We start from the raw sequence: 72,089 nt of genomic DNA on the forward strand, positions 1-72,089 counted from the left end.
GAAGAGCATGCCCATGGCCATGGGCCCACCACAGGATAGTTTAGTACCGAGTCCATTCGACGCGGTCATTTTTTTTTAAATTAAACTAATAATTTAAAAAAAAAGTAACCAGGAATTAATTTTTGGCCATTAATCGCCAGTGTGAATAGGTAGCGGAGGCCTTGCCCTTCGAACTAGTCAGGGAACAGCTGCACTATTGCACATAAAGATGTAGATATATCATTTTTTTTTTATATGTAGGGCCTATGCCCTATATACTACATGCTGTAGATTTGTTTTACTACAATTAAATAATAGTTGGCATTTTGGTACGGGAATTTCCGAAATCAGAGTTGACAAATTGCCAAGTTATAGTAAACAATTTTTCTTGAGATCGATTTAGTGTAGAATGTAATCTAGAATCTTGATCCAGGCGTCTATACAGGCCAGTTGAAGTTGTACAAAGTCCAAATTTATTTTTAAATGTGTCACGTTCGAGCCAAAGTTTAATATGATAAGATTGTAGACTCAAGTCTCTACGTCTGAATTTTATTCTGAATGACTGAATGTGTTAATTGTAATCTAAAATCATAATTCATAATGTGTTTACAAAACTGTTCTGGGCTCTTCTGATGTCCTGTTCAGGCTGTTCTACAATTCAACGAAGTGAACAAGTCTAGTAACAACTTAATTTGACAAACTTGAAACTACTGTAATTAGTGTAAACAAAACAGTTACAACAACAAGGCGTCACAAGTGTCACAAGGCTAACAACTTAAACAAGCCCTAGAGCCTAGATCTACAAGGTAAGGTTGAAGTCAATTTCAAGGCAGTTTTTACTCAACTTAGTTACTGTTAAGTTTAATAATAATTAGATATTTTCATATTACATTTATTACCATAATTCAGAATAATTAGTTATAAATTAGATCTAGAATCTAGAGTAGTTTATGCTATTCGCCAAATTCGGACACCTATACTATACTAGGCCTATATGCCCAAATTTGAAAGTTTGACTTTGACAGCGCATTATTTGACAATGTCAATATTGTTCGAAGTATCAAAATCTTCTTTAGTTTAAGGAGAATAAGGATGACTACTTATTATGTCTTATATTTGTACCCCTAAGTCCTAAGGCTAACCTATTATTTGTCAAAGAGGCCGTTTGTTTTCATTTAATTCAGACAAATTTGACCCACATTATTTGATTCCGGACATCATAATTTATTTCGGACAGTCTCTATATTTCGGCATCAATAAACTCAGATTATATTATATAATGCTATATTAACATTAACTAAATTTTAAGATCCCAGGCATAGCCCCTCACATTAAATCATTAAGATGTTTTAAGATTATGCATAAATACGAACACAAAAAATAAAATATGAACACACTTATTCTACCTAAATTAGGTCACTTTGATACTGACTTCTATACTGACTTTTAGACATTTTCTGTTTGCATGATTAGATGTGTGTTGAATGTTTGTGTTTTTTGTTTATTAATTTAATAAATTTCTAATACAGATGATCTTTTGTAGTATAGTACAGTTAGGATAGCCATTCTTGCCTAACTGAATCCTCTTTTATATATTCTCTCTATATAAATCTAGATCTATCTAGTAGGTCTAGATCTAAGCATTTAACTTCACTCCAAACATTTGCCCATTAATTCTCTATTGAAAAAACAACAACAAACGAACAAATATAATATAAGATCATTTTTATTTATCTCCAAAACTGGCTGTCCGAAATAAATTTTGGTAAGAAAATTGTAATTTAATTCGGTCACCCTATTAATTTTTTTTTTATGGAATCAAACAACTTGACTTATGAATCAAATAAATCAGCTCCAAAAACAGAATAAATATTGCCGGGCTCATTAGTATAGACTTAGCCAATCAAAAAATATAGTCTTAACCCTAGGAAGAGGTAAAGTCATCTGGGTAACATAGGAAAATACAACAACCTGACTTACAAATTTGAAATTCGTTTTTCTTACATAAAAAGACAGCTAAATGGAAGGAAATTGGGTCAGAATCATTGGAAAATGGACAAGCACATTATACAGCGAGCTAGTTTTATAAAAAATATTAAAATAATTATTTAATGACCACAAAAACAGCGAATTCCGAATTCATGTAGTGTCCGAATTAAATAAACTACTATAGATCTTAGTAGATCTAGATTTAGAATTTAGATTCTAGAATATATCTACTTCTAGAAATACTAGAATAAAAATTTAAATTTAGTAAGATTAGAATATTAGATAGATCTAGACATAAATTATGATAAATCTAGTATTCTAGATTTAGATTATAATTATAGATCTAATACTAATAGTATAGAACTATTCTACACATCTATTCTAGATAGATCTATTCTATTTCTTGTACCCAGTAGTACCCCGTACTGCCGTACTTGTTAGTTGTGCAGTAGTGTTCCTGTTGTTAGATTGTTAGATCTTTAGCTAATCTAGAATCTAGATATAGATCTAGATTTATCATCTAGGTAGATCTCTAACTTTAGTGTTACTCTTTAGAATTCAGGAATCAGGACATTTATTGTTCTTGTACCTTGTCCTTGTTATTTTTAAATATTTTATGAAATTGAATTTGAAATAACTTAAATAACTCATTCATCATTCATTCATGTTTTGAATGTTTGAAGTACCTAACCTGTCATTTTATAGTGACTACTGACACTGACTACTGAAATTTACTTTATAAATTTAGAAAGATAATTAGTTATTAGTATGAATCATTCTACTATCTAGATTCTAGATCTATAACTAAAGCCACTAAAGGCTTATATACTCTATTATAATTATAAGTATAGATATCTAGTATCTAGATCTAATCAAATCAATATTTAAAAAAACATCTCTTCAGTCTCTGGACAGAATCATTCAAAATGCTTCGAGGCCTTCAGCTACTTCTGAAAGTAGGAAGACCACTTGGAAATAATAAATTAGGGTAAAGTATATTACACTCAACTTATTAATAAAATTGAAAGTCTAGATATATAGACATTTTAGATCTATGTATTCTAGATTTAAATTCATAAATTGTCATAGGCCTAGAGTGCCTAGAGACTAATTTAGATTTCTAAATTAAATATTAGGCTCTAGATCTTTATTAGAATAAGGAGTTTATGTAAGCCTATATATCAAGTATAGTATATTTTAAAACTTGAGTTTTTTTTTTTATTTATACACATTTTTAACAATATCACCAATATTCAGTTATTGAGACATTGTATTATGCAGTGTCTCAAAATTTGAATATATTGGTGATAATGATTAGAAATGTGTTTAAATAAAAACAAAGACTCAAATTTTCAATGTTCAAATATCATTCATATGTCACATTGTAGCCAAGCTTAATAAAAAAAATGATGGGGGTCAACTTACCAGTATTATGCCTGATCACCATAAAGATAATGGAATAACACAGAATAACTTGATCTATTGTCCATGTGAAATAATTAGACATTTTTGATCCATTTCAAACATAATTTTGAGAACTAAATCAGATTGGAATGAGATATGAATTCTTATCCTCCTCAGTACTGCTGCATAAAAGCTATTGTTTCCGGTGACCAAAAAAATAGTCAGCGACCTTAAAATCGAAGTTCCTAGAATGGAATTCATCAAAATTAGCATTAATGAATTGTAGCTTGTTTATTTAAATTTAATTTAATACTAAATTTAACACATTTTATCATACTGGACCAGGCATTTACAGTGTCACAGGAGCCAGTTGTTTTGTTTTAATGTTTTTTGATGTTCCTTCAGATTTGAAGATTATTACATCCTAGCCCAAACGTCTTGCAATACGATGGAAGGGGGCAGCTGACAGGGTTCAAACCTGAGACCTTTGGGATGACAGTCCTAGCGCATACCACACCACCAGGCTGTTGCATGTGGTTGTCTGGTCAATTTATATGCTATACACTTTGGGCTGTCATCTTGAAGGCCGTGCCATCACACAGGAGGTTTAGGTTAGGAGATAATCTTTCTTTCTGACGGAACATCAGAATCATATTAAAAAAAAACATTTTACATCTTAATTTAAAAAAAAAATTTGTGACTGTAAATAAAAAACAAATAACAACTTTAAAACATTTCTTTAAAATTCTGGACTTCAAAAAAGGTACATATTTTATTTTTGGATCAAACTGTATTGTATTTGCCTTGAAAGTTGGTACTGTGAAAGTTAATGTCTCAGCATTTTAAAGTTCTCTGGTTCAGTGCCATTCAAAAGATTTGTAAAAACTACTGCATGGCTCGTATAAATTTTTCTCAGTATTTAAAGAAACTTGTTCTGCCAAACTGTTGTTTGAAGATGACTCAAACCGTTGCTATATTTAGCTAGATGGTTATCTAGTAAATTCACATTAAAAAATCTGTGCTTTTGTTCTTTTCCCAACAGATTTATTTCTCAGATAGATGTACGATGTATGGCAGGATCAACATCACCTAAGGTATTTATGCTATCTTGGTTGTCATATCCAAAACTTTGTATAGATTGATAAAAAAAAATGACTTATAAAACTGCCACAGAAATTGAAAAAAATTAAAGGAAGTCTTACTTTAAAAGTTTTTTAAAATGGTAATTATTATAAGTCACGGTGGTGAGTGGTAAAGCGCTTGGCTTCCGAACTGGGGGTCCCAGGTTCCAATCCTGGTGAATTTTTTATTTCTGGATCTTTGGGTGCCCCTGAGTCCACCCAGCTCTAATGGGTACCTGACATTAGTTGGGGAAAAGTAAAGGCGGTTGGTCGTTGTGCTGGCCACATGACCCCCCTCGTTAATCATGGGCCACAGAAACAGATGACTTTTACATCATCTGGCCCTATAGACTATAAGGTCTGAAAGGGGAACTTTACTTTTTTTTCTTTTACTAAAATTCAAGTATAAATTATATAATTATAGAATTTACAAAATTCATGACATTTAGTAAAAAATAATATTAACTGCCTTGAATTAGTTTGTAAGTAAATATTATGAGCTACTTTGTTAACTCTGTTAGTGAATATTTCACTTGGGTGGAAGAGTTTACTAAGTTTGTTACTCATTTGTAAGTTTAGTGACCACAATTTACATGTAGTCAGTAAACTAAGAGTTGTAAGAAATCTTTTGAACGTGTGTAGTGGCAGAACATCCACAATTGGCTTTTGCTAGTGTTAGAATCAGAACAATGTAATCCTATGTAATTGTCTAGAGTTTACTTTTTGAAGACAGATTTGTTTTTAAGCCTTTCTACATAATAATGTTTCTGTAATCATGTATATTATGATGCATAAGTATGGCAAGTTGAAAATGTTTTTATTGCTATTAATTATTTTTCAAAGCTTAGTTTTTTTTTTGTTTTTTTTTGCATTCACACCCCAAGATGATGTCCCCTAGTTTTGATTTGAAGAAGGAACATCATGAAAAAAAATTATATAAAATAACTTGCAAATTGTCTATTTTTAGATGTAATGAAATTAGGATTGCACTAATATTAAATGGTAGTTCTGAGACTTACTCTATATTTATCTTCAACTGTATTTGTCTTAATTTATTTTTGTTTCTTAATGACTAGGGCACAGGCACAGGAGAAAAACCAGAATCCAAATCATTTGGTCTCAGTTTATTCCGAGGTCAGATTTCAGCTGATCAAGTATTTCCTTTTCCAGAAGGTTAGTTTTAAGAAAGAAAGACTACCCATTAGATCTTTTATTTATATTTTTTTTTCCATATGAGTAACTCAGTTTAGCTATTCATATCTTCTATTAACTCTTTCTCTCCTAACTAGGGGTGCACCGGATAGTCGCTCCGGCTCCGGCTTCTACCGAATATCCGGCATTTTTTACTATCCGGTACTATTTGGCTCCGGTCGGATATCACTACCGGATAGTAAACCGGATAGTAAAAAATACACCTATTTAATATGCATAAAGTGGACTTCGTTCTATTCATGTCTGTTGTAGAATGTATTAATGTTTATATTAAAACAAAATAATGTGCTTAAGAATAGAGCCATTATGAATATGCACCAAACATTGTTTATTATAAAGACAAGGCGTGTTAATAACTTAATATAAATAGAAATGAAACTTTACATCATAAATGCGCTTTACAGAGCAGCAATGGCTGACACTTTTTTCAATTTGTCTTGACCTTTGAGTAGGTTAGTTAACATGTTAAAATGCTACATTCCTTGACTACGTCATGCTGACCAGACGTCTGTCTAGCTGTGCGGGTATATCTCCAGAGGTAGAGATGAACAACTCCCACCCCTTTTATTTGTTTAGTCCATCACATTGAGTTTTTTTTATAGGCAAGTGACAACAAGTTAAATGCGATGGACGTAGGTTTCATGTCAGCGTATTGACACTCTCTAGAGGTCACACCTTTCGAGGGAACTGAATTTGTTTATTTAGTAGTTAATCTTTATTACGGAGGCTGGACTACCATAGTCACACCTCTAAGGTAACCAGGTATAATTCCAGATGAACAACTCCCTCCCCCTTTTATTTGTTTAGTCCATCCCATTGATTTCATTGATTGACAGGTGACCAAAGTCAGATACAATGGACGTAAGCTATGTTTGTTTACTTAGTAGTTAATCTTAATTGGGAGGGGGGGGGGGTGGACTGGACTTCAAGCCAAACATCTACACGGGTATCCGGACAAAGAGTTTGCTTATTTGGAGAAAAATCTTAATCACATGGTTGGGCTAGAGGCCACACCTTTTCAAGTGTGCCGAGTTACTTGAACATAAATCTCAATTAGTAAGCTAGACTAAAGATCACACACACCTAAACGAGTGACCTTTAGCTACACAGAACACAAACTGCGAGATTATATAGCCCAGTAAGCCAGTAACTAATTATTTAGTAGAAGACATGACCAGGGCTATCTTTCAATGGAGAGCTAAACACCCCCTACTCTTTATTTTATTTCTTTGGTTCTTGACACCCAATATATTGATAGACATTGACCATTTATAAGCCAGAATGAAAAAACACAACGTGCTAACAAAGGATATTACACTGTCAATAAATATTAAGTTTAAATAATTTTTCTAACGTGTTAACTTGAATATTATTCCTGCAAATATGTGTCTTGATTTGATAATAATATTCTTAATAATTTGTGACAGTCAATTAACTCCTTATATTACTATTTTTTTAACTTAAGATGTGTACTTAGCCACTGTGTTTCAGGCTATGACGACTTTTACACATAAATAACGGAAAACCTTACAGTAAATTTTAAAATCGCATTAAATAAATTGAATAATAGTACTGCAGTTAGATCTAGCAAACAAAGAAAGTGTAAAGTGGAGTGTAAAAAAAAACAACTAAAAAACCCTTGACCTCTAACTAGTGGACGGGTATAATTTATCTACATGCTTGACTGACCATGCCAATGTGTTATCTTTTTTGACTGACACCCAACTCTTGCGTGCGTATGCTCAAGGAAAAAACAATGCGTGATGGTTAACACAAACAACTATACACACTACACTAGGACTACATGTGTAGGCTCACTAGGTATATCTGACCAGGCTGTTAGTCTGAAATTCATGAACACATACATCCGACCACTATACAAGGCAGATTACACTTTACTTATGAGATTTACATTAGTAACTAGTTAAATATATACTAACATTATTTACATTGACCTTCCTACACACATCCTTTACAGTTGGTGGCATCGTACATACACACAGACACACTCATGCTATACAGATTTTTAGAAATACTGTTAAGCTTGAATAAATCAATCAGTAACAGAGTTTAAAACAATAAGGTATATAAAAGGAAAAAAAAATAAAACCAACCACTATAGGTCACATGTTATTTAACAGTTTCGTAAAATGTTCAGCAACACAAGCTATTAACAAGACACTTAAGTATCCGGCTCCCGCCCCGGCCGAATATCAAATTTTACTATCCGGTCATATCCTGCCCCAGCCGGATATCAAAAAGTACTATCTGGTGCACTCCTACTCCTAACTGACGATACTAACGTTGGGGTATTTACAAAATTCATGACATTTAGTCATTTTTTTTTGTTTTCTTTTTTTTTTTAAACTTGAGATTAAAGTTTAGTTTTCCATAAGATTTGAAATTGAACAAAAAAGTCTAATTAGATATAGCTAATGCAAGCTTTAAAATATACAGCTGGAAATGTAATTAATATGAATAGCAACTCTAAAATATTTAAATCCCATTTTTATTAAGTTCATGAACTTATTTATCCTCATGTTACACAATTTACCCCCAAAAGTGATACTTTATTTAAAGAAGGTTTTGTTGAAATACTTTTATAGTATGTTTAAGTAATTGCAAAAAAAAAAATATTATTAAAAAAGATGTTTTCCAGTGTTGACGTCTGAACAGAAACAAACACTGCAAGAGCTTGTTGATCCTTGTGCTAAGTTCTTTGAGGTGAGTCTCATGTCAAAACTAGATCTTACAACTGAAATGAAAACATTAACATTATAATGTTCATTGGGATTAATTAATAGTTACAAATCAATATCAGAATTTAAAGAAACTTGTAATGCAAAAGAAAAAAAGGCAATATTTTACTAATTCATTGAATTAAATATCCAACTTTTAAAAGTAGATCATAATTGTATCTATCAACCCATCAGCTGTGCATTATTTCTAAAGTTTATAGTAAGAATTTCTCACATCATTTCCAATAAAGGAACAAAATGATGCCCTGAAGAATGATTCTTTAGAAAAAGTTGAGGATTCCTCTATGCAAGGCTTGCGTGAGATGGGTGCCTTTGGTTTACAAGTTCCTCAAGAGTTAGGTACTGTGAGCTGATTTATTTCCTTTATGGGATTAGAGATAATTGACCAGATAGTCACAGTTTCCCAACTCCTAAACAAAGACTGGTAACTCTTTAAAAATAATTTTAAAAAAGCTTACAAATAGTTATGTAAAAAAAAATGAAAATCCTCTCCCCCCCCCCCCCCCCCCCCCCCAAAAAAAAAAAAAAACAAACAAACTCCCCAGCTATTTACTATTTATCTTCTTTTACTGAATAAGACATAAAAAGTTATTCTTTTACTAAAGTTAAAAAAAAAAACAAGTGGTAACTTCATATCACATCATACCACATTTGTCGACTATTGTAAACATTGCATTCTGCTGTGGTAGAAGCTTTTGAGTTAAAATTGTATTGATAGCTGGAATTAGTATATGAAGTTGAGTGATGAGCTTGATATTGTGAGATGATTTAAAGTTATTAAAGAATATTTTTAAATCCACTATTGGTCTAAGTTAAGTGGGTTGCGAAGAAAAAACAACTTTTTATGCAGAGGAGGCTTGGTATGTTTTTTTTAATTCATTGAACATCTAATGGATTTGGTTTCTACATCTAGGCGTTAGCAATGTGCAAGAAGATGCCAGATTGCTATTTTAGTTTAAGCGTGAACCTTGGAAGTTCCATTACTCACTTTCTTACAGAGTTAACACTCTAAACCTTTTGCTTATGGGAATAGTGAAGTCCACCAGACAAATGCTAATAGCTGGACTTTTATTGAGTCTCATGGGGTGTTGACAGAGTCTCATGGAGACTCTCAACCCCCCCCCCCCCCCCCTCTGGTCCTGATCAAAATTTGGACCATACTTAATTCCGAAGGCCACAGATATTTTTGAAACTGTGATGGAATCATTGTTTTAGTTTTAGTCTTCATTCCCTTTTTATACAGAGTGCATTGATATTCAACTTGTCTGATTACATATCTTTAGGTGGTCTAGGACTGACCAACACACAGTACGCCAGGCTTGTTGAAATAGTGGGTGCCCATGATCTCGGTGTAGGTATCACTCTTGGGGCACATCAGTCCATTGGCTTCAAGGGCATCCTCTTGTTTGGAAACAAGGAGCAGAAGGAGAAATATCTTCCAGATTTGGCAGCTGGAAATAAAATAGCAGCATTCTGTTTGACTGAGCCATCCAGTGGTTCTGATGCTAGTGTAAGTAGTCTCTCAACAGAGTTGTCATTTTCTCCATTCTCTTAAGAGGGACAGATCCTACTTTATCCTTTATTCATTTTTTTTTTATACGTCCACATACTTCTGACTAGTCATCTTAAAATTTGTGTTATCAAAATTATTACAGTCAATGCTACGTTCAGATTTAATCTTAAGGTGCTAGGCTCATATATTGGTCAAAATTAAGTATACATTGTGCTTAAACATTGGTTATGAAGAATGCTAATAATGGTATGTCATGATTTATATGTTGATTTTTTTTTCTAGTCTATTAGAACAAGAGCTGTACCATCAGATGATGGCAAATATTACATTCTTAATGGAAGTAAAATATGGATAAGTAATGGGGGTCTGGCTGATGTCTTCACTGTGTTTGCTCAGGTAAATAAAATTGATTATGTGAAAGTTTTATTTTTGGTGCTTAGTTGTTGTTTTTTTTTTTTAGGGTGGAAGGGTACCATGAAAACGATTTCACTGACAGATATACTTTTATTTACATTTCCATGAGGTGAAAATGCATCGACTCACTTTTAATTACATAAAATAATTTGCTGACCTGGATTAGTGGAAATTCTTTATTTCAGACAACTTCATAACACTCAAGTAATTGCTCTGTCAAGACATTTAATTGTAATTACATTTATTTTTTTTTTATTTGAGGCAAACTCGGAGTAGTGTAACTCTCATTTACATTATTAAAAAACTTCAGATGCTTGATAAACTCTTTCCATTATTCTCTCCCTACAGTGTCCTGTAAAAGATGATAAAACTGGAGAAGTCAAAGATAAAGTCACAGCTTTTATTGTGGAACGAGGTTTTGGGGGTGTCACAAAGTAAGATTTTGTTTGCAAATGCAAGCATTACATTTCTTTAGTTAAATATTTATCTTATACATTACAGGCATTCCTTCAGGAGAGAATATAATAAGTTTCTAAATGTTTCAATGTTTTAATCTAGTTGTGCATGTTAATTAAAGAATCATTAGTTTTCCTGCTAAATCATTAGTTTTCCTGGCTGATTCTGGCAATCCATTCCATGCTGGAATAGCACTAGGGGAGAGGTAGCACTTGTACAAGTTTGTCCAAGCATGTGGATTCATCCGAATTAGAAAGATCTTAACAGAGACAGATTTGGTTTGACTGGATTTTATTTTTCCATTATTAGTTCCTGTCTTATTGCTAATTAAGAGTAAATACATGCCTATATTTTCTTCTTCTTTTATATTCAGAGTATTGTTTTGTTGTTGATGAAATGTATTCTCTTGCACTGTGTCACAAAAAAAAAAGCTTGGATTAATTTTCAATTGCTGTCCACTATCGATGAGGATTTATTGGTGAAACTTAACTAACCTCTTTCCCCAGTTTCTCTTATGCATACCTTGGTAGAGACAATCACTATAGGCAAAATTGATATATGCTTTTTCTCTTAGTATTCTCTGTTTACCCTGGCAGTAATGGTTTCTTGGCTGACACGGCTGGAATTTCATAAGAGAAATAGTTGAAACTTCTTATTGGTTAGAAACTTCTTATTTGTTAGAAACTTCTTATTTGTTAGAAACTTCTTATTTGTTAGAAACTTCTTATTGGTTAGAAACTTCTTATTGGTTAGTTTATATCTTAGAGTGGTCAACATGTAGGATATTATTATTATTTTTTTTGTTTTCATTTTAGAAACTAATGAAAAACACATTTTTTACATTTCAGTTTTCATGGTAGATTTTTTAGTCCACTTTTACCTACCAATGACGTAGGATGTATACCATCATGCACTTTGAAATTTTGTATTGGTTGTTCTTTTTTTTTTTGCCATTTTGGTTTGCAAATTTCATTGGCTGTGGGTATTATCCCCTATTGACAGTTCTTCTTCTTCATCCTTCTCATTGTTATGTTGGAGTGTTCATATGACTAGACCAATACATGAGATGAACTGCGGAGTGGTTTCCAAATCAGGGAGCTCTCCATATAGTTTTCTTTCTATTGGGGTGATTTGGGGCCAATGTCTTATATGGCTATTGACAGTGTGGAGATTGCTTTTTTCTTTTCTGGGTATTAAACCTATTCATTATTATAATTCAGTTCTAACATTCTACTTCTGCTGATCCCTTGGGGAGAATACAAATCAGATATAGAAGAAAAAGACTGTTACTAGAACTTACGAAAAATAGATGACAGTTGGTGATGATATTGCTTAAAAAGAAAAGAAGTGACCAATAGAAAAAATGTTTTTAAGGATTAATTTTTTCTGCCTGGGATCATGAAACATAAAGCTTATTGAAGTGTTCACTGCATACTTTATCCTCAGTGGTCCACCAGAGAAAAAAATGGGCATCAAGGCTTCCAACACAGCTGAAGTTTACTATGAAGATGTGAAAATACCTGCAGAAAATGTTCTTGGAGGTACGATAGGTTTAAAAAATATTTTTTATATAGTTTTTTAATACCTTAAAAATATCTTTGATTTCTATGAAAATTATGAGATTCTTTAAAATATGAATCTACTCAGTAGTTGTTAAAAGACTAATTAGAAAAATAAAAGAGCAGAAAAATAAAAACTTGACCAAAGCTTGACTGGAGTGGAGCTTTCAAATGTTGATTATTATTCAGTTTTTACAAGTTCCCAAGATGTTTAACTACAATGAACATAAGACTAAGAAAAAAGATCATGTTGTCTTTCTCTCTCAATGTAGGAACATACCACTCCATACAGCTTTATAAATGTTTATAAACATTTAACATTGTAATAATTTTTTTTTAAAGTGCTTTAATTATGATAACACTATTTGAACCAGGTTTAGGAAATGGTTTCAAAGTTGCCATGAATATTCTAAACAATGGAAGATTTGGAATGGCAGCAGCTTTGTCTGGCACAATGAAATACTGTATCAAGAAAGCCGTAAGTTGTTGTTTTTTTTTACATCCCTGTCCAACTGGTTATTTTTGGTTTTCAAGCACAATTTCAAAACTTGAAATAGCTTAATGTAAATGTATTTATCTACAAACATCTGGAAGATTTTGTATCGATGTTGATAAAAATGTAACTATTTGAAGCATCAAAAGCTAAAAATTCCCAGCATTCCATAGTTTTTTGGCTCTATCATTAAAATACTTGTAAATAAATAAGAAGAAGGGATTAAAAAAAAACAGTTTAGAATTCCATTTTGTGAGAGAGGGCCACAGTAGTATGCTGTAAAACTAGGAAACTTATTTATGAGTTTTCTCTAAGAAATTGTAATTCTCATTGAAACATGTACTCCACATTCAAATTAGCTAAAAATATAATTCTACATGAAGTTACCTAACCTGTTAGTATTATCTAGAACAAATTCTAAATTAAAAGAGTTGTGGTTACTTGGTGCCTAAAACTAATTTAGAGTAACTTTTGTTACCCCCCCCCCCCTTCCCCGCATTATTCTTAAACATTTTAAATATATATTTGCAGTATAAAAAAAGGGGGAGGGGGCAAAAAGCACAGGACACCATTTTTTGTACTACTTTGCTTATAGTGGGTAATTAGCTTTGTTGATCAGGTGTGAATTAAAAATTGAGAGAGACTAAAACTATTTGTTGTTCATTGATTCAGTAGAATACATTCATTGAACTGTTTATTATTTATTGATTCAGTAGAGTACATTCATTGAACTGTGTGTTGTCTATTGATTCAGTAGAATACATTCATTGAACTGTTTGTTGTTTATTGATTCAGTAGAGTACATTCATTGAACTGTGTGTTGTCTATTGATTCAGTAGAATACATTCATTGAACTGTTTGTTGTTTATTGATTCAGTAGAGTACATTCATTGAACTGTGTATTGTCTATTGATTCAGTAGAATACATTCATTGAACTGTTTGTTGTTTATTGATTCAGTAGAATACATTCATTGAACTGTTTGTTGTTTATTGATTCAGTAGAATACATTCATTGAACTGTTTGTTGTTTATTGATTCAGTAGAATACATTCATTGAACTGTTTGTTGTTTATTGATTCAGTAGAATACATTCATTGAACTGTTTGTTGTTTATTACAACTCTTTGTTTTCTTTAGGTAGACCATGCTTCCAACAGAACACAGTTTGGAAAGAAAATTGAATCTTTCGGTGCCATACAAGAAAAAATTGCCAGGATGACTATACTACAATATGTAACTGAGGTATTTCAAATTGGCAGAAACTCAGATTGGCTGTGCCAGAATTAAGAAGAAAATAGGAATACTGCCGCCTATATATTTACTTCACTGCTTGTTGCAGGACTCTACAACTTCTAATGTTAGAGAATCTTTTCTGTTGTCTTCCTTTTGATCTGCAGCATCTCTTGCTGCTTGACTTTTATTGTGTAGGACACTTCCTTGTCCTTTTGTTCCTGATACCACTAACATGCTTATCTTGCAGTTTCGGGTTAGGTAATCATATTCATGTGGGGCAGGTAAGGGTAGCGTGGATGACAAAAGGGCATGTGATTAATAGCTGTGCCATCAATTTATGGATTAATTTTTTTTTAAATCTTCAAAATAAGGTGTGACTTAGACTAGTACACAACTCAGATTCAGTATTTCATTTTTTTTTATGAGTTTGCAATTCACAGTTTATTTTAAGTTAAATAAATGCATTTTTTTTTCAATTCCAATTTTGTGGACCATCTTCTCAATTTTCAAGGTTTTCTATAAAAATGTATTTAAAGAGGGAATAAGATATTTTGTGTCAACATGCCAATCTTTCAATCTTTTTTCTACATTTACAGAAATTCATTCTTTTGACTCATTTTAATTAACTTTTGGTATTTTTTTTATAGCTTTTATTTTATAATTATTAGTATCTTGACTTAATTAACTAAGTTTTTAAATTATTTAATTAACTAGGTTTTTACTGTATTACTTCATAGGTCTTTTTTTTTCTGACTTCTAAGATTATTGCAAAGGTGCCTTTGTGACAAATGTTTTTTTTATAGCTTTTATTTTATAATTTTTAGTATCTTGACTTTATTAACTAAGTTTTTAAATTATTTAATTAACTAGGTTTTCACTGTATTACTTCATAGGTCTTTTTTTTCTGACTTTAAGATTGTATGCAAAGGTGCCTTTGTGACAAATTGATGGTGTACAAAATGTCCTTTGACTGATACTTTATTAGAAAACTTTAAAAAAAAAATGTTTGGTTTGTTTCAGTCGATGGCTTACATGATCTCTGCCAACATGGACCAAGGCTCCACTGAGTTTCAGATTGAGGCAGCCATTAGTAAAATATTTGCTTCTGTGAGTTTCATTGGTTGTTTTTTGTCAGATTTAACTTTTACTTAACAATTGATAATATTTGAAGAGCATCTCTGAAATAAACTGGGACGAGAAATATATAACTTTTGAAAAGAGGCAATTGGAGAATTCTTACAAAAAGTTTTTACTTAATTTGACTTCCCAGTTGACAATGATTTCATCTATATCAAAATTAACAAAGTATGTCCTTAACTACTTTGTGTACCATTATAGACTAAGTGCTGTTAATGATTTGACTTATTCGTGTGAACCCCCATGGGCGCATAGGGTAGCTACCACACCTCACTACCAAACTCGGTTCTGAGCAGCTTTCTTTATATGCTCCCATGTCATTCTAGTATCCTCAGCTTCACTGATGACCAACCTCTTCCAAGTTTCCTTGAGCCTACCTGCTTTCCTCTTTTTGTTTATGACTTCATTTATAATTTTAAAAATCTTTGACACTTACATTTGTTTTACTCTTGCTATTTATATTCAAAACAAAAAGTCTTATCTGTTTTTGGATTATAAAGACCAATGACAACAAGACATTATTTTGTGTTTTCCTTAACAGGAGAGTGCCTGGTACTGTGCTGATGAAGCCATTCAGATTCTTGGTGGCATGGGCTACATGAAGGTGAGTTGTTCATATTTGCATTTCTGAGCATCTTTTTTTCAAACCATAAGCTCAATTCAATCAATACAAAATGTACCAGTTTCAAGGTTGAACTTTTTACAATTTGAAACTAATACAAAAAGTTAATTAGCAAAACAATTTGAAACAAACATACATGTTGATGACCTAATCACAATAATATATATTTACGATAATTTATCTTTTAGGAAACTGGTGTTGAGAGAGTCCTGAGAGATATCAGAATATTTAGAATATTCGAAGGCACAAATGACATTCTTCGGCTATTTATAGCATTGACTGGGATACAGGTTTGTAATAATATCTTGTGTTTGATGTGATATTTTACTTTGAATGTATGTCCATTGAAGTTCAACGTTTTTCTTATGCTATGATTTTCTTTTCAAACAATATGTTAAGTCTTATTGTGATAGACTGTTGTATTTACGGTAGGCTTCTAATGCTGCTCAATGATGTTAGTAAATGCAAAATGCTGTTGCCCAAAGCAACTTTGTCTGCCAGCTAAGGATGTGCTGCTGTTTTGTTAAGCTTAATAAAGTTATATCTGTATCATTTTGACCTCAAGTTTCTTAATTATTTTTTTTTCCCCAGTATGCTGGAAGTCAGCTTAAAGAGTTACAAAAGGCATTGTCCAATCCAGCTGCCAATTTAGGCCTTCTTGTAGGTGCTGGGGCTAAAAGAGCTAAAAGGTAATCATGACTATACCATCATTATAAACAAAAACATATCATTTTAATAGGATTAGCCAAATTTATTCACATTTCCATCAAGTTCAAAAGGTAACATTGGGGAAAAGTGACTGTCATATGTTGAGCTTCTGCTGCAATTTGAGATCCTCTGAAGGATGGTATTGTATTCAGGATTTTAAGTACAGCCCAAACAAATCTTTGGCACCTGATAGTTTTAAGAGGGATGTATAGGAGATGGTGATTGTGCTGGCCTTCTTACCTCAATTATCCCTTAGTCTTTTGACTTTCTCCATTCCAGTCTTATTGCCTTGACTAGAAACCCGTCAGTGATAGGCTCGTGCAGTTTTTTTATGTTGCCTTTCCATCGCTTTCTCTGTTTGTAAGCCTTAAGGATGTCGTGATTTGTCCATACAGTTTATATTTGCATTTTCTGACTAGTCAGCAGGTCATTGTGGGGTCCAATTGTGATCCTGTTCCAAATTTCCTCATTTGTGATGTGGTATTTGTGGGTGATATCTAGGATCCTTCTCTAACATCTCGATTCCATTGCTAGGATCATCCTCTCTAGTTCTGCATTTAGCTGGCAACATTTAAAATTAAAAGTCCAGGTTCACTTGATAACCATCTCTGTTTCAAGGAATATAATTAAGGCTAAACTTCACTTTTTGTTTTTGTAAGGCACTAAGTTAACTTATAGAGAATATTTGTTACTACTGTCAATAATATAATGACTGTTGCTGTAGAATCAGGTTATATCAATCATTATCATGGCCCATATAAGACATTGGCCCCAAATCACCCCAATAGAAAGAAAACTATATGGAGAGCTCCCTGATTTGGAAACCACTGCACAATTAATCTCATGTATTGGTCTAGTCATCTGAACACTCCAACATAACAATGAGAACGAAGAAGAAGAAATCAGTATCATTAATTTTAACAAAGCAAAATTAAAAAAAAATCTTTTTTGAAAAAAAAAAACAAACCCAAAGCTTATCTAAAAGGAAAGAACTCCATCCTTAAAACTATATCTACCAATAATGTAAAAGTTATTTCCCTCAAACAAAATAATTAAATACCTAATTACTGTGTATTTGTGTTTATTGATTCATGTTTTGTTAGGTACAATAATAATTGTTTAAAGTATCAACTTAATCAGAGAATGCGTGAGGGAGAATAGGTATTAACACTTATTTAAGTGGACTAAACCCAACAAATTTAGCCATATATGTGAATAATGAAGTATTAGTTTTCCTCGTTGCTATTAAACAAAATAATGAATTATCAGTAATTAATTGTCTAATTGGTTACTTTTTTTTTATTGATTCATGTCTTGTCTATGTCAATGAATAATTGTGCGAAGTTTCAGCCTGATCCGAGAATGGGTGTGGGAGAAATGAAGTGTAAACACTTTTTACCAGACAGAATGAGCTGATATAAACTTTGTAAAAATATGTTTCTCTTTCATCTTCAAAGATTAGTTGGCATGTCCACTGGCAATGTTTCTCTGTCCCCATATGTACACTCAGATTTGGCTTCTGCTGGTGACAAGGTGAGCTTTTATATTATTTCCTAGACCTATGTATTGTTATACTTTGTTTTGTTACAAACAATAACAATAAACATTTCAGTTAGGGACAGAGTTTATTCATAACACTTTCAGGAGCTTAGAGTTAGTCTCATTGCAAGTTTGTAAAAATGTTTTCGTTATGTAAAGTACCCCTTTCAGACCAACCTTGTGTGGTAAGTGCTCTGGACTATTGTTTGGTGGTTTCACTAGTCTTGGGTTCAAACCCTTCCTACTGCCATCTCCCATCATTCTGCAGAATCTAAAGGAACTTCAGAAAACATGGAAAAAAAACAACAACAAAACAAGCAAATCTTGCTATCTGTTGGGCAGATGATGTAAAGATCATCTGTTTGTATCGCTGATGGTTAATAAAGGTGTCATGTAGCCTTCTCAACTGCCTATACTATTCCCAACTAATGTCAAGTACCCATTAGAGTTGTGTGGACTGAGAGGTGTCATAAAAATCCAGAAATTCAAAATGTCAGTCTTCACTAAAATTTTACCTTGAGATTCCTCAGTTCAGAAGCTAAGCACTTGACCCAATCCTGAGCTCACTTCTTGCCACTCATTGTGCCCAGTAGACAAACTTAATGGAGTCTTCTTTCTGCTTCACGTTCTTGATCAACTGTTTCTTCTCTGGAAGTTTTTTTTTGTTCAGAAGTAACATTTGTACTTAATGTCTTCAGTTGCTCCATTTGAAATGAGACATTTCTTTTCTTTCACAGACAGCTAAAGCAATCGATTCATTTGGTCAAACTGTGGAAGATTTATTGATGAAATACAACAAAAGAATCATTGGTGAGTTTACTTATTGATTGTTTGGTTGTTTGTGCTTTTTATGTGCTTTTTAAAGACACATGATTAAACTCATTTCAAAACATGAACATATTTTATTTCTGCTAAAAGTTCTGATATTTTTCTTCGCTAATAATGTTTTTGAAGTGAAAGTATTTCTTTAATCTGGTTAATTTCACTACTTAGTCACATTGAATCCTAAAGTATCAAAATAAATTCTATTATATAAATTTCATGTTGTTAACTTATTGGACTGAAATTCTGTTTAACCAAACTAATGCACATCAGAGTGAAAAGGAAAAAGAAGCCACTAGTTAACTCTTTGGCTTCTACATCTTTACTTTGTGCTGAAATGAAGTGATGCCTAAACTTAGACTTAGATCCTCCTGTGCGTGCATAGAGCAGCAAGCTCTCTCCACAGAGACTGGTCATAAGTGACTTCAAATTTTTCCCTACTGGTGTCCACATATTTAAGTTTTCTAAACAATCGTACAATATACAATAGTACCAACTAGTATTACATGTGCATAGAATTCCCTTCTGTCAATCACATTTTAAAAACTTAAAGTTTATAAATGAAAGCTATCATTTCACTAAGCTTTTATTTCAAGAAAGTGAAATTCAATCTCAATTGAATGCTTTTATTTCAAGAAAGTGAAATTCAATCTCAATTGAATGCTTTTATTTCAAGAAAGTGAAATTCAATCTCAATTGAATGCTTTTAGAGCCTTCTGGTGACAGTTTTGTCACAAGTTGACCCTGAAATAACAAGATTGAACTGTGCATTTGGAATAGATTATACACATTATAATGCTGTAGATCAATTTGAAATTTTTTTTTTCATAGCACAATTTTCAGAAGCAGCAAAAATGTTTGTGTATTTGTTGTATATTCACATGTAGCACAAAAAAAGCTGACACTAGTTTTCTTAACTTATTTAAGTTAAGAAAACTAGTGTCAGCTTTTCACAAAAACATGCAGGGCACCGTTCAGTTTGAAAGTTCTTCCTCCAGGCCATTCTCCATTAAGAGCGGTGTAAAACAAGGATGTGTACTGGCCCTACACTATTTGGCATCTTCTTCTCAGTCGTACTATCCAGTGCTTTTAAATCCCTGGAAGACGGAATATACATCCATAGCAGATCTGATGGAAGGCTCTTTAACCTGGCACGTCTTAAAGCCAAAACGAAAAGGCATCGTATCTTGATAAGGGAGCTGCTGTTTGCCGATGACGCGGCACTCGTATCTCACTCACAAGGAGGTCTACAGAAGCTAGTGAACGCCTTAGCAGCTGCTTGTCAAGAATTTAGCCTTACTATAAGTCTCTCCAAGACCGAAATCCTGGCACAAGACGTCGCAGAAATACCTATAATACAAATTGGGAACCACACCCTTTCAGTGGTGCAGGAATTTACCTACTTGGGTTCAACAATTGTCAGTAACCTAGACTTAGACATCGAGCTGACAAAAAGGATAGGAAAAGCTACCACAGCATTGGCAAAACTCTCCAAGCGCGTCTGGGAAAATGGTAAATTGACCACAGCGACCAAAATCCTAGTCTACAACGCCTTTGTTGTGAGCACTCTCCTTTATGGCAGTGAAAGCTGGTCAACATACATGTACCAAGAGCACAGATTGAATAGTTTCCACTTGCGCTGCCTGAGACGCATAATGGGCATCTCTTGGAGGGACCATGTCTCCAATCAGGAAGTTTTGAGATTGGCCAATATGAACAGCATGTATGCTCTCCTGACACAAAGAAGATTACGCTGGCTCGGACATGTCACCCGCATGCCAGATGGTAGAATCCCAAAAGATATCTTATATGCTGAGCTTGTGGAAGGAGTCAGACCCAAGGGCCGCCCAAGACTAACATATAGAGATGTCTGCAAGCGAGACATGAGAGCCTCAGGCATCAGTGAAAGTATGTGGGAAAACATAGCCAAAGACCGGAGTGCATGGAGACAGACTGTGCGTGCTGGGACAACCCTTGCTGAGAACAAAAGAATTGAAGCGGCTTTAATCAAGAGGGAAAAAAAGAAAGCTGCCCTGTCTGCTAGCCCTAAATCAGAGGCATACACATGTACGAATTGTGGCAAAGTCTGCCGTTCTAGAATTGGCTTGATTAGCCACACCAGATTCTGCCCCGTCTCAAGATTAAGCCAAAACCAGTGACTCACTTGGGCGCATCCATTGCCTTTCGAGACAAAAGGAGCCATATATATACATGTAGCACAAGAAATGTCACAGCTAATGACATTTTTGTATGTGACTTACCTGTCTTGTAACAAGGAACATATTTTTGTTATTCAACCAGATGGTTATCAGAAACAATGATTATGTTCCTGTGTGGTCCAATATTTTAGGAATGAACATTTGGAAAATATAAATTTGAAATAAAAAGCGAAATAAATACATTAATTAAAATTTTTATTATAGCTTTTTATATAGCGCTACTTTCATGCTTATAGTATGCTCAGAGCCCTTTTGTCCAATCTCATTTGTGGACCAGTTGGGGGGGGTATCTAGGAGTTGGTTTTCCATGCTGCCTTTAGGCGCTCAGTAAACACAACTCTGCCTGAGTCGGGTGTCGAACCTCGAGCCCCCTTCTAGATAGCCAAGCCAAGTTCAAGCGTACTTGGCCTATCGACCACGCTTCCCACTTTAAATCCATTTTAAATCATTTTTGGTTACTGGCACCATATCTTATGAAGCTTGTTGTCTATTGTTAAAATGTCCTACTTGTACTCCTACACAGATGAACAGTTTATACTGAAGAGGTTAGCAGATGCTGCTATTGATATCTACGGGATGGTTGCTGTTTTGTCCAGGGCGTCTCTTAGCCTCAACAACAAGTACATCTCAGCTACTCATGAGGCAACTATTTGTAATGTTTGGTGCAGTGAGGTCAGTTGTTAGACCATCATTCATGTTTTTAGCTTTTTTTTTTATGTCTATCATGCTTCATTTCATTTTTAAGAGTTAATGTTAAAATGGATTAGCATGAAAAAAAAAAGCAACAACATTATTATCAATTGAGGTTGAAGATGTATGAAGTGACCAATTGAACTAGTCTAGCGTTTCTCAACATTTAACTTGTGACACTGCCCTTCCACCTCCCTTGAATTGAAAAAAATGAATATGGGGTCTGGCATAGAATACCAGAGCCAAGTATTTTCTTATAACTGAGATTGAGAATTGCTTTTTCATGGCATCCTCAGGGCTTTTTTGCCTCATAGTAAAAAGAGCATAGGTCAAATAAAGTTCAGTTAAGAAGGTGTCGGATGTAAAGATACTGAAGTCTTAGAGACATTGAAAACAATATGTGAAGTTCTATTTAGAGGATGTTATTTTGTCTCTTTTCTTTGTCTTTTTTTTATACATTGGTAATAATTCGATATTTAAATATAGATTTGTAACAGCATTGTAAATACATCTGAATATTTGTTATTTAAAAAAAAAAAAGTAAAAAAAAACTCTGACCATGAGTCTAATAGATTCAGATATACATCATAAAGAGCAAATGTTCCTTTAAGAAATAGTCACCACATATATACTATTCATGAAAGAAAACATTGCTGTTAATTTAGTCTTAAACATCCTTCTTTAATAATATTTACCTTAAGGTATGATAGTCAGGTGTTATGCTAATGCTGAGGAAGATAATGAATTAAATAATGATTGAAGTATGAGAGATTTTTAGATCCTGTTTTAGACTTTTTCATTTTGTTTTAGTTGAGAAATTACTTCAAACTGGCTTTTCAAAGAAATGAATAAATTAATAGGAAATGCCATTTAAATCACTTTCCTGCACTCCCTTGCCCAGACTTTCATTTAGATTATTTAGATTTTTCAACCAATATTTTGACATTTTAAGCCTCTGTTTTATGTTACCACTTTATCTCTTTACCATGGCAACATTATGCTTTCACAGTTTATAAAAAATGTAGGTCCATCTTATTTGTTTGCAACACTTCACACTGTGAAACGATTTGTTGATAGTCTATGTTTTTTTTTTCACAGGCTGCTGACAGAATCAAGACCAATTTAACTCAAGCCACAGATCCCAATGCTAAAAAGATTTTTGACAGTCTGGCCATCATTTCTAAAGAGGCAGTTGGTGCTGGTGGTGTCTTTCATCGACATGTGCTGGGCTTCTAGACAATAGTAATTTTTATCAGCTAAAGATGACACTTTCAGCAATGATTCTAAGTGACGTCTGCTAAATTTGAAAAGTATAGAAATGAAATACTTTTTTTGATTTGCTCAAGAGATCAAATTTTACATTTATAAAAAAGGACCTAAGCAACTTGATAACAACTGGTTTTGTACATGTTGGCATGTCAATTTGATCGTGGAAATGTTTTGGTGATATTTATCGATGGTAGTCACATCATCAGATCAGGATATTTGACGAAAATAGAATTATTGATAATATTTATTATCTAATGCTGTTTACAAAAAAAATGTTACTGTTTATCGTTGAATATATATAAAACAAAATATTTTTATATTACAATATTTATTCCATATTTTGTATGTCACAATATTTGTCATGTCCATCAATACTTCATCATTATTATCTTTTTATGCAGACAGAAAAAATGAGACAATGATTTATACAAAATAATGATTAAGACTTGATCAAATATAAATCTTGTAAAACTCTTAGTTTAGAATGTTATTCTGAAAAGGAACTGTGGTCTATTTCCTTAAATGTTTGGGTTTTTACAATTATGTCAAACTGTGTTTTAAAGAGTTTAGTACATAATTGTAAAATCCTAAAAAAAAGTTGAAATGAAAAAAGTTTTCTTGAATACATCAACTTTGTAATAAGCTTTTTCTGTTTGTATTATTAGAGTTACACATTGGGAGGGGTGAGCACAAGTTTATATTTATTATACACTATAGATATATATATATTTTTTTCAAATCCTGTATATATGTTAGCGATGCTACAATGCAAACTGTTTTATAGGTACAGATGTACTTGTGGATCTTTTTACATTTTCTAATTGTTGCCATAGAAACATGAATTTGTGATTAATTGTTAAGTGCCATGACTAAATAGAAATCTATTTCTGAATGTTAGTTTGTGATTAATGACTTTGTACATTCACATAGAATGGATCTGGTTGTGTGGAAGCTGGAAGTATTCAATGGATTGTTTCATTCTAATGTCAATGCAAAATAAATGTTTGTTTCACATCTCCAATCAAACACTTTGTATTTTCTAATTCGTTCTGTTTTTTAAAAATGTGTTGAATGAGAATGAAACCAGGACATCTTTCTTACTTTATTTTTAAACAATGCCATTTACATTAAAATATTGATAAAATTGTAATATTAAATGAATTTAGAAAGCACCAAAATCACTGCAGATAAATATTTACATTACCAAACAAGAGGAAACTTCACTGTATTCTGGATGAAGTTTCGTTTATAATTAGACATGACTTTCTTCTTGTCACAAAGAGAGATGAAAGTCTGGTCTTGACTTTTGGTTGCAGTTTCACTCTCTTGCATCTGAGATATTGAAAGTTTCAATGCAGTTTGTGCTCAGCTGCATTACAGTTTCTGTCTGAGAGTAGAAATTTGTGCATGCTAGCTGCCTAAGGGTCACTGGCTCCTGTTTTTTCCTCATGGTTGACTTCTGAAGTTTTTTCTTTGTTTGGGTTTAGTCACAAGCAGCATAGGTATTGATTGCCAATACCATAAATCTATATTTTACACTGGAGTCAACAAAAAAGCTAGCTGTAGCAAACATACTCTCCTGCCTTGACTACTGCAAGCCGTGCTAGCAGATATATTCAGAACAACACTGCATGAATAGTCTTACGAAAAATAAGACGAGTTTCTGCTGCTGCTCTCTTGCATACACTTCATTGGCTTCCTGTAAAAGCAAGAATTGACTACAAGGTGGCCACACTTGGTCATCAGTGCATCTACAATAAAGACTGTTATTGCAGTGCCTTGAGCCTACATTATGTTTGTTAACAGCGCTCTGTAAATTATTTTTTTTTATTTCGTTTGTGGCCAAATGTCCAGTGTTTTTACCTTGATTCAGCAGAGATTCCCATTTATATGTCTATTGATGATAATTTTTTACACTACATTCTGTGGTAAGCATCCAAGTAAGCACCAGTACAGCAAGAAATCAAAAGAGGTCAATGGGACCCGATTGACATACAGTGCAAAGAATAACAGAGATGATTGCAAGACAGGCTCCGGACTGGGAACCACATCAAACATGGAATTCACTAGCAAGGATGGCAGGATGGACATTGACCCAACTGAGGGGAATGGCCCAGAACAGAATCCATTGAAGAAGTACTATTATGGTCCTATGCTCCACTTAAAGGATTCACTAAAAAGGGAATGTCTATTGACATTTTTTTCCCCCAAATGTTAATATACATATACTTGCAGTGTCCTTTCATTTTCGTGTTGTGTAAATACACATTCATCTTAATTTATAACACTATTTATATAAGTTTACACATATTTACAAGGTACCTAACTGATGAACTGTTACCACAAGAACGTTTCATTGAATGAAGAATGTTACAAAAATTTAAAATTTTTTTAGCTATCACATATGAACAAAAAAAATCAGTGTTCAATATATTTGGCTTTTGATCTTTTTAAATAAAAAGTTGAATTACCTCCCTTCACACACGAACAAAAAATGAATTCCTTTCCTTTTCCACAGACAAAACCAAAAATAAATAAATGAATGATCTCCCTTTCAACACGAACCAGAAAAATGAATTATCTCCCTGTCTACACGCCCAAAATTAACTTTATACACATGGCCACTCCCCCCCCCCCCCCCAAGCTTTAAAATTATGTTACTCTATGATTACTGTAGAAAGTAAATTTAAAAAAAGCATACATTTATTCATTCTACTTTACAAAAGTTTAATATAGGCCTACAAACTTAATTTTAAAATAAATTATTTTTTATTTACCCTGATTAAATCAGCATGACACATGGCGCGTAGGGCGTAAGCATCTTCTTTTTTTGAAGTAACGTCTGTATTATATAAGATAAAATAAGTCGTTTACAAATAATCAACTAGTTTTAGAAAATGCACGTATACATCCTGATGATCTCAAGGATACCCACTTCTGACACCAAATATTTTCAAAAACTAATTTTTAGATTTAAATTCTTTCTATGTGCCTATTATGTGCCTGGTCCTTTGATATGCATTCCGGATTGTCGTCTCGTACCCTGCCCTTCGCCACCCCCCGCCCTGTAGGGAGGTTTGGGCTTGGAGGAAATAGTGTTCAAATTCTGAAGGAACACACGCAACGTAAAAGAACTAAATCGTTCATCATGTTCTTTAAAACGTGGACATAGGTTTCTATGTCCCATTTCGAAATGAAAACGTTGGATTGGACTTACATTTGTTACAAAATAAATTATTGCTTCCTCTTAATGTTTTATGCGTAGATCATTCAAATAACTGGAAACCTCTTATAAACATGGTCCCAGTTGGTCAATGGAAAGTTTCTTGGACCGTTTTAGAACAAGAATACTATCTATATATTCTTTTTTTTTTCTTGAGCATCCTGTATCTCAAACACTTTATCAATGTAGGATCAAGTTGAAATTTTGCACAATTATTTATAGTCGAGGACCATTCACGAATCAATAAAATAAAAACGCTTAGTTAATCATTTAGTGGTCATTAATTATTTTTTTTTACATATAAAATGGGAAATAAACCTTGCGGTATTGAGACATATGGCAGTAAATGTGTGGTGCTTTCTAGTCTAAACCTCCCGCAAGACAATAAGGGATGGCAGCGGACAGGGTACGAACCTGGGACCATCTAGACAATTGAACGACAGTCCATCGCGCTCAACCACACAACCAGGCAGAATAATAGACTATTATATAAAGGTGACATTTTTGTGTGTGTGTTAACTATTTAAAATATTTTGTCATATAAATGAACAACCAATACAGGACTCCATCTCAACTGGACTATATTTGTTACAGATCGCAAAGGGAATTCTTAATCTCCAAGTCTAGTTTTATCTTAATCTCCAAGTCTAGTTTTATCTTAATCTCCAAGTCTAGGATTATCTTAATCTCCACGTCTAGTTTTATCTTAATCTCCAAGTCTAGTTTTATCTTAATCTCCAAGTCTAGTTTTATCTTAATCTCCAAGTCTAGGATTATCTTAATCTCCAAGCTAGTTTTATCTTAATCTCCAAGTCTAGTTTTATCTTAATCTCCACGTCTAGTTTTATCTTAATCTCCAAGTCTAGTTTTATCTTAATCTCCAAGTCTAGGATTATCTTAATCTCCACGTCTAGTTTTATCTTAATCTCCAAGTCTAGTTTTATCTTAATCTCCACGTCTAGTTTTATCTTAATCTCCAAGTCTAGTTTTATCTTAATCTCCACGTCTAGTTTTATCTTAATCTCCAAGTCTAGTTTTATCTTAATCTCCAAGTCTAGGATTATCTTAATCTCCACGTCTAGTTTATCTTAATCTCCAAGTCTAGTTTTATCTTAATCTCCACGTCTAGGATTATCTTAATCTCCACGTCTAGTTTTATCTTAATCTCCAAGTCTAGTTTTATCTTAATCTCCACGTCTAGGATTATCTTAATCTCCACGTCTAGTTTTATCTTAATCTCCACGTCTAGTTTTATCTTAATCTCCACGTCTAGTTTTATCTTAATCTCCAAGTCTAGGATTATCTTAATCTCCACGTCTAGGATTATCTTAATCTCCACGTCTAGGATTATCTTAATCTCCACGTCTAGTTTTATCTTAATCTCCAAGTTTATGATTATCGTAATCTCCAAGTCTAGGATTATCTTAATCTCCACGTCTAGGATTATCTTAATCTCCACGTCTAGGATTATCTTAATCTCCACGTCTAGTTTTATCTTAATCTCCAAGTTTATGATTATCGTAATCTCCAAGTCTAGGATTATCTTAATCTCCACGTCTAGGATTATCTTAATCTCCACGTCTAGGATTATCTTAATCTCCACGTCTAGTTTTATCTTACTCTCCACTTCTAGTTTTATCTTAATCTCTACATCTAGGATTATCTTAATCTCCAAGTCTAGTTTTATCTTAATCTCCAAGTTTATGATTATCGTAATCTCCAAGTCTAGGATTATCTTATTCTATGAAGCTCAGACTTTTCTCTAAGAAAAAGGGGCGATAAATGGGCCCTACGTCTTTCAAGAATCCATCTGTTCATTAAGTCTTTGCATGTTCATTAATCTGTGATACTAGATAACTATCTTTTTTTTTTCCATCAAGCTTTTATTAACTCTGTCTGTCTGTCTGGATTCTTGTACACGTTGTTCTCCTACCTCCCATCTCATGTTGACGTAGTGCACAAGTATTCAACGGTCAACGACAAGACGGCAATCAATGAAAGAATTTACTAGTTAGTTGATCAATTAGTCATTAATTAATTTAGTGTAATATAGAATAGGGGAGATAAAAGTTACAATATTAAGAGATATGGCAGCGTTTGAACGGTGCTCTCCCTTCATTAAACAAAAGCTTTTTATTATTATTATTATTTTAATTGCAACGTCTCCGATATGAGTTATTATCTGTTAAAACTCTATACCTGTCATCATGCTTCTCTACCTGGGTACCTGTCGCGCCATCTATGGTCACTTCGACTACCCCCCCCCCCCACACACACACATCAGTTACATCACCCTGTCCTAGATATGACTCACAGATGTTCCAGGTAGATTTGTGCGATACCAGTGGCAAGTGTGAGTCATGAGAACACTGAAAGAATCAGATACGAGAACAGGTAACTGTGAAGTGAAGAACAAATCAACGAGATAGCAAGAAGAATAACTCGACCTATTTTTGTGTTAATTGCACAATTAAATAAATTCATAATTTTCTTTCTTTGTATTTTTCTTTTTGTTCACACACACACACACAAATAAATTATATATGAACAATATCATTATCAAAAATTACTGTAAAAATGTGTGTTTTTCTGAGTAAAATGTCATGTCATATTTTTATTTATAAAACTATGCTTTAGATTTTAGATCAAAAATTTTATATACATTTTATTTATTAAATTATTTTTTAAAATAGTAGTGTCTTTTTTAAAGAAAATACACTTAATAAATTTGGCCACTAAAAATCTAAATTTTATGCATTATCATTTTTATTACTTCACGATGAGTAAGACTCAAACTCGAAACCCCAGAGTTGTAGGGCCACCCCGACACTCCCTGCTTCTACCTAGGAGATCGCGACATTCCGATAGAATGTGGTTCACTGTTTCTTTGACCTCCATGCAGTGACGGCAAGGTGGGGCTCCCTGCAAACCCCCCCCCCCCCCGGTAATCCACGACCCAAATGTAACGAAACTTCAGTTGATATAATTTATTTACTTTGTATGTTGCAGATTTATACTCACAAAATAGTATTCTGCTGTTTTTTGTCTCCCTTTAAAACTCTTTTGTCTGACAAATATTTGGAGCAAAACAAATGAAAAACAATATTTCTTTTTTTTTTTTGTCCTCCTTTAGCTCATCATCATTTCATATCCCAGCATTCCATGAAATCAGTCTATCCAGTGGTCGTAAATTAATCATGGATTTAGCCCATGAGAGATATCTGCGAGTTTTAAATCGAAAATCAATTACCCTTTTTTTTTTTTTTCATTTATTATCAACATCAGATGCGATTCGTTTAACCGGTGAAGTAGTTTGGCGACATCCTGAAACTGATAATCGCGTCGCAAGAGGGGCGTGTCCTAATTAAAAGGGCAAATACTCAGTCCCCCAGAAGGTGCTCGAGTTATCTGTTCTTTGACCTGACAAGCTCTGTGTGGGGAAAGAAAAAGAATGGGGCGGGGTGTGCTAGACTATAATACTTTAAATAAACAAATCGGTGGTTAATTTTTTTTTTTTTATTTTGTTGAAATCTGTCAGCTTCATTGATCTCATCGGCTGACACCGAGCAAAACACAATATTTATTGGCGATAGCGAGTTAAGGATTAGACTGATAGAATGATAGTCAGGAATTACAAGTAGGTGAACACACTGACACACACACAGAACACACACACGCAAAAAGCAATTACACACACTAAGAGCAGTAAGGCTCATAACTTTTTATATTGACCATGTATACCACACACACACATAGGGCCTAAACGCACACACACACACACACCGACCTAAACGAACACACATTTTATGCTTTCCTTAAGAAATGAAGATTATTATCTTATCTTCTTCTTATCTTATATAATACAGACGTTACTTCAAAAAAAAAAAGACGATTACGTCCTACGCGTCATGCATACAGTCATGCATATTAACCAATGACTTCAATTCTGCCAAGTCACTGGTTTTCCTGGATAGCTAGGCAACCCATTCCATGCTCTAGTAGCACCAGGGAAGAAGGAGCTTTTATACACATTTGTCCTAGCATATGGAATGAGGAATGTACCTTTACTTTTGTGCCTTTCTGAGTATTTTATTAGATTTTTTTTTTATTTGAAGACTATGGTTCAGAGTTTTATGTATAATTGCTACTTTAAATTTGAGTCTTCTCTCCTGAAGGCTTTCTAAATTGAGTGATTTTTACTAAAACTGTTACTCTAGTCAAATGTGAATATGTCCTAAACTTTCTGCAGGACACCAGGGGAGGGGAAGGTTCAAACCTGGTACCATCGTGACGACGATCCAAAGAGCCACCCCTCTACCAGGGAGCCACCCACACACAGTTTGCAGCAGCAGCATCTAGATTAGGGCACAGTATACAGGCTTGAAGGCTGTGGTTGCCAGTGGTTGGCATTCTCTGGCGCCATCCTAAGGCACAGTATACAGGCTTGAAGGCTGTGGTTGCCAGTGGTTGGCATTCTCTGGCGCCATCCCACTAGGGCATGTGTCGCTGTTTTTTGATGTGTATGTGTAGAGGTTGATGAACACGCACGCGCGCACAAAGGCACCAGCATGACAACAAAGCTGAAAGTCAATCATTTGACTAGTGGAGGGGCGCGTCACAAATTGGTTGACGTGTGGTTTAGATGAGGGTTGAACTCTGACCTTTGCATTAACTATTCTTGATCCAGTTTGTGACATGTCACCCGTCAAAGGCCCAACAAAACCTCTAAGAAATATGTCTTTGGTTATCTTGTAATATGCAAGGGTACCCTTAATAAAGAAGTCTTGGCTAGATCAATTAGTCTACATTCTACGTAATCTAATAGTATTTTTTATTAAGTGATTTAAAAGAATAATAATTTTCGTGACAGAGAGTAAGAGAGAGGAGAAGGTGAGAGAGAAAAAAGAGAGATAGAGAGAGAGAGAGAGAGTAAAAAAGAGAATGGATAAAAGAAATAGATTGAACGAAGGGGAGAGAGAGAACGAAGGAGAGAGAGAAGAAGAAGAAGAAGAAGCAAAAATTCAATTTGTCAATGTCACACAGAAGGGAAATAATGATCAATATTTAAAAAAAAAATTGTTGATGATATAATTTACTCTGTAATTAGACCGTCAAAGATTTTTAATAAATTCGTTTTTTTTTCACAGGACAGACACACAACACACTTATTCAGATAAAACAAACAAACAAAAAAAACCTAGCGTGTTGATTACCCAGTGCAAGAATAAGTTCAGTATAAAATACTGGTAATGACGGACAGCTGAGTACATGTACTACACATATATATACATGGTCAAGAAGCAGAGAGACACACAACCAGGGGTCTAGCTTCTTGATTTCTAGATCAAGTCAATATTTTCTACGAGGGAAGATTTTTGGTAAAAATTGTGGCATTTCGTATTTACTCTTGTCTCTACATTTTTTCTTTGGCCATCTTCAATTTGTGCGATTTTGGAGGCTGATTTTAAACTAAATCTATGTAAATGAATGTTGAATGTCAATGAACGTTGAATATTAGAGACTGATTGAATGGTGTAATACTGGGATCTTACTTCCTGAAGTGCTCTAGACACGTGACGAGACAAACACTATACGACTGACTCAAGTCCGTTCAGCAGACAACATGAAGATTTTATTTACAACATAATAATAATATACTGCACTCCTTGTTAGTGCTACAAGTCAAGAAATAATAATCATATCCGCATAACAGCGGTATCAAAAGTATCCAATACGTTAACAACAAATCACGTCCGCATCTCAGCGGGTAACAATAAGAACAATCACTACTAGTGACACTGGAGCTTCAACTATAGATATCCATTGAAATACGAATAATACCTTAATATTCAATAAGCACATTATGAAATCAACTCTCAAATATTATTAATCAACAATGACTAGTCCTTCGACTCTCATGCTATATGCATACATATACAAGTGTCCGGGAAGAAACGTCCAACCTTCCTGGACCGGGAGCAAGACCTTACTGACTTGATTTGACTGAACTCAAAGTCAACTTTTCATTCTACTTCCTGTTTTCTACATCAGGAATTCCACGTGTCTTTTAAACTATTAGCATGACGTGAACTTTAGATCATGCAATGTCAACTAAGACTGTGACATTACGCCCTTTCCCTCAAAAAAAGATTTTGAAAAAATCTTTTAAGATTTAAGTAATAATACTATTAAATGTATAGTCTCATCTTTTGAGAGAAAATAATTTATACAAATGTACAAAGTATGCTATAATCTCTTGCACATGTCTTATTATGCTATCAAAAATTTTGATGAGACTAATAGATGGTCTCATTTGATCTTACAATATTTGAAAAAATATTTGTCTGTGTAGACAATACTCATAGTTGTCAACATTATTTGAAAAAGCAAGTGTTTCTTCTTTACACAAAATTTCAAAGTAAATTCTCAATTTATCAAAAGAATGCTTTCAATATTAATTTTACAAAGGAATGAGCAGCCATGAAAAATGCTCGTATACAAATATACTTAGTTTATCCCATCAGGTTACATAATCAGTTGAAAAATATTGACAATGGTTACATGGTCAAATGAAAAAATATTGACAATGTTCTTTAAAATAAATCAATGCAAGTGAAATGTCTCTATAATAAATATGTATGTTGTCTCAATGGTTTGTGTACGAAAATAATGACAATGTTTTGACAATGCAACTAAATCATGAAAGTCAAGAAAATATATTCTTCAATGATGATTTATGGGGAACGTCTAAATCATCAAAGTCATAAGCATATTAAAGCGTGAAGGTCGTTATCATGATATTCATTTGGCTCATATGTCTTACTGTGAGCTCAAGTTTGTTTAACAAATGTATAAGTTACAATCTTCTCTCAAAAAATGAATAAGCTTTTCACATTATGTAACATCAAATATATTACTTCGAGCCATTAGTAGTGCTCTAATAGTCTTCATCAATCAAATCCAATGTTCTTTTCAAAAATCAAATATATTACTTTGAGCCATTAATATTGCTCCAATAGTCTTCATGAATCAAGTACAATGTTCTTTCAAAAAAATCAGTGCTTACATCACATATCAAATATATTGCTTCACGAGCCATCAATAATGCTCCAATAAATTTCTCATATTAAATACAATCTTCTCAAAAAATCAGTGTCTACGACACACATCAAATATATTACTTCACGAGCCATCAATAATGCTCCATTAGTTTCTCATATTAAATACAATCTTCTCCTCAAAAAATCATTCTTTGCATTACCTATCATCAAGTATATCTTTTCAAGCCATAGATTAAGCTCAAATAGTCTTCAAAACTGATATGTGGGAAAATAAATTCATCAGTGAAGATCAATGTCACAATCAAATCTATACAATTTACAAAGGTTATGTACATTTGAAAAAAAAAGAAAAATACATTTCAATAAATAGTGTCACATACTCAGGTTCCAATATGACTGAGTTCTGTTCAAATTGACTCATGAAAAAATAATTTACATATTTGCAAAAATTTGGACACATATACCTTTTGAAGTGTCATGTGTACTAATACAATCAAAGTTATATGTAGAATATGGCATCAATAGATTCAATGGATGAGTAATCAATAGTGACAAGTGTTGTGTCAAAATGTATCAACACAAAATAAGTACAAGAGCTGAAAAAATAAAGCTCTAATTCAAGTGATAGTATATATGTACACAATATTATTACTTCAAATATATCTTTGTAACATGTTATATGTGCAGTGAAAAAATGAAAAAAAAAATTAATGAGAGAATAAAGAGATAAATTAAAGGATAAGTGACGAACACAAAAACAATATAGATAACAATACAGTCTGCTTTAAAAGAAATCAATAAATAGAAGACTTTGACAGGAGAATCACAGATATGTAAATACAAGACTTACACAAACAAACAAACAATATGAATACGAAGAGAAATCACACTACGATTGTACACACAAAACTATATACGACTAAACAAAAAATTTCTGAATGATCTAGAAGTCCCTACCGAACAAGGCTGGTCTACTCGGACCTTATTAGGACTAGGAGAACAAAAAGAAAATCCCTAAAGATCCCTATCAGATGAAGTGAAATGGAACGGAACAAATAAATTGTGCCGCTTCAGTCTCAAAACATAAGACAGACCCACGCCATCCGCCCTTCAAGGTAACATATAAAAAATGAAAATCAATTTAATATACTTCCAAGAGTTATCAATCACTAACTCTTTATATAATCAACTTCAATTACTGCTATACCACAGCAAAATCAATGTACTTTATTAATCATATGAATATATTCAATCCTTAATTGTAACTTACAGACTTTCTTTTGTAGACTGATGTAGATTAATCCTCTCTTGTAGCTTGTCAAATACAAATACAGCTTGAGTAGTTCAATAATAATCCATGGGTAAGGTAACTAAGTAATCCGATTTAGAATACACATCAATGTGAGCATCAAAGTAGTAGTAAAATAATCCAGTCATATGCCATAAAATGGCTCAAATGCTCAAGTAATGTCAAAAAATATTTCCGCTTGACCTTTACAATTAACACAAGTCCAACAGGTAATCCAAATAATCCAATGAGATAATCCAAGAGTTAAGTGTAGTAATGCAGGCACGTGTTTCTTCTTCGGCGTACAACGATGACCAGGAGAGCGCCAATAGGTACAAGTTAGTCCAACTTCAACGTCAAAGATCAATAATCCAAAAGTACTTGAACATTCGTATAAATAATCCAACAGTACTTAAGTGGAAAATTTCAGCTTAGATAATCCAAATATGTAAAGTCTCTGAAAAATTTAGAATGACCATAAGTGAACAGAGGTCTAAATGGAGGACCTTCTGTATAGCAATGTAAGGTGAAACCTCGACAATGCAAGAGCGTGTCAAAAGTTGGTGACGAGCGCTCACGTGGAAACGATGTATCATCTGTCTTCAGGCGACGCCTTGAATTTTTCACCCACAAAAATGTATCAGCTGTCTTCGAGCGACGCCTTGAGTTTTTCACCCACACAAATGTATCAGCTGTCTTCGAGCGACGCCTTCAGTTTTTCATCCACACAAATGAATCAACTGTCTTCGGTTTCTGCCGATGGTGATGTCACGCCGTGCTAAATCTCAAGATGTCGACAATAGTGGAGAAATGAGCATTGACCAGCTTTAAATATACAAGCTATAGATGTTAAGTTCAAATTGGTCAATGATAAAGTGGACTCTAGTAAATACGGGTCAGGTCAACCGGTGAAAAAGTGCAGGCTCAGGTTAGTTCAATGATGATTTACTTGAATACTTGTGACTGGTTTCGCTTGAGTGGTGTTGAGTTTTGAGTCCGTGCGTGTCTAGCACACAACATACTGGCTACCAAAAATGTAAATGAATGTTGAATGTCAATGAACGTTGAATATTAGAGACTGATTGAATGTTGTAATACTGGGTTCTTACTTCCTGAAGTGCTCTAGACACGTGACGAGACAAACACTATACGACTGACTCAAGTCCGTTCAGCAGACAACATGAAGATTTTATTTACAACATAATAATAATATACTGAACTCCTTGTTAGTGCTACAAGTCAAGAAATAATAATCATATCCGCATAACAGCGGTATCAAAAGTATCCAATACGTTAACAACAAATCACGTCCGCATCTCAGCGGGTAACAATAAGAACAATCACTACTAGTGACACTGGAGCTTCAACTATAGATATCCATTGAAATACGAATAATACCTTAATATCCAATAAGCACATTATGAAATCAACTCTCAAATATTATTAATCAACAATGACTTTTACAGTACCTTCGACTCTCATGCTATATGCATACATATCCACCAGTCCAGGAGGAAACGTCCAACCTTCCTGTACCGGGAGCAAGACCTTACTGACTTGACTTGACTTGACTCAAAGTCAACTTTGTTCACTCTACTTCCTGTTTTCTACATCAGGAATTCCACGTGTCTTTTAAACTATTAGCATGACGTGAACTTTAGATCATGCAATGTCAACTAAGACTGTGACAATCTACCATAGAATTATAGAACTCAACTAATTTGACATCATCATTTTCTACAAACACACCCTCTTTATCAAGAACTAAGGAGCTTAAACTCGATTCTAGTCAGGAACTAAAGACGTTAAGTTCAGTGCAAGACATGAACTAAGGAAGTTAAACTCAATTCTAAGGAAGTTAAACTAAGTTAAACTAAATTTAACTCGATTCTAGATAGGAACTAAAGACGTTAAGGTCAGTGCCAGGCAGGAACTAAAGAAGTGAAACATAATCCTAGTCGGAGACTAATTTTGTTAAACTCGATTCACATTAGGAACTAGTTAAGGTCAGTGCAACACATGAATTCAAGGAAATTTAACTCAATTAAAGTTAGGAACTAAAAAAGGTAGGCGCAGTACTAAGAAAGTTACACTCAGTAGAAGTCAGGAACTAATGTAAAACTAAGTTCTAGTCAGGAACTAATGTAAAACTGAGTTCAAATCAGGAACTAATGTAAAACTAAGTTCAAGTCAGGAACTAATGTAAAACTAAGTTCTAGTCAGGAACTAATGTAAAACTAAGTTCTAGTCAGGAACTAATGTAAAACTAAGTTCTAGTCAGGAACTAATGTAAAACTAAGTTCAAGTCAGGAACTAATGTTAAACTAAGTTCAAGTCAGGAACTAATGTAAAACTGAGTTCAAGTCAGGAACTAATGTAAAACTAAATTCTAGTCAGGAACTAATGTAAAACTAAGTTCAAGTCAGGAACTAATGTGAAACTAAGTTCAAGTCTGGAACTAATGTAAAACTAAGTTCATGCCAGGAACTAATGTAAAACTAAGTTCATGCCAGGAACAAAAAAAGTTTTTTAATACGAAATTCTTATGGTCCATCAATGACCTCTGATCGCGTCTACTAGGAGCAATCAATAAAACACCACACACCGATGACCTCTGAACAACAACCTGCAGGGCGTCAGGAGACAACTGCAGCAGGACGTCGAGACCTTTGTATCTGATAAATATAACCACAGTTGAGCTGACGTGGCGAGGTCGGCGTGTGTGTTATTACAGTACCTTGGTGTCAGCCATGGTGTTAGTCAGTGGCCGATGACACGGATGAATGGATTATGTATTTCAGTTATAGAAAAATACGGCGTGATTAGTTTAGGAGAATATTTCCAGCTCCCCATCAACAAAAACAGTTGTTATACCGGTGTGTGTGTGTGTGTGTTTGTGTGTGTTTTTATGGCTTTGATATCTTTTATAAATTAATTTTTACCAAAATGAAGTCATAAAAAAAGCAATGACTAAAATAAATCACAAAAAGTCCACAAAATACAGGAATAAATTGAATCAAAGCAAGGTCATAAAAAGTATATAACAAAATTAAACCACATTAAAAGCAAAGGACTAAATTGAACCACACCAAGGTCCTGAAAAGCAAAGGACTATATATATATATATATATATATATATATATATATATATATATATATATATATATATATATATATATATATATATTTATATATATTATATGTAAAGGTTGAACTCTGTGTGGCATTTTACGTCTCAAGAGACGATCTTTTCCTTTTGCAACTTCTTGTGTGACTAAAGAGGCCGATCCTTGATGCACAGCTGATATGTATATATATATATATTTAGTTATATTATGAAAATATTAATTTTAGGTGTATATTACCAACTACAAAAAAATTGAAAGGAGTTAATGTGATTTCTTTTGTTATGAATCTGTCTATTTACAACCTACTGTTTCAAAGAAATGATTAATTTCTAAAGTTTTACATTATTAAGAAAAAATATTGCTAAAAAGGTTTCTGACTTCTGACATTGACCTCTGATTTTGTAGAGTTAAAATCTCCGATGGACACTAATGACTAGATTAACCCATGAATATGACAAGAATATGACATGAATATGACATGAATATGTCATAATAGGCTAATTTTTATTTTACTTGTTTACTATTAACTCACACTTTCGTTGTAGTCAACAATGGAAATCCTTTATTTGGACAATTTTTTATTCTCCTATCGAGCTGAAATTGCGCACATTAACTCGTACTGCGTGACAACATATTCTTTTAGAATCTCAGAAAAATCACTTCACTAATATTGAAAATGATTTTTTTAAAAGTCGTTAAAGCCTTGTGTTTTATCTATGGGACTCAAGCAAACTATTAATTATATTGAATGTTTCTTTGTTACTGATTATAGTATTAAGGTTTTTATCGCCGGAAGTGGTAATTGTTTTAAGCCAACCATTACTTATATAATGCTTCCAATGGCGTGCGTCTCAAATAGCCTCTGACAACCAGTCCAACTCTGGGGCCTTCACCAGCGGTTTAAATAGTGAGCCAGGTGGAACTGTTACCACTGATAGGCGAGGGTGCAGACATAAGCAACTGGCGCGTAAACTTTGGGCAGGAGAGCTTGTTGACCTTTATTGGCTACCCAACTACCCACCCGGGAGAAGCAAAACTAAATCCAACCAAACCTCCGGCTATGCACAAACATGGGAAAGACTTCGAGAGACAATCCTGAGAAAAATATGGATCTGGTAAAACTTTGGCAGCTTGCGGTACACAGTGCTACACCCTGGCAGAACCGTTTGATCGTCTAAGAGCTGAGCCGAAGGCTCTTCGAACTCTAAGTTTGAAAAAAAAACAAAACTTTTTGAGCGTCAAACAGTAAAAAAAAAAAAAAACACATTTGTGTGAACCACAGTTCTGTCTGGAAGAGACCCAAGTCAATGCCTATGTAAAGCATTGCTATCTCCGATACATCTGGCCCCCGGGCGCATGGGCTAGACATGGCCGAAGGCCGAGTGCACCGGGAACATCCTCCATTTTCCTATGTTGTACCAAGCTAACCGTGGAGGCCTCGCCATTAGTGTAAACGTTCCCTTGAAGAACGGCGCATGGATTATCGACAGGACCGTGAGGGCTCTCTTTCAACTCCGCTCCTTGCAATGGGTAAACTCTCGCCTACCCGTGGACACCCCCACGGATAATTTTGTTTTGCTATTCATTTAGCCTAATTACCCCCTCAAGTAACCGTTTCCACACGCTGCCATGCTACTGATCCCAAACTGTATCAGATATTTGTCGTTGCTTTGGACACATCAGCTGCGTGGAGAGGGGGGAACATTGTTCGGATCATACATAATGCCCAGGTTTTCATCTCATTTACCCACATTTGTTTTTCCTCTACGAGATATATTGCATTTATTAAATACATGGGCGGTCTATTGAGTATCTGCAATATTCATTTGAATATTTTTATTTACTATTTTATTTCACCAAAAAGTAGGAATACATTTTTGCTTTTGTATTTTTAAAAAGTGAGTAATTTAAATGCTATAATAAATGTTTTGTTTATTCTTTAAAAAAATTAAAGAGTAAACAATTTTATCTTAAGAAATATAATTTATTTTGTACGAACTATTTCAGTACACCTGAAAAAAAAATCTCCCTTGTTTAGACCCATCGTACAGGTAGACTCTGGTAGACTATTGTTTTAAAAGCACTTCCTGTGTCAGGTCAAAAGTTGAACTTTGTCAAACCTTGTAACCTTCATGCAATGACTAAACCAGCCAACCCTCACAGTGACACGGTGTGATAACAGAAAGCATGACCTGGACATGACTCAGAGAACAGTACCTGACCCATTCTTACATCTGATCTGGAACTGTTTCCCCCGAATGCTCTCCCCTCGTGCGACCTAGTCCCGGCCCGATCCGAGCACAATGTCAAACAAAGCCATAAAGTAGCTTTCAGTCGGTGCAGATATTGTGGTCTAGTACAACATGCATGAGTGGGGAATACAAAAATACCCAACTCCACGCACAAAGTAAAAAGAAACTATACTGAGATAAATTTTTTTTAGGTCAGGCTCTACTTACAAAACAATAAGATCTGTGTTTTGTAATGCTCTTTGATCATTCAGGTGTGAACTGTTACCCCCCCCCCTCCAACCCACACACACCCCACCTGAATGTCCCATATGGCTACCAGACTGTGACCAGGGAATCAATCAAATTATCTACCACATCGCCCTGATATTGACCCGGTGTTGAGTAACAGCAGAACTTCGTGACGGATGCTTTCTTTATGAAAACATAGAGCAGAGAAATCACGTGACCAATTCTTTGTCATCTATCTATCTATCTATCTATCTATCTATCTATCTATCTATCTATCTATCTATCTATCTATCTATCTATCTATCTATCTATCTATCTATCTATCTATCTATCTATCCATCTATCTATCTATCTATCTATCTATATCTATCTATCTATCTATCTATCTATCTATCTATCTATCTATCTATCTATCTATCTATCTATCTATCTATCTATCTATCTATTTATTTATTTATTTATCTATCACCTCTGTCGCCTGAAGTGGATATTTATATTAGTACTTTGTGGAAAAGATTTTCTAGTTTATACTTCTTTGGTCTTATCTTATCTTATATAATACAGACGTTACTTCAAAAAAGAAGATAATTACGTCCTACGCGTCATAATGCTTTGATTCATTAGAGAAAAAAAGCGATGCACCTTGTGAGGAAACACTACAGAAACAAAAAAAAATCTAAATTCTTCGGCCTTGATTCACTAGATCCTGATTAGTCCAGTGACTGGGTGATAATGATTTCATTTAATAATCACAAAATTAGGCTTAAGAAATTTTTTTTAGCAGAAGATTAAACCGAAACAAAGAAATGGTGAATAAACATAATTCTTAGCACAACATTAATATCTACACGTCAGAGCAAAAAACAAAAGTCAATTATTTTGTCTAAAATATATTTTAAACATGCATATTTACAAAAGCGACTTAAATCCTTGCTTTCATTAAAGACAAAATTTAACGACCTTCTGAAAGTTACCATTGTAAACGTTCAGGGTTTTCCCGCTCTCTCAAGTTCACTTTATCGTTTGCTGACTGGTTTCTAGATCTACCTTTACCAGTTTTCTCCTTCCCATTTCCTTTCTCTAATGATGTCTGTTTTTTTTGTTTTTTTGTTTTTTATGTTTCTACCTTTCACGTTCTTTAAAAATTTGTTCCGTTTCTTTCCCGCTATTTATACAAATTCTCACTTTTGTCTTATCTTTAGTATATTTTCTTTCTATGTCCCAGAAGATTGTTCCAAAATAAAACTTCCTCCATAATCTCCACAACGTGCTCTATTTTCAACGTAAAAAGTATTTATAACAATAACAAAGAAAGATCATTCGCAGGTTTGCGAGAGCTGAGATTGTCGTCTGCTGGAAAGGTCAGGGAAACAGGTGAACTGGAAACGTACCTGCAAGGTAAATAACAATGGCCGCCCGGCGCCCCCAAAATACATCCCCGGTGGAGACCATCATCTTTATTTTCAATATTTCTAATTCGTTGTCGGAGTTATTTGTAGATGAGGTAATTGCGCTCTGCGCGCGGGGGGAATATTTTTGAGTCGGTGTAAAAACAAATTAAGTTTTTTGATTTGTGCAAGAGAGCAGACGTTTTGCCTAACGTCTATAAATAGCCAAGGCTGAAGACGTCTTCGTCAATCATTTCTGTTCAACGCTCTAGCACAGCTTGTTGAACATTAATCATTCCATTGAAATGGATATAGGTAATGTTTAATAAACGATCAATGTTCTAGGTCAAATTGGAAGCTATATTATGGATCGTTCACTCAATGCATCTGTGCATATAATCACAGAGGAGGAAATTCAAAACAGGAGGACAAAAAAAAAAAAAAAAAAGGGAAGCTAAAGCTGTATGGCCATATTACAAGATCCTGAGGTCTCGCAAAAACTTTCCTACAGGGAACAGAACCAGGGAAAAGAAGAAGAGGCAGATAAAAGATGTGATGGTAAGAAAACATGAAAGAAATGGACGGGGCCTGTCATGGAAAGAGATTCTACAAAGGGCAAAAGGAAAATGGACAAAGACGTCGACAGATCATTAGTTGTGCCCTAACTTTGAAACAGACTAAGAGAACAGGACAGGAAAGGAATATATAATCAGGTTTCAGCCAATAATGAATTAGCGGTTGAAAACATTGCTATTAAAAAAAACACAACAACACCGAACTATTGGATATTTTCAAACAGGGCGGAAAAACTAGCTAGCTTATCGGTGTATTCGGCGTACAAAAATACAGCAAGAGTTGATAAGCTATGATTTTATTTTTTTAACTCGCTTATTAGATCATTTTTTATTCACTTTTTAGCTCTGCAGAATCAAATTTTCACAGCTCAAAATAGCACAAACTATTTTCACTATGAAGAAGGCATTAAACTTTCAATCTAGGACTTACAATTTTTTTAAAAAAAAAAGGGGAACTAACTAGCAGTATTATGTTATCTTCATATACATTACAGACGTTACTTCAAAAAAATAAGATGATTGCGTCCTACGCATTTCATGTGTCAGTCTAGTCATGCATGCTAATTAGTGACTTAAGTCATTGGTTTTCATGGCTGATTCAGGCAACCCATTCCATTCTCTAATGACACTAAGGAAGAAGGAGCACTTGTACGAAACAGCCCTAGCATATTGAAGATCAACTACCAGTCTACCACGGGTTGAGTTTAAATTATAACATTTCTTTTTTAAGTTTAGTTGGCAACAGAGACGTTTAAGCGTCCTTGACATTGTCTGGTTTATCGTAATAATCTCCAATACATAAAGATATTTTTATGTGCTCGTGTTAATAAAAGCAACATTAAATAATGCAGATCATATTAGAGTCTTACAGTATACGGCACAGATTGCACTGTCCTAGACCTTGCCCCGAATAGACGAATGTCTGTCTGTCTGTCTTTCTGGTAAAAAGTTTGAACATATTTTGCTCTTTACACAATTATTCATTGTACCTGACAATGCATGAATCAATAAAAAAAATAATTAATCAATTAGTTAATTAATTATTGGTTATTAGTTATTTTGTTTGATATTGAAATAAAGGGAATACGTGCTACTTAATGAGAGATGTGGATGTATATATGGATTTAATCCCATTATTACGTTTTGACACATTTGTCCTCTCACTTCTTGGATCAAGGTGAAATTTAACAGAATTATTCATGACACACGGATAAATCCAATAATTAGCCAATTAGTTAATCATTGTGTACTTATTAATTAATTTTGTTTTAAATAGCAGAAAGGGAGATAGACCCTGTAATTTTCATATAAATGGGAGTAAAAGGTGGTTCTTTCCCTTAGATAAGGTTTGTTTTTAAAAAGTATAATTTTTTTCTATTGCTTGTTTAAAAATTGTATAGGTTTTATTAGGTGTTAATATATTCGCTGAGTATACTAAAAAAATAAAATAATAAATTAATGAAGTATTCAACTCATAAAGTATTGAAAATAATATTTGCAAAATAAAAAAAAAATAAAGGTAGTAGGATAAAGGATGAAATACATTAAAAGTAGTTAAATGTTGCAAATCATCAATAAATGACTCTAAATGTCAGTTATGTAACTCTCAAAGCTCTTCTTGTAAACTTCCACGTCACTAGCAGACGACCAGACACAGTTGATTCACGTTCTCAAACTTTGAGTCACAATTTGATACCTGGTCAGGAAGGGATATATGCCAGGTAGCATGACAGACAGAAACAACTTTCACCTTAGTATCTTTTCAAGTTCTTTAATGTCGTTTTTTTTTGTTTTTAAATTCTGTACTCTGACTCATAAAATATATTGCATGTTCCTGGGCCTATTTATTGAATACACAATAGAAAACACATTTTCTGGTAAATGTGAAACCATAAATGAACTCTGAATGTTTATTTTGCTTTATACCGGTACCATGCTATATTTGCACTCTGGTAGACACATCATAGAGCATGTTCCCCCTGTTTATATTACATAGCCTACTTTATTGTTATGTAGGCCAGTTCGATATATACAGTGCAATGATTGGTGAAGTCAAAGTATATACAAAGCGTAATTATTACTTTCACAATAGTCTCCGTTCTTTACCGTTTGATCGTCTTATGGGCTGAGCCGAAGGCTCTTCGAGCTCAAAGTTTGAAAAAAACCTGTTTGGACGCCAAACAGTAAAAAAAAAACAACAAACCCTGTGAGAACACAGTTCTGTTTGAGAGAGACCCGAGTCAATGCCTATGTAAAAAAGCATTGCTATTTCCGACGCCTTTGGCCCCCGACGCATGCTTGGCTGCACATGGCCGAAGGCCGAGGACACCGGGAGCCTCCGCCATTTCCCTTCGTTATACCAAGCTAACCGTGGGGGACACGCCATTTATGTAACGGTCCCTTGAGGGACAGCGCATGGATGTGTGACAGGTTTATGGGGACTCTTTTGCAGTTATGTTTTGTTTCGCCATTCATTTAGCCTAGCTACCCACTCAAGTAGCCGTTTCCACCCGGGTGCCACGGTGAGGCAGAACAGCGTACCCGGGCCGTTTTTACAAGAAACTTGTACAGAAAAACAGCTAGAAAGTAGCCAGGTTTTTTTTTTTTACAAAGCTCAATTGTTCCCACATTGAAAAAGGTGCCGGTACGACGATGTGTACTGTCATTAAAAACGTTATATCAATCTATATCTATATTACGTTTTGACGTGTATTTATTCTACCACTTCCCATTCTCGGATCAAGCTAAAATTCTCCATAATTATTCATAGTCGATAACAATACACGAATAAAACCAAAAAATTAGTCATTTAGTACTAATTAATTAATTATGTTTTATATAGCAGAAAGGGAGGTAAATCCCGTAATTTTCAGATGAATGGCAGTACGTACGGTTCTTTCCCTTAGATAAGCTTTGTTTTTTAAAAGTATTCTTTTTTCTATATTTGCTTGTTTCGTATTTTCGTACCGAAATTATACAGAAGCCACGTATAAACCCAACATGAATATGGGGAATTTTTTTTAAAGTCATCCGTTTATTTGGTGTAAAACAACAACAACAACAACAACAACAAAAAAAAAAAACCGCAAGCATTGATAAACAAGGTACTTTGAGAAAGCAATTTTGTGAGCAGAAAGTCATTTGTATCACCTAATTTCAATCAGCATTCAATCATTAACATTGTTCAAAATCTCTGCCAATCTTACTTTTTTTCGTTTTGTCACGGTGTTGTTTTTTTTTTCATAGGCTCCACTATATCGCCTCCACGTTTCTCTATATTTCTTTCTATTTTGTATTATATAAAGAAAGCAAACCAGATCATAAAAAAAAACAAATGTAAACAAAATGCAGATAACTGTGATTAAATTAAGTATGTGAAGTCTGGGATTTTAGGGATCCTCTGAGTCCACCCAGCTCTAATGGATACCTGACATTAGTATGGGACAAGTAGAGGCGGTTGGTCGTTGTGCTGGTCACATAGCACTCTCGTTAACCGTGGGCCACAGAAACAGAGGACCTTTACATTACCTGTCCCATAGTTCACAAGGGGCACTTTACCCTTTATAGGCCTAGATATATTTCTACATAATTAACAACTATATAAAATATATCAGAGCCCCAGAACTGAATCCCTGGACGTCGAATGAGTTGCCTAGCGCGCTACTCTAAAGCCACTTTTTCCATCCGCTAAAAACCTGCTCTCGTCTCATCTTGTCAGCAGCCGCCACAGTTCGTCTGTCCGAGTGTGACCTCCGGTGACCCCTATCGCTACATCACCTCACATCAGATCTCATCATCACCGCTGTAACCATCCCATCAGATTGCGGTAATTATTGCAACACGACGCACTCACGCAGGCTCTCAGTTCAGGCGTTCAGGAAATATACCCAGAATCTGGGTATAGCGATGTCCACAAATACCCAGACTCTCTTTTAGACACATGTCGAACTTCTGTACAATGGCCATTGAAAATGTTCATAATTACGTTTATTCACCGTAATCAGTTTCGCCTTCACCTATTTTCTATGTCTGCCTCTTCTTCTTTCCCTGGTACTGTTCCGTGAAGGAAGGTCTTTTCGAGCACTTAGGACCTTGTGATACGTCATAAAGTTTTAGTTTGCGTTTTTGGACAGTGGTCATCAGGTCATCGTGAAGCCAAATAGCCAATGAGAATCTGTTTGGAATCTCCTCATTTATGATGCGATTTTTGTAAGTGATCTTATAAAATACAGACGTTACTTCAAAAAATGAAGATGATTACGTCATACGCGTTATGTGTCAAGATTCGCAACCATTCAAGAATGTGGCCATGACCAGGGATCAGTTTGACTTTAGTGACGAGGGCTTTGCCTTTCTCTTTCGTAATAATTTATTTTTAGCTTTATTTACATTTTGATATTTATTCTGATTTTACAGAGCTAAAAAATTTCACACAAAAAATTATTACATGGTAAAAATGTAAAGTTTCGTATTCTGCACACCGGATGCGCCAGAAAAAAAAACACTCTGTATTATGGATTTGCCTCCATTTTATGAAAATGGTAGCCATTTTGTGTGTGTGTTTTGTTCAACATTGAGTAAAAAAAAAGAGTAAAACTTTTGAGTGAAATGTGTCCATTTGGTTGTAAAATTTTGAAAATAAAGAACAAAAGTTTTAAACTTCAGCAATATTCCATTTAAATGCATACATATGACTCCAATATAGACATCAGAAGTAGGTCAAATGTCTTGTGCAAAAAAATACCCAGCACCGTTCTAACAGTTCCACTGTGCCCTATGGCCCGGGACTGATGCCGGTATGTCTAGACAAGTTTATCAGACGGAAAGGGGCCCTGTCGAATCATTATCTCCAATCGCTAGAACCTCCCATATCCCCCACCTTACCTCCTCTCCAATCATCACCCCCCCCCCTTTTTCAATCATCCTCGCCTCTCCCACCCCAACTCTGAGGTTTCACCCATCACACGCCGACAAGTAGACTATTACAGCGGACACGCTAACCAGTGGCCACTGCCCTTGAAATGAAAAAAAAAAAAAAAGAGTTGTATTTCATTCTGGGAGGACAAGGACTCGTCTAGACGAATATCTCTCACGATGTAACATGGCTGCTGTGGTAGGCTACAGTTTCATGGCATTATCAATAAATGAAATCACTGACCCCATCATAGTGATTCAATTTGTACTTATTAATTATTGTCATATTGTATTGCTAACAGCTCAAACAAATCTAATTGTATTTGATGACATTGTTCTTTGCTATTTATGGAATGTGTTACTGTGAGGCCAAAACCAACGTTATTTATTTATGTGTTTTGGTTTCATAAAGCTGTTTAATATTTTTTACCTTTACCTTTTACCTATCCATTAGTCTGTTGGACCGTTGGGGCACCAAGCAGGATTTGTCGACTGTCTTTCTCCATTCGGAATTCTTATTACCACCTTCCGTATTCTAGGCCATTCAAATCTCTACTATGGTCGATGTGGCCGTATTCAAGGCCATTCAAATCTCTTCTATGGTCGATGTGGCCAGCACAACGACCAACCGATTTCATTATCCCCAGCTAATATCATGCACCTATTAGAGTTGGGCTGACTCATGAAGCCTTGAAGCTCAAGATGCCAGTCTTCACGAGATTGAGACTGTGACTCTTGGTTCGAAGCCAAGAGATTTTTAACTCGGCCATCAATCCCCCAATTAGTATATATTATTTAAAAAAAGTAAAGTTCCCATTTCAGACCTTGCGATCTATAGGGCAGATGATGTTAAGGTCATCTATTTCTTTGGCCAACGGTTAAATAACAGGGTGTCATGTGTCCAGCACAACGACCAACTGCCTTTACTTTATCCAATTGAAATCAGGTACCCATTAGAGTTGGGTAGACTCAGGGGTGCCCTTAACCACTCAGCCCCCTAATATATATTATAAAGTCATAAAATTAATTCTTTATTTTATTTTATTTTTATTCCGATTTCAATTTGTTTGGTTACCAGCAAGTCTTAGTTAGTTATTTGTAGTTGATACCATTGTCTAGCGATAAAGACATGGTCTGATGTTTTGTAATGCTCTACGGGCATCAGCGTTATCTTACACTCTTAAAGCAAACCAGCGACACACTAATTGTGTACAAACTATCAACACTAATTGTCTCAGCAAACAAATATTTGTCAGGACCACTCTGTCGTCTGATTGTCTTATCTGTTTGACAGGTACTAACTGTCAACATTAAGACAGTTCACAGTAACGACAGACAAACAAACAAAAAAAAAAAATTACAGAAATCAATCACTGAAACATTCCGAAAAACATTGGTAATGGCGACAAACATTTCAAGATGAAATACAAACAAAAAAAATAAAAAAATCCACCTAAAATAAAATGTTAGTTTACAGTGCAATCGAGAGAAATAAGATGGAAAAACACACTTGTGCAAACTGTGTGGGAATATCACAGTTATTAAAAAAAAAAAAAAGGAAAGAGAACTCTTACCGTATAACAAACATAAAAATACTTTTAAACCAAGAAAAACATTATAAAAATACTTTTAAAAAAAGACAATACCTCCACTATACAACTTACAATAAAATAAAATTAAATTAAAAAAAAAAAAAAAAGAATAATTGGTTCAAACCGTGATTTTAACACCGTCAGATGCGTGAAATTATTTTGATGCGTACTGCCCATTTCCGCCTGCGGGAATTTATACTTTAGTGATTATTTATTGATAGTATAATTATTTAAAGATATAGCTATTATTCAGATTTACAACTCTTAACATCTTATAATTGGTGTTTGACACGTGGTTTAGAACACAAATGTGGAAAGAGAATTTCTCTGACGAGGAAAAAAAAAGAGATAGAGAGCCCAAAAAAGAGGCAAAAGAATGGGCCCAAAGATTCGAAGGAAGAAAACAGCTTGGCAACTAATGTCACAAGCAAAACTGATGTATCCTAAATATATATATATATATATATATATATATATATATATATAAGACGCAAAGATATATAGCACCCCTGTGCTTAAAAACCACGCGTGTAGAATAATATCTAAACGAAGATTCGAACTTGATTCTTTCGGTCATGCAGAAAACTCAGCCAAGTCGCCCCTTCAGAGTCTTCAGTTGGCCAGTTAAGATGCATAAATTACCGGCCTTATAGTATTCCCTAAAACAATGTAAACTGAACAGAAAGTTGCCTGATCTGAATATCATAAAGCAATTACATAAATATGCAGCAAATCTACTTGTAAGAGGACGTAAACAGCTTTCAAGTTTTGGACGTTTCTCAGAAAGGACGTTTATTACGTCTTAGCCCAAACGTCCTGCATGTCAACAGGAGATAACTTGGGACGGTGTTCGAACTTGGGACCATCAACACGGCAGCCCGTAGCGCTTACCAAACGACCAGGCAGCCACTGGTTATAGAAACTTCCCTTCCAATTCTAACAATAAGAACGATGAAAATGAGAGAAAAAGAGAGATGACTTAGAGAAAGGTGTCTGTCGCGACTTAGTCTAGCTTGTGAAAATGTTTCTTTCTTGCATTTGGGGTTCCGGGGTTCGAATCCTGGTGAAGACTGTGATTTTGCTATCTTTGGGCGCCTCTGAGTCCACCCAGCTCTAATGGATACCTAACATTAGTTGGGGAAAAAGTAAAGGCGGTTGGTCGTTGTGCTGGCCACATGACACCCTCGTTAACCGTGGGCCACAGAAACAGATGACCTTTACATACCTATAGATCGCTAGGTCTTCCTGTTCATAAAAATGAAACAAGTTGGGGCTACTCCTTCTAGAATCTAGAAAGACAAAATGATCCTACGATTCACTAGGAAGTGTGTTTGCCTTGACCAAAATAGAACAATATCTAGGCTATTCCATACTACAAGAGGAAATAAAAGATCTGAGTTATGGTAGAGAAGAAATGATCGGAATAGATCTAGATCTACCACCGTCTGGCCAGAACACGAGAAACTCTTAAATGTCCGCGCTGTTGAACGCGTTACCGGATGCACTAAATTCCGCACCCGGCGGGCCAGGGCCTTATCTTAAAAGGCTGGCGTTCACGGCACAATTACACGCGTCATTCTAGACCGCCTGATTGCCGCAATGCCGCCAGACTTATCGATTCTGTGCTTATCGTTTGCCAGATTTTTTTTTTGCACAATATTTACTTTCCAAAATCTTTTTTTTTTTACCAATTTGTCTGCCAGATGTCTGTCTTTTTTTTTTTGGTCTGTTTTTTTTTTTAAATTGGTAAACTAGAAAGATAGTTCGAAGCGAGTCAAGATGATACCTAATAAGGGAGTGGCCTGACTTAGTCATGATGGTGAGTACTGTCTCACTGCGCTAAAGAAAATAGTACCCGCCATCGAAACATTTAGTCATATATTTTATCACCACTTTTTCAAACAAGATAAACATATATATTTATCTATAGTTCCACCGTTTTAAATATCTAGCGAAATGGTAAGCTCAGACACTTAAGGGCCTCCAACCTTGACAAATAAGGAGGTACCATTGAACTAAACATTATTGGTCAATGTATATGAAGCGATTAATAAATTTAATTGCTCATTATTGCTAGACTATATCTAACTATATCTATATAGGCTATATCTATATACTGGAAACGTCAAATATTATTTATTGATTGTCATGGAGGCCTCAGCACGACTATCAGCTCACGTGTCACATAAGCCTCAGCAAGACTATCAGCTCACCTTAGTCACATAGGCCTCAGCACGACTATCAGCTCACCTGTGTCACATAGGCCTCAGCATTACTATCGACTTACATGTGTCACAACATATATTATTATCAGCTTACATGTGCCACGTCGGCCTCAGCATGACTATTAGCTTACCTGTGATAGGTAGGCCTCAGCAAAACTTTTTAAAACTATCAGTTTACCTGTGGCAGGTAGGCCTCAGCATGACTATCAGTTTACCTGTGGCAGGTAGCTCTCATCATGACTATCAGCTTACCTGTGGTAGGTAGGCCTCAGAAAAACTTAAAAAAACTATCAGCTTACCTGTGACAAGTAGGCCTCAGCATAACTATCAGTTTACCTATGGCAGGTAGGCCTCAGCATGACTATCAGTTTACCTGTGGCAGGTAGGCCTCAGCATGACTATCAGTTTACCTGTGGCAGGTAGGCCTCAGCATGACTATCAGTTTACCTGTGGCAGGTAGGCCTCAGCATGACTATCAGTTTACCTGTGGTAGGTAGTCCTCAGCGTGACTATCAGTTTACCTGTGGCAGGTAGGCCTCAGCATGACTATCAGCTTACCTGTGGCAGGTAGGCCTCAGCATGAATTAGAAAGCTGTACTGAGTTTTACACGACTTACACATACTTTCATTTGTTGTTCCTTTTAGTTTACAGACAAAAACAAAAGAGAAGGAGCAGGGATGTTATTTCAATGTTTCCAAAGGGCGCCACACATGCTTCTGTAACAACTGTTGTTTAGTAATGTTTCCAAAGGGCGACACACTTGCTTCTGTAACAACTGTTGTTTAGTTATGTTTCCAAAGGGCGCCACACATGCTTCTGTAACAACTGTTGTTTGGTAATGTTTCCAAAGGGCGACACACTTGCTTCTATAACAGCTGTTGTTTAGTAATGTTTCCAAAGGGCGACACACTTGCTTCTATAACAGCTGTTGTTTGGTAATGTTTCCAAAGGGCGACACACTTGCTTCTATAACAGCTGTTGTTTAGTAATGTTTCCATAAGGCGACACACATAACAGCTGTTATTTAGAAAAAAGAAGTGATGTTATTTGAATGTTTCTGAGGATGCCCTACGTCCATGCCTAGATGTTTCCTAGGGTGCTCTACGTCCGTGCCTAGATGTTTCCTAGGGTGCCCTACGTCCGTGCCTAGATGTTTCCTAGGGTGCCCTACGTACGTGCCTAGATGTTTCCTAGGGTGCCGTACGTCCATGCCTAGATGTTTCCTAGGGTGCCGTGCGTCCATGCCTAGATGTTTCCTAGGGTGCCCTACGTCCATGCCTAGATGTTTCCTAGGGTGCCCTACGTCCATGCCTAGATGTTTCCTACGTACGTCCATGCCTAGATGTTTCCTAGGGTGCCGTACGTCCATGCCTAGATGTTTCCTAGGGTGCCGTACGTCCATGCCTAGATGTTTCCTACGTACGTCCATGCCTAGATGTTTCCAAGGGTGCCGTACGTCCATGCCTAGATGTTTCCTAGGGTGCCGTACGTCCATGCCTAGATGTTTCTAGGGTGCCGTACGTCCATGCCTAGATGTTTCCTGCGTACGTCCATGCCTAGATGTTTCCTACGTACGTCCATGCCTAGATGTTTCCTAGGGTGCCGTACGTCCATGCCTAGATGTTTCCTAGGGTGCCGTACGTCCATGCCTAGATGTTTCTAGGGTGCCGTACGTCCATGCCTAGATGTTTCTAGGGTGCCGTACGTCCATGCCTAGATGTTTAATACGTACGTCCATGCCTAGATGTTTCCTAGGGTGCCGTACGTCCATGCCTAGATGTTTCTAGGGTGCCGTACGTCCATGCCTAGATGTTTCTAGGGTGCCGTACGTCCATGCCTAGATGTTTAATACGTACGTCCATGCCTAGATGTTTCCTAGGGTGCCGTACGTCCGTGCCTAGATGTTTCCTAGGGTGTCGTACGTCCATGCCTAGATGTTTCCTGCGTACGTCCATGCCTAGATGTTTCCTACGTACGTCCATGCCTAGATGTTTCCTAGGGTGCCGTACGTCCATGCCTAGATGTTTCCTAGGGTGCCGTACGTCCATGCCTAGATGTTTCCTACGTACGTACATGCCTAGATGTTTCCTAGGGTGCCGTACGTCCATGCCTAGATGTTTCCTACGTACGTCCAGGCCTAGATGTTTCCTACGTACGTCCATGCCTAGATGTTTCCTAGGGTGCCGTACGTCCATGCCTAGATGTTTCCTAGGGTGCCGTACGTCCATGCCTAGATGTTTCCTAGGGTGCCGTACGTCCATGCCTAGATGTTTCCTACGTACGTACATGCCTAGATGTTTCCTAGGGTGCCGTACGTCCATGCCTAGATGTTTTCTAGGGTGCCGTACGTCCATACCTAGATGTTTCCTACGTACGTCCATGCCTAGATGTTTCCTACGTACGTCCATGCCTAGATGTTTCCTAGGGTGCCGTACGTCCATGCCTAGATGTTTTCTAGGGTGCCGTACGTCCATACCTAGATGTTTCCTAGGGTGCCGTACGTCCATGCCTAGATGTTTCCTAGGGTGCCCTACGTCCATGCCTAGATGTTTCCTAGGGTGCCCTACGTCCATGCCTAGATGTTTCCTTGGGTGCCGTACGTACATGCCTAGATGTTTCCTAGGGTGTCGTACGTACATGCCTAGATGTTTCCTAGGGTGCCCTACGTCCATGTCTAGATGTTTCCTAGGGTGCCGTACGTCCATGCCTAGATGTTTCCTAGGGTGCCGTACGTACATGCCTAAATGTTTCCTAGGGTGCCCTACGTCCATGCCTAGATGTTTCCTAGGGTGCCGTACGTCCATGCCTAGATGTTTCCTAGGGCGCCATACGTACATGCCTAGATGTTTCCTACGTACATCCATGCCTAGATGTTTCCTAGGGTGCCCAACGTCCATGCCTAGATGTTTCCTAGGGTGCCCTACGTCCATGCCTAGATGTTTTCTAGGGTGCCGTACGTCCATGCCTAGATGTTTCCTATGGTGCCGTACGTCCGTGCCTAGATGTTTCCTAAGGTGCCGTACGTCCGTGCCTAGATAACTCTTTGTTGTTTGTCTGAGATCCCCCCTCCTCCTTCCTCCTAACAAGTGAATTGCATCATCAGTTCAAGTGTTCACCTCAACCATCAATGATCAGATGCAGAAAACAGTTAAACGGAAACTAGCTTTACCCAACGGATACGCCTCTTGATTTGTCCCCCGATTCATTACATCTTTGTTTGATAATTCCAAGACTTACTAAAATCAATTCTTGTACCAATCAAGCACGAGCCAATCTCTCTCCCCCTCTCTGCCCTTCATGCCCTGTCAAAAGATGAAGGGAAGAACTGAATTTTGTGAAAGTTTAGAGAGTCACTTGCTACTTGCCGCTGAAATGGTACGGTTATATTAAACTAGCATATCCCACCGTAACTCACCTTTTTTTTTTTTTTTTTTTTTTTTTTTTTGTAATGGACCCCCCCCCCATTTCTTTTATCTAACTTATAACTTAGACCGGTTCGTAAATTCAAGTATCATTTTTATTCCGCCCCCCCCCCCCCAGAAACAAAAAAACAAAAAAAAAAAAAAACTCTCCGCCATAACAAATGGTCTTCTATCTGACTATTCAGTTTTTTCAGTTATTTTGAAATATTTGATAGTTGATAGGCTCTATTATGATGTTGTTTTTGGGCTGGTCCATTTTTACTTTTACCCCAACCTCCACCCTACGCCTAAAGAAATAGTCCTACGTGCAATCTCTCAGTATTCATCGACATTTCAGCTCTTTATCGAGATATTTCAAAATCTGTCTGAGGCTTTCGACATGAGCCTTTTTTAATATTGTGAAAGGTCACATATTTTGACCATTTGAAGTCTCCCCTAACCTAAATTTGACCCATGATTTGTAGTGTGCTACGTTGGATTAGAACGGCCCGCTTTATTCGACCTCAATACACACAAAGCACATGCTTCTAGCATGAGAATTCTAGTTTCACTTGTTTCACTTTCCACGTCAGCAAAAAATAATTTTCCACACAATCACTGACTTCACTTCGGCTTTTTAATTCAATATTCAAGTATTTCATTTCTTTGTTGCTTTTGGTCGGACCCTTTTTTTATTTCGTCATCACTCTGGCGTCGTAACAAATCTTACCCAAGAATTTTTTTTTTTTTATTACCTTCACCCTCAACACGTACAATAATTTAGATCTACAGAGATTTCTTTTTGGTTTTATACACAATATACGAATTGAATGTCAGCTTCATATGCAATTATTTTATTTAAAAAAAAATGACACAAAAAAGTTTAAATAGTGCTTAGTAGCGGAGGTGCGCTTACATCTGTACCTCTTTCATAAACATATTGACTCTAAAATTGTGAATAACGAATCGCTTTTGGTAAATTGAATAGTGAAAAGGTGCTTAGTTGTTCCAGTCTCACGGAAAGTGATAACAGGTTAAATTTTAGTTGTTTTTTTTCGTCCACAGCAAGTAGGAGATTCAGTTCTTGGCGAGTCAGTAAATCAATCAGAGCCACACAATGGGAGGTTATTAAATTTTTTTATATTAATTGATAGGGTCTACATGATATTTGTATGAACACATTCTTTCCCCTTCCTCCATTGAAACAAAAATACGACAATAGAGAAAAAGAAAGAAAGAGAGAAAGAGAGACAAAAAGAGAGAGAAAAGAGAGAGCAAAAGAAAGAGAGACGGAGAGACAAGGAGAGAGAGAAAAAAATCAATAGAAGAAGAGACATAACGAGAAAGAAGGACAGTGAGAAAGAGAGAGAGAGAAAGAGAGAGAGATAAAGAGAGAGAGAGATGAGTATACCGTTGTGCTACCACCCCCTCCCTATACTACCGGCCTCCTCTACTCCTTTCTCCTCCCCTTTCCAAATTTTTCTCCCTACAAGGCGGTTACAAAACACTGTTCTAAATAACTTGATGGGCGGGGTACTGGCATTTTCATTTAATTAAGCATTATCTGCGCCTAATTTTTTCTTTCCCTAGATCAGAAAGTGATAACACCCTTGAGACCCCCATCCCTCTTGCCTTGATGGGCACGCACCTGTACTTGATCTTAATCGTTTACCGGTAGATACACTTGACTCCTCTCTGCCTGGGACTCTACTCATTTAATGAATCAGGGGAAGTAATCCCCGCTGGGTCAACGAGACATCTTTAACGGTGAGTAATCTCCCCCTGAAAAAAAAAAAAAACAGACAAAAAAAAACAACTTGAATATTTAATTCTTGTATAAGATTGGTTAAGATGATTTGGTCAGACAAAGACAATGCAGACTTCCACCGGATCAATACATTGAGATCTACTTCTCTATCTAGGACAGGGGTTCTCAGCCTGTGGAACCCCCTTGGGGGTCGATTGACGATTTGCCAGGGGGTCCCTAAGACCATCGAAACTATGGATTGTTATTGTCTATTCTTCTATTGCTGTATGTGTGTGTGTGTGGGGGGGGGGTCGCGTCAAAGTGGGGGATTGTAAAAAGGTGTCGCGAGCTTAAAGGTTGAGAACCTATGACCTTTTTTTTCTGTAGAGCTGTTAGGGGTCTCATACTCATATAAAAGGGAAAAGACGTTTTGGACGATGAGATATAAAACTATTACAAATAATTTTGATGTAGTGTTACAGAGAAGGGAGATAATTGGGGGAAATACAAAAGGGAGGCAAGTTCAAAGTTATTACGTGACTTTAGGGAAGATACGAGTTTAAACTGAAACCTAGCTGTGTGAGGCTGTGTGTGTGGTGTCAAAGGAGAGATTACAAACTGTGTGAATGTGAGAATAAGTGTGTGGGGAAAAGAGTGAAGAACTGAGAGACAGAGAGAGAGGGACAAAGAGAGACACAGAGAGAAAGAGACCTAGACACAGAGAGAAAGAGACATAGACACAGAGAGAAAGAGAAAGTGAGAGAGACAGAAAGAGAAAAAGAGACAGACACAGAGAAAAGAGAGAGACAGAGAGAGACTGAGAGAGATAGGATGAGTGGAAGAGAGTATGACAATTGTTATGTAAAAAAAATATTAAGGGAGTTAGTCATTAAGAGAGATGAGAGAGAAGAGAGAGAGAGAGAGACAGAAAGAAAGAACAAAAAGGGTGAAAATTTTGTACTGGGAGAAAAAGTATAAGAGAAAAAGGAAGGTTTGTGTGAAAGAAATCAGAATTAGAATTAGTGAATGGGTGAAAGAGTGAGAGAAAGTGTAGGAACGAGAGAATTTGAGTAATTTGGAGAGAGAGATGAATGGGGGGGGGAGGACATGGGAAGATAAGAGAGGAAGAAGAAAAAATTAGGACAGAAAATATAAGAGAGAATTAAAGAGAGAGAGAGAGAGAGACGCGAGAAAGAGAGTGCGAATGAGAGAGTGAAGCTGAGAGAGAGAGAGAGAGAGAATATTTGTACGTGTCAAAGAAAATGGGAGAGTGTTAAGGAGAGTGTGTATGTTTCCATGGTGACGGTGGGAAGAGGTTAGCTATGCAGTGTGAATGATGCAAGATAAGCGACAGTGTCGTCAGCTTTACTTGGTTGGATAGTCGACTCCCAGAATGCCAGGGTGAAAAGACGTGTTTTTGGAGTGAGTTAGATTTTGTTCAAAATACTATTCTGAATATTATCTACTACATTGATTTCATTTTATTTCAAGTTTAATTAGTTGATATTGTAATAACTGTATATTTAGTATCATTCACAAAGAAGTTATTCAAGTTATTTCCAGTTTTATAAGTTACGATATAATACACCTACAGCGGTTTAGATGTCTACCAGTAATTTGGTGCTACAAGTCAACGACCGTCCACAGCAGAGATAGAGAGAGAGAGAAAGAGAGAGAGAGAGAGATAGAGAGAGACAGGGAGAATGAGAAAGAGATGGTGACAACTAAAGCATTATTTAATGCTATGACTTCTCTCAACCAAACTGGACCACGAATCCAAACTGGACCATTATGATAATGTCTTATCCACAAGTCCAACGCTCATTTATCTTGATAATATGCGTATCTCAGCCACCATCTCTCTGCCCTTTAAGCATAATTATAATCAAGTCAACGTCACATTTCTGCTCTGCTCATCCATTTTTACTCATTCAGTACGTCCACGCTATGATAAGTTATTCTTATAAGATATTCTTATAAGTTATTCTTATAAGATGCATACATATTGCATAAATAAAGACAGCACAGAGACCACATTTTTAAAGAAAAAAAAAAGGTGAATCAACTACAGCGGAATGAGGACTAGAACAGACCAGAGGCTAGAAACATGGGCCATTATAAGATCAACGCAGTGCCAAGAGAACAAACCATTAGATCTTTAACTGATCAGTGGCGCTCGCAAGTATGCAAAAGGTCAACGGTCACAGACACCATCCAGCCCCCTCCCCCTCGTGAGATACCCCCCATCACAAACAATTCAAACAGCTAACCCTTATATAGTAAAAAAGTAAATAGTAAAGTTTAAATCACAAACACTGCGATACATAGGGCAGATGATGTAAAGATCATCTCTTTCTGTCACTGACGGTTAACAAGGGTGTAATGTGGCCAGGACAACGACCATCCGCCTTTACTTTCACCAATTAATGTCAGATACCCATTACAGTTGGGTGAACTTAGAAGTGTTCTAAAAATCTCGAAGTTCAAAATCTTTGTCCATGCCTAGGTTTATACTTGACATCCTTCTGATCAATAGTTTTATCATTCAGGACAAAAAGAAAATACAAACTATAACTGGTAAATGATTTGTGAATATTTTTCCACTCATTCAAATTTAGCTGTTATCATCATCTAGTCTGCATATTTTATACATGGCACAAGCAGTTCATCCTTCTAACAAGAAAATATTTTTAAAATACTTTTTAAAAAATAAAGCTTGTATTAAACCTGTATTAATTAGTTTGGATCAGTCTGAAATTTTGCACAATTATTTCTTTTACCTGACAACACATAAATCCATAAAGGGATTAACCAATTAATTAATTAACTATTTTGTTTGGTATCGAACTAGGGAAAGAAATTATACTTGACTGATACAGTGGTATTGGTTGAATCATCCCCCCCCCCCTCATTCATTGCAATTCGCCGCTTTGAAGTTTGAAGATAACAATTAATAATTATAAGATTTTCGCTGGCACAACGGTTAGTGTGTTGGCTTGAGCACTCGAGTTCGAAATAAGGTCTTTCAACTTTTTTTTGTGTTAAAAATGCTTTTAAAAGCGATTACGCTAACATTTACACAGATAACACATTCTTTCTCTCCCCCCCCCTTTTGTTTTTTTTTCTAATTGATCTGGTCAATAGGATCATAGCGTAGTAAGAAAGCTAAAGGCATGAAATTGCGCTGAATAAAAAGAATTGGTAAACATATTTCTAATCGCACAGTCTAGATCTATTACACATTTAATTACATGACTGACACAAACTAATTGAAACAAGTACGTTGAAAACATTTTTTTTTTTTAAACAAAATGGTATTTGGTCTGTTCCCTTGTTAGTGTATTAGTTTATCCTTGAGTCTATGGTTGTGTTTGTGTTTTGATATGACTTTTTGTGGCTCTGCATTTTTTCCGTGTTTTTCTTTAAGTGTTTATTTGTGAATATGTGCCGTCACGCGCGCGCGCGTGTGTTTGTGTGTGTGTGTGTGTGTGTGTGTGTGTGTGTTGTTATTGCTTGTTTTGTAAAATTTGCTATTTATTTCATATTTAGTAAAATTATTTATACTTTTTTTTCGGGACTTAAACACACACACGCACGCGCGCGCACGCACACACACACACACTTTTACTCAAATTGCGTTCAACGTTTTAAGAACTCGTGAAGATTTTTTAAAAAGTCAAACTAAAAACAATCACAGCAACAGAAACGAAACAATTATTGGAAATGACTTTAAAAAAATGTTGTTTTCCATTTTAACGACCGACAAAAACTATCCCCCCCCCTCCCCTCTCTCATTCTCTGTCTTTCACACACTCCTACAGGATGACACGCATCTATAATACAAAAACACATACACACACATATCCTGAATGCAACGAAGAGGAACATGTAGAACTTAGTCCTCTCTAGTTTACAATAAGAGTGGCGTGAGTACTTCAGGGATTACTAGAGGGGGGAGAGGGAGTCATCAGGACTTGAACCGTTTGATGTCTTTATCCCCTCCCAGAGTGTGGAAGCCCATGTGCACGTGTAGCGATCACTTCAATAGTCTCCCTTTAATGGACTGTTCTGAGTCATAAGACCCCAGAGTGCAATCCCTTGGATGGGTTTAAAATTACGGTTTCCCTGTGAGGTCATATTCGCTATTCGGGGGGAAAAAAAGATATTTTTACTATACTGTCTTCGTAATAAAACAAAGATCAAATATTTCATTTCAATTTTAAACCAATAAAAACGTTTTAAGATAGCCAAAGTATGCAAATTACCTTGTTGCCAATTAGCGCAATTTTTATATTGCTACATTTATTTTTCGAATAAAATGTTGTCACTATTGCTGCAGCACAAACTATTTATCTTATATAATACAGACATTACTTCAAAAAAGAAGATGATTACAACTACGCGTCATGCATTCAGTCATCCATATTAACCATGGACTTTAAATCTGCCAAGTCACTTGTTTTCCTGGCTAGCTCAGGCAACCCATTCCATGCTCTAATAGCACTAGGGAAGAAGGAGTATTTGTACAAATTTGTCCTAGCATAGGGGATGAGGAATGTACCTTCATCTTTGTGTCTTTCAGAGTATTTTATTAAATTTTGTTTTTGTATTTGAAGATTATGGTTCAGTGTTTTATGTATAATTTACTTTCAAAATACTTTTTTTTTTTTAATTTAGATAGAATTGTTGAATAAATCAAAAAGAGACATGTATTTTCTTTTTCAGTGTTTCCACCTTTGGGTATTTTTAACTAGATCTAAATTTTATTTTATTAATGTTTTTAAAGATGTATGTGGGATGTGTTGGTTAGCTGCATAAGCCTCTTGGCTACTAAGCAAGGGGGCAAGAGTTCAAATCCCGAGCTGAGCTGAGTAGTGTTTGCTGAGCGCATAGAAGCAGCAGGAAAAGTCATTTTTTAGATAAAAAAAAAATGATGCCATTTGCATATTTAACTTATAAAAAGCACAAAAAAAGTTTGCTATCAGAAGATCAAAAGTAGAAAGACCAAAAGTAGAAAGACCAATAATAGAAAGACCAAAAATAGAAAGACCAAAACTAGAAAGACCAAAAAGAAGAAAGACCAAAAGTAGAAGTTTCGTCTTTTTCAAACCTGATACAGACGATTGTGAAATCGAAATTTCAATGTGCTCTTAGTTTTAGACATCTCAACGTGACAGACGGACAGACAACACAAAGATTGCTGCTTTTCCTTGTTGGGATACTAACAAAAAAGTTTGGAATAGAAATCAAACAAACAAACAAAAAACATGCAGTTAGATCGTGACGCCACAATCACGTGACTCGTGTCAACAACTCCCACTTCCCATTTGCCGAAATGAAGTCCAAACACTTCACGGACACTACGGAGCAGTTTTTTAAAAAAGTTATTGTTTAGAAGTGGGGGGGGGGATGAGTGAGAGGGGGGGGGTTGTTGAAGGGAGGGGAGCAGCGTTTCCTTCATCTACATCACATGTTGTCTCAGTCTGTGTTTGTGGTGTGGAGTGTGTGTGTGCTGTGTGGAGTGTGTGTGTGGTGTGTATTTCACATAGGTACTGCGTGTATGTGTTTTTGTACTCCAGAAATGTGCGAAAACATTTGAAATCTTTTTAACTTGAAAACAAAAAAAAAACAACAACAAACAAACAAGAAAAATATATTAAAAAAAAAAAAAAAAAGCTTCTACGAAGTGTAATTGTACAAATTAGCTTGGATCAGTCATATCATTAAATTTGTTATAGATCTAGACCAGTGATTCCCAAAGTGGTCTATATAGACCCCCAGGGGTCTACGAGGACTTCCAAGGGGTCTACAGAAGTGACAAAATAAATTGGGGGTCTATGGCCTGTTAATGGGGGTCTACGAAGGCCGATCTCATTGAAGCATGACCATTCATGAAATTGACTCGTTCACACATGATTTGTACCTTAGTTAATCCTTTGAATTTCAACCCTGTTAGTGGAATGATTTTTTTTTATTTAAAAATTTTAACGTATTATTTTAAATACCTTAATTGTGTCTACATGAAAGTAATAATTCACATGGCCGAGTCTATAAAATAAAATGTTGACCGTAAATTGTTGGTTATTAAAAATTTGGCTTCATTCTTTCTTTGTTGAACAACTATTGCATTTGTTCTTTATTTTTATGTAACAAGTTTGAAGCTATGTCGCTATGAAACCATCGAAGCTGGAACATCGAGAAAAGTCAACATGAAATAAAATAGATTAAGATTTGAAATACTTTTGAAAACTTTTAAATTCAGAATTAAGCCACAGTAGAAAAATGTTGATTAAACATCATAGAAGAGAATAGGTTTGTGAGCGTCTTACAATATATTTACTTAGGCTTATATCAAACTCTAAAAAACTGCACACTATAAGCAAAATATTGACTTAAAAAGGGCAGCAAAGATTACGACTACTAAGAAAACTGTCCTCGTTTAATGTTAGCGAAAAGGCCTTGGCTATGTTTTATCACGCTCACATCTGCAATATTTTAAGTTTCAATATCACTGCCTGGTATGGCAATCTGAGCATTAAAAATAAAAATAAACTTAATAGAATCCTAAATGCTGCTGGCAAAATCATTGGCAAAAAACAAACCCCATTTGGGCAGTTGTTTGAGACAAACATCTATAAAAAAGCTAACAAGATCCTCGAAATAAAGAATCACCCTTTGTGTCAGGATTTTGTGATTTTACCATCACAAAAGAGATACAAGACACCGATAGCAAAGACAAACAGACACAAACACTCTTTTGTTCCCCTGGCAATCAAATCATTAAATAAGAACAATCTGGTATAAACTTTGTCACATGTAAATTATGAGTGCGTCTGGTGTGAATGTACACTTTGGTTTCTTATAGTTATAATGTTTTTTGTTTGGTGTAATGCACAAATTGTAAGACAAATTTCCTTACGGATAATAAAGATTATTATTATTATTATTATTATTGAAGAGGTTTTACAATCTGTTTTACACAATCCTATATCTGATATCATTAAAAATTCCTCTAAGTAACAATACAGTTCAAAGGTGTAATAGTGAAATGAGTTTTGGACAATGAATGGTTATCGTGTTATTACGATTTACTTTTTTAAAACGCTGGACTAGTTAACCTTGCCTGATAATGTAGTGGTATTATTATATTTTTGTTATGAATCAAGAAATTTACAAAGAATTGCTTTTTGCCTGAAATTTTGATCAATTGCTCCTTCACACTGAAGTATGATAGTTTTCGAAAGGCTTATCTTTGACACTATTTTTTCTGAGTTCTTGGTTGCTAAGATCCTATTTTAAAACACAGAAATTAAACGGAATCAGACATAGTCTATTTCACAAACTTGTTTTATAAATTGAATGAAGTTAACTTGCAGCTACAATGTGATAACCTAAATTTGATCAACACGAAGGCATACTCTCAGTGTTTCATGTGAGGATTAAATTAATGAAGCATACAATGACAATGATAAATTTTCTTACTTTCCAAATTTAAATCAGTCAGACATCATCTAATCGAGAAGATAGAATGTTAACCCGAACTAAATTGAAGCCCAAGATTGACATTTTATTATCAAAGCTGCCCACCAATAGGCGTTTTTGTTGTTGTTGTTGTTTAGTTACTTCTTGTAATGCATATTAAATTTTATTTTGCTTTATTTTGCTTTGAATGTCATCAATAAATATATATCGCATAGTAATCAGTGAGAAAAAGCACATCTGAAGTTAATGAATTTTCAAAAAAATACTGGGGGGTCTACCGAAAACTTAAAAACATGGCAAGGGGTCTACGAGATAAAAAAGTTTGGGAACCACTGATCTAGACCAACAACACTAAATCTGTGCGATTAGAAATATTTTTAGCAATTGTTTTTTTGTTTTTGTTTAGCGCTAATTTCACGCTTTTAGCTTTCTCGATAAGCTATTATCCTATCACTTATCTGAAACAGTTAGGAAAATGGGGGAGGGGGTGAATTTCACCGTAATCGCTAGTGGTGCTGTCTCAAGAGAGATAAAAGGCTAAGTCCAACTCTCCATAGTAGTCTAGTAGAAAAAACAAGGTATAACAATATACGTAGATCACGTTTATAATTATTATTTAAAAAAATATAAGTGTACGCTAAATGAATCTATGGAGATGCTGTGGCTGGGGGGTAAAGCACTTGGAACCGGAATTCCCGTGTTCGAATCCTGGTGAAGACTCTAGGTGGACCACTTCGGGGGGCCGATTATTTTTATTTTTTTTATTTTAGAAAGGCCTACATCTTGAAATCAATCTACATTCTGCCTGGTCACAAAATCAACAGTTTAGCAGCTAATGCTTTACCCTAAGGTAGCTAGGCCAACACGCGTTGGAATTTTCCCCAGTTGTTCGCTAAATGTAAAGATATCAGAAAGTTTGTCTTTCAAACGTTTGGTTCTGATTTATCACAATGGTTTTGACCTAACCATCACAATGTATCTGAGGACTGTGTTCTCATTTACAGCTAGTTGACAACTCTAAGCGCGTGTTCTTTTATGTACAACAAAAAAAAGTCGTTCTGGCTTTCCAAAAATGTTTTACCATCCAAGAGGTGCTTGTTTATGTTTCAGGGTTACCTGTGTTTGTTCATTGCTCCCCTGTCTGTAGTACGTCTGTCATCATACAGGGGGTGATTTAGTTGTCTTGTGAGTCTGCTAGGTACATACCTGTACTCACCTTTGTCTCTCCGCCCTGGAGGTCTGACCGCATTAGCTTTTGTTGTATTTGGTGTGTCTTTTGCCCCCCCCCCCCCAAGATATATATATATATAAAGTGTGCGTGCGTATGTGACAGAGAGTGAGAGAGAGAGATAGAGAGAGGGACAGAGAGAAAGACAGAAAGAGACAGAGGGAGAGACACAGAGAGAGAGAGAGAAATAGAGAGAGACCGAGAGAGACAGAGAGACATAGAGAGACATATATATATATATATATATATACAAATTGAGAGAAAGAGAGAGGATGTAGGAAGGCAGTCTTTAGGACAAAGACACAAAATGTGCTTATCTAGACCCAAGTCTGAGTTCCTAAATGCTTATTTATTTATAATTGACAGCTACTTATCAATCAGTTTTACATTTTATCTTTTCTTAACTGTATCAGCCAGATCAATAGAACTCAATAAACCAGGGACTGATCTCGGGAAAAAGTTTTGTGGAAGCCAGGAACATTCTAGGAACTGCTTCTATTAGGGAACAAATGATAGGCTTATGATACTTTTGAAAATATTAAATTGGGGTCAGTATACAACAGAACGACATTGATACCCGTCTCCAGTTTTCAATCGTTAGTTACTCGTTTGAAATTAGAAAAAAAGTACCCATTTCAGACCTTGCGATCTATGGGGCAGATGACGTAAAGGTCATCTGATTTTGTGGTTAACGAGAGTGTGGTGTGGTCAGCACAACGACCGTTTGAAAAAAAACCAGGCTTATAGCAAACACATTTACATGCTGAATTTAAAATTACCGGAAGTAGTGTATAAATACAATCATTCTGAAAAGTAAACAAAAATATTTTGAAATCTATATAAAAATGTTTTGAATTCATTTCTAGGGTTTAAACACGAAAGTTCTGGAAGCAGGAAGTTTGAGGACTACAAGAATCACATAAAGTCTAGATCAGATTGATTGATTGTCTTTACATTTCTCAATCTTTTTACTTTTTTCATCAACGCTTCAAAAAAGTGCAATGCAGATTGTAAAAAATTACATTGAAACAAATTCTTTACATAATGCAATAAGCGGGATCCATGGCGAGTTAACGACGTATCCATGATTGTGTTCGTCGTTGACCCCATACTGATGGCCTTGACATAGAACTCTCTACCCCTATTTATAGATCAAGGCCAGACTCGTCTTGATTGCCAAGAATGAAATTAGAAAGCACATACCTTTGTCTCATTTCTACTGCAGTTAAAAAGATATAAACTAATTGTTTCGTTCATAAATGTATTCTCGCTTTTTTACTAAAGAGCTTTAAATGCCTCATTCTCTGTTTTATGCATGCTTGTATCTTCACCTGGATTATTAGAATTACCGTCCCTTGCTATTTTTTGTTTTACTTGGCAGAACATGTAATTTTTTATTTTTTGTGTGTGCAAAATTTCCCTTTTCCAATCTTCTTCCCAAACTGAAACGACTTTTTAAAATTTATGGACCGTCGCTTTTAGTAATAATCTAAGTATTTTTTTCTTCTTTAGTAAAGCTCTATGCATGTCTCAGAAAAACAACAACAATCAGTCATACAGAAACATTCACAGTTCTTGTTTAAAAAAAAAAAGAAATGTGTCAAAACATCGTATTTTGTACAGACCTAGAAAAAAATGAGCTTGCACAGTTTGTTATACTGAGCATATAATTAACATTTGCATTTCCTGTAATAGTATATTCACGATACTATTGCAAGGCTTAATATTTTGTACTAGTGATGCTAAAAAATACGGCCCGCAACGTGGTCGTATCGGCCCGCCGAAGTGTTGTCCCAAAGTGTAGAGCCGCATCCCATTCTTTGCAGTCTTGCAGGAAGTTTGGACTTGGACTTCATACTTTTAATTTGTGAAGGAAAGTGCGAAACTAACAAATGGAGTCAACCTCAATGCATCGGTAATTTTTTTTTTTACAAAAAGACACTCCGATGTATTTAGTAAGTTTTACCAGTGATGGTGTCATTTCACCTCATTTGGTGAGGACTTCTTACGAGGAAAACTTAGATGATACTCAATGCTTGTATTACTTCTTAGCTTAGAAGGACAAAAAAAAATATCTTTCAATGGTTCTTGTGGGCCCATATTCGTCAAGGGCCTAGGCGCAATGAACCCTTTCGCGCCATGGCTGCTACGCCACAGCTTTGATGACAACATCATATACCTGTCAAAAGTTGATTAGGGCCCAGTCTGTCATTGTCTGTGTCAAAAGTGAATACTAATAACTTCAATACACATAGTATGATCCATGAAGTGTAAGGTAGTCCCGAGGGCTTTATCTTATCTTATCTTCTATAATACAGATGTTACTTCAAAAAAGAAGACGATTACGTCCTATGCGTCATGCATCTAGTCATGTATGTTAACCATTGACTTTAATTCTGTCAAGTCACTGGTTTTCCTGGCTGGCTCAGGCAGCACATTCATGCTCTAATAGCACTAGGGAAGAAGGAGTATTTGTACACATTTGTCCTAGCATATGGGACGAGGAATGTGCCTTTTCTTTGTGTCTTTCTGAGTATTTTATTAGATTTTGTTTTTGTATTTGGAGATTATGGCTTTGGCTTTTAAATGCTGCCTAGAGTTCGTGTTTAATATCAATTCAAGATGATATCTCTCTGTTCTGGACTTTTGAAACATGTCTTTCAAATTGAATTAAAACAATATTTTTTTTCCATTCTGAAATTCCCTCTAATAGTTAAAAAAAAATCTTAATAAGATATCCTTGACTTTTGCCAATCTGCACGCCCATAAAGTATTACTTGTGTGATTGTAATATATCGGCAGCTCATCCGTCTGCTGCATGCGCCTGCGCAGTGGTTACGTGTACATCAACTTCCGCTTAATAAGTTTTCTAAGGAACACACCATGTCACGTGTTGGTACATGTTTCAACTTGGATGAAACATGTCACACGCAATAAAACGCCTAAACAAGTTTCACACACACGCTAGAGAGATGCCGTCTGCTGTCGAGGTGAAAGATGAACAAAACAAAGGAGGGTGGGGGGGGGGGAGAGATGATGGTGAATATGCGCGTTTAACCTAAACAAGTACCCAAATACAGCATCCATTCTTCGGCTAGTCAGTTTTTTATTTTTTGTTTTTGTTTCTTTTTTTTTTTCGTTTGCTCTTTTCCAGCGCGTTTGTCACGTGTATCGAGTTTGACACTTGTTTGCTGTTGTGGTCATGTTTGTCTGCCTCCGCGGCCAAATATAGTCCCGTTTGGCCTTAACATTTAAAAAAAATATTTATCGATAAAAAGCTGAAATAAAAAAAAATGTGGGCTAGACGTCAATCGAATTTTTTCAATTCTTCTTGAGACCGAAACTTTGTCCGTAATTCTAGATAACAACTAGTCTTGAGAAAACAATTCTAACAAGTAATATCAAAAACGTTATCACGAAGATATTATTGGTATTAATGAATACATCCAACTTAGCTTCACGTCTGCAATCAGTCGCTATGTCTCAATGATGAACAACAAAAGACTTAGTACTGCACAAAGACTTACATATTATATCTAGACTGGAAACCGGAAACAAATTCTTATCCGCGATTGATCGATTCACATACATATAGAGATTTTTTTATGTACGTAAACTCTTTTTCAAGCTCTAAGGAGAGTCGCCCCAATCAATCTTTTCTGTCTTAGAAAAGTTATGATCTTTAGTTTTCAAAGTTTAGAAATAAAGCAAAATCATTTATCGGATATTCAACGCAAATATATGAAACAAAGCCATTTCCTATTTGTTTCCATTGTGATAATGTTTCAAAAATCCTAGATCGAAATAATATATGTTGATTTTAATCATCTTATGTACATTTAAATAGATTGATTACCTAGATCTTTCTAGATTATGTATCTAAATTTGCAAAATAATAATTATGAGACGAAAGTACTCTTATTTTTGATGTTCAATTACTAGATCTAGATCTAAAAATTTAATTGTATGTTACATAGGTTAGGGTTGAAAAAAAATGTACTTCTTATAACTACTTTACAAAACAACACCTTGTTTCAACTTTTAAAAAAAATTTTCAATACATTTTTTGTAGTATTAAAAAATCTCCATATCCAGTCTAGATCTAGTATATACAAGTCTATGGTCCTGCACGCACATTTCTTTGCTGATAGCGTAGCGTAAAAATTTACAGTTCCCCTTTCAGACCTTGCGATCCATAGGGCAGATGAAAGTCATGTTTCTGTGGTCCATGGATGTGGCCAGCACAACGACCAACCGCCTTATGTCAGGTAACCATTAGAGCTGGGCGGACTCAGAGGCGCCCAAAGATCCCGAAATTTAAAATCCCAGTCTTCACCAGGATTCGAACTCCGAACCCGGTTCGGAAGCCAAGAGCATTACTGCTTAGCCACCGCGCCTCCAATAGGCTCTGAAACAAAGGAAACAACTCAATTCGATTGTTATGATTTAAATATATATATATTGTTATAAACCTGGTGGTGGCACAGATGGGGGTAGTGGTGTGATTGTAGTCAGCCGACGCGAATCGCCCCAGGCCAGCGCTAGACGAGCGGTCAACCGTGACGAGTTACGATGGTCAGCCGAGTCGAGTGTCAACACGGCGGTTCGGGAAGGATCGACGGCGGTTCGTGAACAGAGCTCAGGAGCGTCACGAGAGTTGTAGTCATCTGACCACCTGGAAACGTCGAGCGGCGTTCTGTCCGGTTCGAGAAGGCCAGTAGGGACCCTATTTAAGAGCGGAGGCGACGCAGTCAAGACGGTTCAGAAAGCGGGTTCACGACAGGAGTTCAGAACACGGTCGAGAAAAGGGGCTCATTACAGCAAGGTTCACGGCAGGGGTTCAGAGCCCGGTTCACTACAGTCCGGTCGACTACAGCACAGTTCAGCGGTGTGGTTCTGTACGGAGCATTACGACGGTTCAGTGCGGAGTACTGTCAAGTACAGTTGAGACGGCTGGCGTCTTGATCTTGGTCTGTGATCGAGTCCGACACAACGAGCCTAGTGTGTGAAGTCAGTCCTGAACTGTTGAACCCCGTGCAAGCCCGGAACGAGACGTTGAGGCCAGTGCAAGAGTTGATACGGCGGAACGGTGTTATCGGAGAGATATTTGTACAGTGTTCGTGTTGCCAATTGTACAGTATTGGCTGTTATTTATCGACATTAAACTATTACGTTACTTTGGAGCCCTGAGTTGTCAAGTTCTTTAGGTTGGTGGTGTATGGTGCAGTTTGCAGAGAGCCTGGATAGTGAGATTCGTAACATAAATTATAATAATTCTAAGTATTTAACGGGACACTTTACTTTTTTTAAAAGAGAGATTCATTCACGTGGTGGCCTACTAGTTCATTATTCCAGTTGTTTGTGGAACCCCTATTCAGGCCTCGCAAAACACTGGTTCACAGTTTGGGAAATGCTTATTTATAGAATAGACCCTTCCACCCCTTCAGAAAAAAAGTCAGCTATACCATTGTCCCAATTTTGTGCCCCCCCAACTTTACAAATGGACTACTCCGAGATACTGAACTGAACACTCTAAGCGTGTATTCTAACATTACGGACATCTGGGATTCTTCAGGACCGACCTGATGAGCTCCGGGAGATAAAGCACAGCCTCTATCGGCATTAACAAGGAGATATAGTGATTTGAACCCGGTACTGACAGCGTCAGGAGTCCTGAGTGAAACCTGCTGGTGTCTTGTCCGTAGCCGATGACGTGATCTTGCTAAAGGAATTTTTTTTTCCGTCCAAAGGACAACTCTTTAAAAAGTTTGAGATCGCTAGATAGTTTTTTTGGGAGACTGTCTTGAGTGATTCGTTTGCAATTAAGGATGTTAAATGCATAGGAGTTTATTAGTTAGTCTGTGTTTGTGTGTGTGTGTGTGTGTCTGTGGGGTTGTATTTTTCTATGGTCGTGCGTATGTTCCGATGAAGCCAGTGGCGTAGCTGGGGGAGGTGGGGGGGGGGGCTCCAAATCGAAAAAGTCCCCCGGGCTCCCTCTTGAGGGGTCCCCTAAATGAATGTCCTAATTTTTTTTTACATTGAATTTTAAATATTACGCCACAGGCTTGTCATTCACGTGGAGTCAAAAATACAAGGCTATCATTGGTCGTTGATTTGTGTACAGAAAGAATGACTTGATGCGATATGAGTTGAGACTTGTCACTTGTCTCTCGTCAATAAACAACAGTATCAATCATTCAAATGATTATTTGTATGAAAATGTTTACTGATATACTGTACTAATTTGAATTCAGACATATATTTATTGAGTACATTATCGCATGTAATGATGCCGAATGTCAAAATGCAGGAGCCACTAAAAAGTTCAAGCACCTCCCTTCCGTTGCCCCGAAATGCCTAGGTACGCCACTGGATGAAGAGAAGTTGTGACATTGCTTGTTGTGAAGTTTCTTCATGGTCACTAAGGCTAGCGATAAAACCTTCATGGTCTGTGGTCAACGGTTAGAAGAGGCTAACACAATGACAGCTACACAGATCACAGTAAATGGACATTATGCACAGAGATTCAAACTTGAGACATACGTTCAGGGCCGGATTTACCTACAGGCAACACCAGCTATAGCTTAGGGCCCCCAAGAAATATCTAGCACTGACATATCTGGACTTACAAAAGGAACTCATATCTCGAAAGCCTGGGGCCTTTACAAGTCTAACTACAGAACTGCATGCGGTAAGTCAACCAAACTCTTCATCCCTAGGCCATCACGCAGTGGCATAGCTAAGAATTTGGGGGCCCTGGGGCTTGACCTCTTTAAAGGCCCCTTCATTTTGGAATTCGACTTCATGACATGAGATAATGGCGTAATGAAGGAAGTGTTGGTAAGCTAGGTTTTTTTTAAAAAGAGATTTGGAGCACTTTCAAGCACTGCAGTATGCACTTTGAAGCACTTTGAAGCACTGAAGTATGCACTTTGAAGCACTTTGAAGCACTACAGTATGCACTTTGAAGCACTTTGAAGCACTGCAGTATGCACTTTGAAGCACTGCAGTATGTACTTTGAAGCACTGCAGTATGTACTTTGAAGCACTTTGAAGCACTGCAGTATGCACTTTGAAGCACTTTGAAGCACTGCAGTATGCAATTTGAAGCACTTTGAAGCACTTTGAAGCACTGCAGTATGCAATTTGAAGCACTTTGAAGCACTGCGGTATGCACTTTGAAGCACTTTGAAGTACTGCAGTATGCACTTTGAAGCA

At 35.8% G+C, this 72,089-nt stretch overlaps 1 protein-coding gene across 1 annotated transcript; it reads left to right on the plus strand.

The window, feature by feature from the left end:
- Positions 1 to 318: 318 nt before the first annotated feature.
- LOC106055817 (very long-chain specific acyl-CoA dehydrogenase, mitochondrial-like) lies at positions 319 to 24,164 on the plus strand. The gene is made up of 20 exons (XM_013212289.2): positions 319 to 785; positions 2,873 to 2,956; positions 4,415 to 4,466; positions 5,570 to 5,666; positions 8,365 to 8,429; positions 8,695 to 8,803; positions 9,748 to 9,974; positions 10,260 to 10,373; positions 10,740 to 10,825; positions 12,294 to 12,388; positions 12,781 to 12,884; positions 14,037 to 14,141; positions 15,153 to 15,239; positions 15,811 to 15,873; positions 16,080 to 16,181; positions 16,483 to 16,580; positions 18,057 to 18,132; positions 18,876 to 18,948; positions 21,703 to 21,851; positions 22,968 to 24,164. The coding sequence occupies exons 2-20, from the start codon at positions 2,895 to 2,897 to the stop codon at positions 23,103 to 23,105; spliced, it is 1,902 nt and encodes a 633-aa protein (XP_013067743.2). The 5' UTR covers positions 319 to 785; positions 2,873 to 2,894; the 3' UTR covers positions 23,106 to 24,164.
- The last annotated feature ends 47,925 nt before the right edge of the window (positions 24,165 to 72,089 follow it).

Source organism: Biomphalaria glabrata, chromosome 15, assembly GCF_947242115.1.
Source record: "Biomphalaria glabrata chromosome 15, xgBioGlab47.1, whole genome shotgun sequence".
In the NCBI taxonomy this organism is placed as follows: domain Eukaryota; kingdom Metazoa; phylum Mollusca; class Gastropoda; family Planorbidae; genus Biomphalaria; species Biomphalaria glabrata.

Bases quoted from the DNA above. Each gene is read 5' to 3' on its own strand.
- LOC106055817 (XM_013212289.2), top strand. From the start codon at position 2,895: ATGCTTCGAGGCCTTCAGCTACTTCTGAAAGTAGGAAGACCACTTGGA. The intron at 8,430-8,694 runs GTGAGTCTCATG...TTTCCAATAAAG, and splicing joins CTTGTGCTAAGTTCTTTGAG to GAACAAAATGATGCCCTGAA. The intron at 16,182-16,482 runs GTTTGTAATAAT...TTTTTTCCCCAG, and splicing joins TAGCATTGACTGGGATACAG to TATGCTGGAAGTCAGCTTAA.